At 52.1% G+C, this 58,830-nt stretch overlaps 2 protein-coding genes and 2 long non-coding RNA genes across 10 annotated transcripts; 2 read left to right on the top strand and 2 right to left on the bottom strand.

Moving 5' to 3' along the window:
- Positions 1–210: 210 nt before the first annotated feature.
- Positions 211–23,664, bottom strand: RAB37 (RAB37, member RAS oncogene family). 6 transcript variants are annotated; one of them, XM_075903717.1, is made up of 11 exons: positions 23,074–23,451; positions 19,536–19,595; positions 18,956–19,114; positions 15,646–15,756; positions 11,058–11,099; positions 10,325–10,391; positions 10,124–10,176; positions 8,422–8,487; positions 6,923–6,979; positions 5,725–5,801; positions 211–4,498 (listed from the first exon to the last, which is right to left on the bottom strand). In XM_075903717.1, the coding sequence occupies exons 4-11, from the start codon at positions 15,751–15,753 to the stop codon at positions 4,393–4,395; spliced, it is 576 nt and encodes a 191-aa protein (XP_075759832.1). In that variant the 5' UTR covers positions 15,754–15,756; positions 18,956–19,114; positions 19,536–19,595; positions 23,074–23,451; the 3' UTR covers positions 211–4,392. The 6 variants fall into 6 exon arrangements, with proteins under 6 accessions (XP_075759832.1, XP_075759833.1, XP_075759831.1 ...); XM_075903718.1 differs by lacking the exon at positions 18,956–19,114; XM_075903716.1 differs by lacking the exon at positions 18,956–19,114 and having other exon boundaries at positions 19,536–19,635.
- On the top strand, positions 11,053–18,200 carry LOC106732901 (uncharacterized). The gene is made up of 3 exons (XR_001369161.3): positions 11,053–11,261; positions 15,621–15,801; positions 17,205–18,200. It is a non-coding gene; the product is annotated as an uncharacterized LOC106732901 (long non-coding RNA).
- Positions 23,665–32,546: 8,882 nt separating the features above from the next.
- On the bottom strand, positions 32,547–35,305 carry LOC142819105 (uncharacterized). Its single transcript, XR_012896819.1, has 3 exons — positions 35,120–35,305; positions 34,638–34,748; positions 32,547–33,309 (listed from the first exon to the last, which is right to left on the bottom strand). It is a non-coding gene; the product is annotated as an uncharacterized LOC142819105 (long non-coding RNA).
- A 7,266-nt stretch (positions 35,306–42,571) lies between these two features.
- LOC112543595 (uncharacterized) lies at positions 42,572–57,637 on the top strand. Of its 2 annotated transcripts, none has more exons than XM_075903722.1 (7): positions 42,572–42,737; positions 45,980–46,393; positions 48,821–48,890; positions 51,698–51,810; positions 54,186–54,223; positions 54,513–54,653; positions 56,932–57,637. In XM_075903722.1, the coding sequence occupies exons 1-7, from the start codon at positions 42,701–42,703 to the stop codon at positions 57,115–57,117; spliced, it is 999 nt and encodes a 332-aa protein (XP_075759837.1). In that variant the 5' UTR covers positions 42,572–42,700; the 3' UTR covers positions 57,118–57,637. The 2 variants fall into 2 exon arrangements, with proteins under 2 accessions (XP_075759837.1, XP_075759838.1); XM_075903723.1 differs by having other exon boundaries at positions 45,980–46,327.
- Positions 57,638–58,830: the final 1,193 nt, after the last annotated feature.

The raw sequence follows: 58,830 nt of genomic DNA on the forward strand, positions 1-58,830 counted from the left end.
TATTTACTCTTCCCCATCACCTTTGGACTTCTGAAATGTGCAGTGAAGTCACAGGGGCTAGGCAGACGCACACCAGAAATTCCAGGGCTTGTGCTGTACTTATTTAATGCCCAGCAAATATTGCATTGCAGATACCCAGCCAGCAACACCCTCTCTCTTCTCTAAAGAATTGGAAATTGCTTGGGCCAAGAACTAGGTGGACACATTTGCTCTCCAAAATACTGAGATTTAATTCTGTAACTTGCAAACAATAAACCGTGAACAATAGAAGAGGCAAAGGAGTCCCATGATAATAGAGAGAGAAGCTACGACTGCCAGAGAATGGACTTGCTGTGTATGATCCTGCGACTTCTAAGAAATTCCCATATGGAATGGTAGTGCAGTGTCATTCCATAGCACTTGTGGTGGAACTAGACTTGCCAGATCCTCGTGAATTGTGTAAAGAAGATTGTCAAGAAAAATATTTTGGGTTTTTTTCCTGTCATTGCTTCCTGCTAGTGTGATAACATGTGATACTAGGGTGACTTTGATTTTACTGACAAAGGATTTGATCCTACTCCCAGCAAATGTAATGGGAGTTTTGATATGGATGGCAGGAGAAGCAGGTCTAAAGGAAGGGTAAAATGAAGCAACGCGCAGCAGTGCTGATTTTAGAACATACAGGGTCTGATCCTGCTCCCATTAATCTCAGTGGCAAAACTCCCATTGATTTTGGTGGAGTCAGGGTGAAGCCCACAAAATTCAGAGGCAAGCACAATACAAAGTGTTTGCTGAGTGAGGTGGCTGAATGAGGCATCATTTCTTTGCCGAGTGGGTTTAATCTGATACCTGACAAGGGCAGGGAGAAAGATTTGCATTATATACGTAGACAAAAAGGAAATGCAAACAAAATTCAAAGCTGGGAGTTTATGAATCTCCTGTGTGATCACCTCTGCTCTGATTCAAAGCCTAAATCTGGACCAGGCCTTAGCCTTACAAATGAAGTGCTACCTTTTGAGACAGCCCTACAGCATCTTACATAGCCTAGTATAATGATGTGATGCCATTTCAACTCCCCACACAATCCTGCTTTCTTGTGGGGCACAGACGCAAAGCTGAGGTGAAATCGGTGATGCCAATCTCTGGCAGAGCACAAGGGGAGGTAACAGACTTGCACCCTGTGAAGAAAGCATTCCTGAGATTTCAAAATAAGAAGGGTCAAGGGGAAACAAAGAACAGGACCCTCTGTCTCCAGAGAACTGCTCAGGCTCATGTGAAGCTCTGAGAACTGTGCATAGGACATAGCAAATTCAAACATCGTAATAAAAAATACAACCTGCAAGTAATGGACAGATCAGAAAGTGACACAGTTGTGAAAGACACAGTCATGCTGTTCTACAGTCTAACTCCAGCATTGGTTTGGCAAACAACATTTGTGCTTCCTCCCTGGAGCATTAATTATTAGTTAAAGCATTTCAGTGTTAAGTCAACCCTCCCATCTATGGTCTAATTAAGCATCGTCAGGGCATTGCCCTAGATGATACTAATAAATTACAGAGACCTCCTGTGACAAGGCTCGTGCTCCTGGAATATTTATTCCTACAAAAGTCTCTTCTCATCTGGCAGAGCATAATAGCCAGTGTGACCGGCTTGAGCCAGGTCCTGCTAGACCCTGTAACTCCAGCCGTCCTCCTGGCCTCAGTGTGAGTTACATCTTGTCCACAGTGGGAGCACTTTACTGGTGTAGGAAAACTGATGTGCTAGACCAGCAATGCATTCCTAGTGTGGACACAGACACAGCTCAATCAGCAAAGCTGTGCTTTGCATCAGTACCATACCGCCCATGTGAAACAAGCTACACTGGTATCGGCACAGTTTTGCCAGTGTCATTGTGTCTACATTACAGACCTTGAGCAGCATAGCTATGCCAATCAGAGATCAACCTCTTGCCAATATTGCTGTGCTCGGTGTCTGCAGTGTAGACATAGCTTTTGTACCCAGGGGGGTCAACAAAATTGACTTTCCTTCCGTGCCTCAGTTCCCACAGGACCTGGGCCTTTTTGGTTTTTTTAAGCATATACCTACCAAAAAAAACCCCAAAACCACAACAGCCCAGTAACTCTAATAGGTAATTAGTTCAGACCCTTAGACACAACACGCATGAGACCGGTACCTAAAAAGAGATTAATGCACATTCACTCTCAAGCCCCAGTTCAGCAAAGTCAATGGGACTCCATTAAAGCACATGCTTCAGGGGCAGGGGACACACTAGAGAAAGGAAAATGCAAACCAGACACAAGGTAAAATCACAGTGAAGGCGACACGGGGCCACAGCTGGGAAAGCTAAACTCTACAAAAGAGGAGCTGTGACATGCTGCCTCCAGAGGATGGCAGACTGGGGGTGGTCTCTGGCTGTCGGCAAATGAGCTCCAGGCTGGGCAGAGGTGACGAGCTCCTCCTGCTATCTCCCATCCAGTTGCCTGGGAGTAAAGAGCGAGCTTGCTCTCCGTGCCCATTTGGAGCTTGCCTGCTCTGCTGCCATTGGCAACAAAGGAGCCACTCGGTGCCAAGGGCAAAGGTCATTTGTGGACAGTGGACATCTGTCTCTTAGGGACCGACCAGAGGCCCATTTCACCCCAGAGCCAGCGGATGGTGACTTTGGACTGGATCTGACTCTCACTCAAGCCAGCAGGAATCTTTCCCTGGGCTTCAGCAGGAGGTCAGATTGTATCTGAGCTAGTGGCCTAGAGGTCAAAGGCTCTTGGCCTTGTTATCAATTCCCTGAGCCCTCCGGGCTCCTGAGGAAATCCAACCCTAAGGCAGAACCCATATCATTCAGTTGCCCTGTGTGGCCCTGGTGAACTCCAGGGCCTGCAGAATTCTGCAAGGCACCACATGTGTTACAATAGTCAGGCCCATGGGGATGCAACAGGGAGGGTCAAGCCTCCTGTGGTGTAGCTCACACCTGCAATGCTGTTTGAACACTCCGGGAGGGAGCAGCAGGGGGGTTGCATTTGAAAGCAGGACACTGGTAGTTCAGCAATTAGGGCCTGATCCAGAACCCAGGGAAATCAATGGAGAGACTCTCAAAGGCACCAGTGGGCTTTGGATCAGGCCCCCAATTTTCAGCAGTTTGATTTCAACAGCAAGAGCAGCAAGACGAGGCACGGAGCCTGGCTCCATCGGACAGCGAGCGACCACTGAGGTGCAATGGTCTGAGCGGTAAGATCTCCCAGGCCAATCCCACAGCAAGTAGCCAGCGCCTTTTTCCAAACAAGCTGGTGATGCTGGTTTCATGCTCGCCCCAGGGGCTTGCCCATACTTTAGAACAGGAGTGGGGCCCAGAGCGTATCTGAGGCATGCTGGACTGGGTCTCGGAAAGGGTTAAATTGCAGCTTAGCCTGAGATAATTCTAAATAAACAGCAGATTGGAAACAGTCCTTTTAAAGTCAGAAAAATGGAGAGTGCTCTCCTCTCTCTCAGCTAGTGCAGTGATCAGCAGCTTTCTTCCAAGGTAACAGGCACTGTAAGACCACTTGGCTCTCCAAGCCCTTTGCTTGGCACCTGCTCTGCACATGCTCTGGGGCAGGTGAGGAGAGCGGGGAGGGAAAAGGTGAAATCAGATGTCACAGGGAAAAGGTGAAATCTTCCCCTTCCATTAGCAAACACTTGTGCTGATTTCATCCGCAGCAGGAAAATGTCACCTGCTAATGCATGAGAAACACGTCTTCCTGCCCTCTCCACTCCTCAACCTTGCCAGATGCCAGAACAGAGCTGTCCCACGGAGACCGGACAGAAAGCTGGCGACTCTGGACTGGAAAGCTGCAGGCCCCCAGCTGTGCAGTCGTGCTAATCTGGCCTAATCCAGATAGATACAGGGTCGTGGCTATGTTGCTGAAGATGACTTTGTCCATGGGGCACTGGCCATGCAGCCAATGTAGATTCGGCCCAGTTTGGATCCACACTCAGCCCTGGCTTCTTCGGAGCTGAGTCCTGAACACTGGGCTGGGCTATACAGCAAGGTTAATGCAAGATACTCCCGCGATGCAAGGCCTTGGCTGGGCTGCCAGGAGTGACCCCCAAGGCTGAATACTCACTGTAAGATTTACTAGTCAGGTGAAATCCGGATCTGGCCTTTATTTGGCTTCTGTTGTAACTTCCCCACAGCCACCCATGCTCACACACATATACCCCATGCTCACACACATACACTCCCTCCCCCCCCCACCAGCTCTCACTGTAGCTTTGTTTGCTTCCTATCGGTAATTGATGGCCAGAAATATATATATATTTTTAGACCGCCTTCTGAGGACAGGAATCTGGCCAGTTTCCTCTCCAGCCCCGCCTTCCTCTTGTTCTATACCAGACTCCCTGTGCCCTTAGTCCTCCTTCCTGGCCTGGCATCCTCCTCTCTCACATGAAGGAGCAGCAGCTGGACTTTTTCTTCTGTGACTCTATGTAGTCCTGAATCTGGAACCTGGGCTCGTCCGGCTGCTGCACCGCTCGCTGCTTGAGTTCTCTGAAAGAAGCACAGCGGTGAAACATCGCAGCAGCCACCCAGCGCACAACAGAGGCAGCTGTGCCTCTCTCAAGAAAGGCAAAGGCGATGCGCTCCACCTCCCTTTCTTCCCGAGGAGGGGGTGGAATACATAGCTTGGCTCTTGGAGCTGATCGGGGCCTGTGCTACTTCCTTTAGCAGCAAATAGAGGCTACAATCTCAGCCCACTTTGCCAGCTGATACATCTGGCCATGTCTTAGCTAGGGTGCGGGAAGCCAAAAGCCACTTGGATGGGGAGACACTGAGTTCCACCCAGGGAAGCAGCATCAGTTCAGGGGAAGGGGAAATACAATTCTTCCTAGTGTATTGTCTTGGTGGGCTAGGGGCTGTGGATGGGACAGATGTGTTAGCAAAGGGTTAAGCCCATTTGCTGGCAATGCACCTCGATCATGCAGCACTGGGATAACATTAAAGGAACCTTTGATCTTTCTATTTGGTGGTGGAGCTTGACTGTACCTCTGTGAGCCAGGCACTAGCAGCAGCTTAGCCCCCTTCCTGCCCCTTTGTGTTGGCCCTGTCTGCCGCTGCCACGTCATGGTGCAAAGCAGGGGGGATTTTTTAAGTGCTGCTGGGAATATAATCCACGTTCCAGAGGCAGTAGGTGGCAATTCGTGGACTTGTGACCTGACTGTCAAAAATTAACTCTGGGCTAGAACTTGGCTTCCCAGAACAAAGGAGACAAGAGGCCAGAAGTCAAAGGAAGTCTGTTCCTTTGCACCACCCCAGGCTCTGCTCCAAGAACTCTCAGCCACGAGCTGGAGGAAAGTGTTTGAGTGTTACAGAGTTGGCCCATGGGAAGTGCTGGACTGGAACGGACCAGCAGCCCATGCAGACCTGCAACTTGTCCCTGCCTTGGATGAATGCCAACGGCTTCAAAGGAAAGCATCAGACCGCCTTCTTGACCAGCCCAAATACGCATGCGTCACAAACTGCGATAAGTTTCATAATAAGAAAGAGCAATTTGATGGCCAGAGGAGGTTAAGCATTTTGCCCACACAGTCAGTATGCAGAAGCCAACAGCCCTGACCTAACCACTAGAGGACACTTCCCGTTCAAAGGCAGAGATATCCCCCTCCCCCAGGGCACCCGTTCCCAACTCTGTGCACACACGTTAAATCAATGCCCCCTCCATATGGGAAGGCAGCCCTGGCATGAGAAGCTGCCCTTTCAGCTCCTCGGTCACTCACTTGGCAATGGCCAGAAATGCCAGCTCCACGTTCATGCCTGTCTTGGCGCTGGTCTCCATGAAAGGCACTCCGTATTCCTGCGGAGCGAGCAAGCACCGTCAGCCACCGCGCTGCCCATTCCTACCTCGTCCTCTAGCCCCGGTCCTGCTCTGAAACACGCCCTGCCCACCGGCCAGCAAAGCAGGGGATTGAAGCCGGTTCTTCGAGTCTGGGCCCAGGGCCAGAGGAGTCCCCAGAGAGAGCCGGGACCCGAGGCAGAGCAACTGGGGGCAGCGCTAGGCACTCGCCCGGCTGGTTACGCCTGGTTGGTCAGGTTTGGAAGGAAGAACAAGGATCATTCCAGAAGGTGGAGAGCGGATCAGTGGGGGAGGGGAACAGAGGTCTGTCTGGGGATCTGGAGCAGAGCCTCATGTAACCTTAGTCCACCCCACTGAGCAAACAGATTACTGGGCTGCCCATACTTTGGCAGGCTGAGGAGAGAGGGCCCCATCCTGCTCCTCCTACCCCACACTGCGCCCAACCGTATCGCCACTCTCACAATGCAGCCCTCCCCGAGTCCTCCCTCACGCTCCAGTTCTATTGCTCCCCCAACACACTTGCTGTCTTCAGCCCTCAACCTCCCCCATCCCAAAGCCTAACCCCTCCCTGACTTCCCACTCCATCGAGCTCCTCCTCTACATCTGACCGCCTCACTTCCAGCCCTCCAGTCCAGACACAGTCCCCTAGTCAGGGCTTAATTTGTAATGTAAGTGGGGCCAGTGCTCCAACAATTTTTTTACATTCACAACTAATGCAGAAAGTCCAGAGGTGCCGGGGCTTTGAAATGTCAACCCCAAAGGTGCCGGGGGCTCTGAACTGCCAGGCCCCAGAGGTGCCGGGGGCTCTGAACTGCCAGGCCCCAGAGGTGCCGGGGGCTCTGAACTGCCAGGCCCCAGAGGTGCCGGGGGCTCTGAACTGCCAGGCCCCAGAGGTGCAGAGTATGTCTAATTTCTGTAAGTGGTTTAAGAGCTGGATGAACTGAAGTGATAGGTGGAGAATTGAGTTTGACACAGAGAAACAGCTCTGTGACCCCAGGGAGTAGCCTAGTGAAGGCCTGTCTAGCACAGCAAAGGAAATCACAGCCCAAGGAGGACAGGCCAATGAAGGGAGTGGCCAGATACTCTCAGCATTGATGGACACCCCGCAATGTGTGGCTCACCCTGGCAAGTGACTCTCCGTCCTCTGTTCTGATGACTCTCTCGTTGTTCACATCAGCCTGTAACCAGAGGGAAAGAGTTACTGGAAACACTCACAAATCGGCCTGCACTAGCAAGCCATCATGGAGCCAGGGATCCCTAGACTTCACCTGCTAAAAACTCAGACTTAGGTTTCCCTCTGCTGGCCACAGCATGCATGGATGCACCCAAGAGTCATTTGCAGCCTTTAAATGTCTCAGGGTATGGCTAAACTAGTTCGGTTAGTTGCAGGAGGAGTAACGGTAGTTCGTATTAAGAGTGTTAATTCGAACTACCTGCCTGTGCTGCATGTAGCCGCGGGCAGGCAGTTCGAGCTACCGGGCATTTAAAAATGGCAGCGCCCGGGAACGTGTAAATGAAGCCCGGGATAGTTAAATCCCGGGCTTCATTTGCAAGTTCGAATGACTACATTAGCCACCCTAGTTCAAACAGTTCTCAAGTTCCAAACCTAGGTAAATGTGCATAAACCCGTCACACGGCACAGCAATGGGAGCTTAGCACTTGTGAACTCTGTTCTCCCACTGACACCAGCTCTGGAGGGTATTTAAGCTGACACAGGCTAACCGAACCAAGTCAAGGAATTACAGAATTTAAAATGGAGCCCGGTTCTGGGTTTGGGAGAGTGAAACAGTGAAACCCTGCTGACATTGTCTATGGAAGATCATATCTACGGGTACATCTAGACTGTCGCCAGAGGCATGTAGATTAGGCTACCAGACATAGGAAAATGAAGCGGTGATTTAAATAATTGCCGCTTCATTTAAATTTACATGGCTGCCGCGCTGAGCCGACAAACAGCTGATCAGCTGTTTGTCGGCTCAGCGCGATAGTCTGGATGCGCGGGTGGCGACATCAAAGGTATTTGTCGACCACCCAGGTATGCCTCCTGGGATGAGGTTTACCTGGGTGGTCGACAAATACCTTTGATGTCGCCACCCTTGCGTCCAGACTATCGCGCTGAGCCGACAAACAGCTGATCAGCTGTTTGTCGGCTCAGTGCGGCAGCCATGTAAATTTAAATGAAGCGTCGATTATTTAAATCGCCGCTTCATTTTCCTATGTCTGGTAGCCTAATCTACATGCCTCTGGCAACAAAGGCATGTAGTCTAGACGTACCCTACTTGAGCTTACACCTGTGCCTAATGGACCACTCAAGATGTGACAGAGTTTCCTGGTACCTTAGTAGATAGGATGTGAAGAAAACCAGACAAGGCCACACAGTTTGGTGAAGCTGGGAAGTGGAACAGCTTGCAAACTGCCCTGTATGGTCAGAGCTGATATGGATCAACAACAGTTGGAGACCATGTTCTTCCAAAACAGGGCAGGCAAAGCCCCCATAAGATGGCGCCACTGAATGAAGAGAGGAAACCTCAGAGCCGTATTCATATTACTTTGGGTTTCCCTTGGTCTAAGGTGCGGAGAGACAGCATACAACAAAGGAGAGTAACTGTACATAACGCACCTTATTGCCTAACAACATAATGACCACATCCTTTTGAGCATATTCGTGTATCTCTGTGAGCCAGGCCTGCAAGAGAGGAAGAGGATCATGTGGGCTTAAAGATGAAGAGCAGAGACAAGCAAATTTATATGCAACTGTAAGTTTGTGGGGATGGTGGGTAGGGAGGGAGCATCAGGAGGGGATGATCTGAGGAAAGGGCCCTGCATAAAAATAGCCAGAATAAAGGGATGGAACATGGTCTGCTATGTCCATGCAGTTTTTGTAACATTTATGCCCAAAGGTCTCTGGGACACATCAATCAGTGGTGGAGAAAAAATTCAAGGATTCAAAGTCTGCCTTTGTTCTGATATAGAATGAAACCAAGACCTTTGAACGTTTTTCATGGGAAACATAGAGAAAGAAAGAGATCCCTGTTCCACCTGATTTGGAGCAGAGACTAAAATCTGGAGTGTCTGCATCTCAGGGGAGTCTCCAAATCAGGGAGCTATTTGCTACTCTGGGGTGGTGCTTTGTCTTTCTCTCCCTCTCCACCAGCAGTTCCACCCAGGCCCTGAGAAGCCATCTCAACAAACGTGTTGTCAAACAGATCCCTCCAGGAAAAGTTTTGGTTTTGACCAAGCCCTGTTTTCTGATGGAAAAAAAATGTTTCACCATAACTTTCCCCAGCCAGCTCTCCTCTCTGGGTACCTTACTCAATGGTTTGTCCCTGCACCTCCGTGTCCTGTAAAGTCTGCCAATCTGTACCATCCTGCGCCCAGTTCTGGGCCTCAGGACATCATCTGCCAAGTGGCAGGACGCAGAGGCAGCCTCCCTTTGTGTCCCTGGTTCAGCATGGTACCAGCTACCTCCACTACCCATTGACTGTGCATGGCTTTCAGTGCATCCTAGCACCAGTCAATTCTTCCAAACTCAAACTCATGTTACCACCATCCAACATAACTGCATCAGCAATGGAAGAGGTCGGAGAGGATAACAATCTACTATAGGGGGCAGCTAGCAGAATTTCTTTTTTAGCTCATGTAGCAGAGGGTCTGCTTGCAGTGCTGAAGGCCCCAAGTTCATTTCTTGCTAGTGGCCCATGATAAGAGGGCCCTGCTGATTCCAAGGGGAGTCAAGCGTGCTCAGCTTTCTGCAGCATTGGGTTCAGTATCCCAGGATGTGGGCTCCAGTGCACAGCTATTCCCCCATGTCCTCAGTGACTAAGGCAAAGGTCACCCATTGCATGGTAACACAGTGCAAGCTGGACAGGCAGAGGAGTAGCCATTCTGCCTTGCCAGATGCCTTGGGACAAATGCTCCCATTGTACCAGTCTGCCAGAGTCAGGGGGTAGAAACCTGCTGCAGTTCTTTCTCCTGGGACTTGTTATCCCATAGGAAAGCTAGCTGGAAGGAGGAATGGGTAGACACGCACTGGGATGTTCCCATGGTGCTAGAGGAACACTGCACTGCACATGGAGTGGCTGTGTTAGATGGCTCTGGAAGGAGAGTCCCCTGCTTGCAAGTTGAGGTGTAATGTGTTTAAAGCCAAACACAGCTTCCCACTCCGGGTGTGGGGGTTTGTGTAGCAAGCACTTAAAAAGCTGCCTAGTGTGCAATAGGTCCAGTCCTCCTGGAATAAGGGGGCAAGGCAACTCTGCTACCCCTCTCTGGGGGCTTAGGAGTTAACGATGGTTTCGGTGAGGTCCAAGGGGATAGATACTGACCCGAATATTGTCAAAGGATATTTTGCTGGTGATGTCATAAAAGAGGAGCAAAGCTGGAAGAAAAGAAGAGACACAAAGTGGGCGTTTAATGAGGATTCTGTTCCTAGGTATTAGTGGCAAGAGCAGCTTCACTACATCTGCAGACTCCAGCTCTCCTCTGAACCTGAATCGGGCAAGACTCCAACTTGCGCAAGAACCTACCCTGGGCATCTCTGTAGTAGGCATGAGTCACGCTGCGAAATCGCTCCTGCCCCGCCGTGTCCCAGATCTGCAAAGAAACAGCCCCATGAAAACCAAGGAAAACCCCTCCCTGCCATCCATTTCATTCCCAGCTCTCCAATCCCCGGGGAGCATTGGCTTCAGGGTGTAGTAGAAGGCAACAAACTAAGACCTCAGAGACAGCGCAAGGGTTGGAAGCACCGAGGAACCCACTGCTTGTGTATGCTGCTCCCTGGGAAAGGGGTTTTGTAAAAACCCGTCTGAAGATTCAGAGCCCCGGATAGAAATGATATCTGAGGTCCCAAGACAGACTTCAGGCTGGAGGTTGCCAAGGTTACGGGGGGCAAATGCACGAAAGGCTGGCAAAAACTAAGCTTTTGTCCCAGGCCTTTAGGAAGGGGTTTTTTTAAAGGTGGTGTGTGTCGTGCACATATAGCATATCACGTACCACCTCACGCCTAGCACAACCTTTGCCCCCCCAAGCTCACCATCTCCCTGAGAAATGTCTGTGCTAGCAGCTGTCTGTGCACTGTCACTGTAAGAGTTAAAGTGGGAGAGAACAGAGCAACTTCCCTTCCGCTCCCCCCAGACCTTATGACGTGTATACACATGGCAAAGAATAGATAAAAGCCACAGAGCCGCTGCCTATTTGTACAGACACCCTCAGACAAAGTATTAAGGACACATGCTGCATCAGCATCCACCCCAGACTCACCTGCAATTTTATTTTCACACCGTCCACCACCACGACTTTATTCTGTAAGAGAAAGCAAACCCACGCTGGTTTAATATGGTGAGAAAGCCAGTGGGCTGCCCCTTCCTCATACTGCATTTCACAGGACCTCTTGAATCCTACTGCCTGATTGTGGGTAGACCTGCTCCACGGAGACAAAGCAAAGCTGGAGACAGAGAGAAGGAGGTAAGGGGTAACCCTCTTGTAGGTCTGTCTCCTTTAATTGCTTCTTCCTCTCAGCTAAATAACAAGGCAGAATATTAAGAGAGATCAATGTTAAGGCTTTCAACTCAAGGGCTCATAGTCATGGGATGAGCCCACTGAAACCAGTAATACTGGCAGCTGTGGAGAAGGCTTCCAGCTTGGGTCTCCATCAAGGATGCATTTTCCTACAATTTGAACATCCAGCTGGAGAGACTAGGAGCTAGGGCTCACGTATCGTGGCCATGGGCACCCTAGCAATACCATAGGTTAGACCTGGGTTGTGAGAGACTAGTCAACTAGTCGACTATCCAATAAGCAGAAGCTTATTGGATAGCAGACTAGTGATGTGACTAGTCGCTTCCCCTCCGCAGCCTCTATCAGAGAGAGGCAGCAAGTGACAGGGAGCTGGAGCCAGTGCAGGAAGTAGCTAGCTTAAAAGTTGGTTCCCCCCAGCACTGTCTCCGTGGGGGGCAGGGGAGGTAGAGGCACAATGGGAAACGGTGGGAGTGGGGACTGAATCAGTCTCTGCTTGCACCCCTTCTGCTGTGATTCTGCTTCTGAAATGTACAAGAGCCCCAGCAGGGCTCTTGTACATTTCAAAGGCTGAGGCTCTGCAGGGAGCGTTGGGCCAGTGGGGAATCCCAGGCTCCCTGCTGGGACTTCCTTTTGAAATGTACAAGAGCTTCTGCTTTTGAACTGTAGCAAGAGCTGGGGAAGGCTCTTGCTACAGTTCAAAGGCGGAGGCGCCTTATACACTAATTGAATAGTTGATTAGTTAATCTAAATTGAACATCCTTAGGTTAGACAGTCTTCATTAGAAGTGGGAAAACGGAGACATCTGGAAATAACGTAGGGTACGTCTACACTGCCACCCTAATTGGAATGAGGGTGGCTAATGTAGGCATTCGAACTTGCAAATGAAGCCCAGGATTTAAATATCCCAGGCTTCATTTGCATGTTCCCAGGCGCCGCCATTTTTAAATCCCCTTAGTTCAAACTACCTGCCCGCGGCTACATGCGGCACAGACTATGTAGTTCGAATTAACACTCTTAATTTGAACTACCATTACTCCTCTTGCAAGGAGGTTTAAAGGTAGTTCGAATTAGGAGCTTTAATTCGAACTTCCTAGTCCATGCTGTGTGTAGCCGCGGGCAGGTAGTTCGAACTACCGGGCATTTAAAAATGGCGGTGTCCGGGAACATGCAAATGAAGTCCGGGATATTTAAATCCTGGGCTTCATTTGCAAGTTCGAATGCCTACATTAGCCACCCTAGTTCCAATTAGGGTGGCAGTGTAGACGTACCCGTAGGGAATGAAGGCTTCTTACACAACATGTCTCCTGAGAACCCCCTCAGAGCTCAGACCAAGCACCCCACAGCAGGTGTTTGCTCCCAGTAGTTCCAGAGCTCCAGCCCTGCAGGGCACTGTGCACCAAGCTGCACCGTTCTCTCTCCTGCCCTGCACTGAAATCCAGCCTGTCAGAGAACTGAAACGCCCGATGCCACAAATTGCCTGGCTTGCTTTTATCTCAGGGCCTCGGGGCTCAGTAGACAGCCAGAGATGCTAACAGATGGGCTCAAACCTGTGCGGTGCTGACTGCCCCACCGTTCCTGCTGACACGGGTGGGAGCTGAAGGTGCTCTGCACTTTACAGGATTGGACCTCAAATGTGAGTGACGCTGTGCTGGTCGGGGTTATTTCCACGGCTGCCCCAGGTTAATGAACAAAGAGAAACCCAAGCAGAGAAAATTCAGTGCAGCTTCTTGCTGGGGGAGAATTTAGCATGGCCCTGTCCAGCCAAGGGGCTCATCTGAGGGCAACAGGGGAGAGGAATAAAGATCTGTAATCTCAGCTAGTTACATATTAGCGATGCAGCAAATGCCATTAAATCCGGAGCCTTGCTCCACCTGCTCAGACTCCCCCCATGCGTGCAGAAAGGCTTGCCGGGGATGTTTTCGTACTCTGGATTCTTGGAGGCTCCCTCCAGGCCCTTGATACTCCCCTTGTTTTGATTGGCGGGGTGGGTGTTTCTTATCAACAGCTACTCTTTTTACTAGGGTTGTTATGATTGGCAAGGTGGGTGTCACTTGCCAGGGCACTCTCTGATTGGCTGCCTGCCTTCCTAATGAATGCCCCTGGACATTCTGGTTGCTTTGCTTGGGTACCTCTCGACAGCAGATATTTCCATAACGGGGCCTGACTCTGAACAGGTGAGAGGAGGGTGTGCCAACGCGGGATGATGCAGCCAACACGGGATGATGCTGCCAACCCCTCCCCTGGCTGCAGATGAGAGAGCTGGCAGAATTCAGTAGGGGGGCCTTAAAAGGCATCCAATTAGCAAGCTAAATGCCGCAGGTCTTCTGTAATTAATATGAGCACGCTAACCTTGAGCACTCATCACAGGAGTAATGCAAGGACACTAACTAGAGAGGCCCAAGTAAAATTCTCCATTCAGTGATGTCTGAGGGTGCAACACTGCTACAACAGTGCAAGAATACGCAACGTCGCACGCATGCGCTCGCCCGTCCCAGCCCGAGACAGGAATAGGGTCTCCTCCCGTTTCTCCTGTCTGAGCGCTGATTTCAGCTTCGGAGCAGAGAGGGCAGCTGAGACTGTGCTCCACGCCCAGGAGAAGCACCACCGAAATCATCAGTTAGGCTGTTGGTGAGCAGAGACACTGCCCATCATGCTACCCAATCCAGTTTCATTGGTACAGTCCCCTCTGTCTGTATCCAGCTGCCGTCTCCTGTCTTGCACTTAACCGGTTAACTAATTCAACAAGATTGTACATCCCTAAAATGGAGTAAAATGTGGCTTTCGTTTCTGGACAGCTCTGGGGGTCAAAACTAAGAGGCACATAAGGGCTAAGACAGGGTCCTGATCATGACCCCACTATCTAGACAGCGTCTGCCTCTCATTTTTTTGCGCGTAGTAAAGCACCATGTATCCTATAGCGCTTAATCAGCCATTCAACACAGAGCTACCACCTGCACTCCCTCCACCACAAACCACCTTCCGCAGCACCACAAGGGCACGTGTCCCCATCCCGGGACTCACAGCCCAGCACCCACAGGCCCACAAGGCAGCAGGCACAACCCTGCATTAAGAATCAGTTGCCCACACGTAGGTTACCGCGAGGGCTTGATGAACTAGTCTGGGTTAAATAAAAGCCAAAGGGAACCTTTTATCACCCCGCCGGAGCAGGTCCTTTGAGGGCTGGAAGGGTAGAAGTGTCTGAGACCCTGGCTTCATTTCTGAGCCCTCCGCCTTGCCCAGCCACAGCAAGGGCTGCTGGCTCCATGAGAACAGGTGGATTCTGGCCCAGTTGCCAATGAGGATGATCAAGAAGGCCTCTGGGGCATGGAGCATCTTTTTGTTCTGTTTGTACAGTGCCTAGCACAGCGAGGTCCTGGGCCATGCCTGGAGCTGGGACGTATTATGGTCGTATAAAGAAGCAATAAACCTCCTCCCCAGGAATTCTCTCATTGTCAGAGTGCAGCTTAAAAGGTTCAGATAATGGAATCAGAGCCCAAATGTTTGGGCACTTATCTGCCTCTACCCCCTCAAGTTCACCCCTCCTCCTCATGGACCTCAGGTACAACACAGCCTTTGGCTAGGTCTAAACTGCTCCGGTGTCCCGGAAAAATCCCGCCGTGTCCAGGGGACATGTTTGCTCTTCTGCTTCTTTTCGTGGAAGAGCAGACACGCTCTTTCGGGGAGCCCTGTATACCTTGTTCTACGAGGAGTAAGGGCTCCTTCGAAAGAGGTGGCTTTTCCGCCATTTGGCCCCGTCTACACAGGGCCAAATGGCAGAAAAGCCTCTTCTGGAAAAGCAATCGGAAAAAGCTACGGAGCGCAACTTGTGTAGCTTTTCCCGATAAAAACCTATAGTGTAGACCGAGCCTTTGGGAGCCTCTGGTTTCCAGATGAAGGGCCAGACTTGGATCTCTTTGGAGTGCTGAGTGCACTAACCCCAGTTCACCACAGTGTGCGTGAGAGCAGAATCAGGCCCCAGTGAGACCAGAAGGCTGGAAATAGCAGGCAATGAGAATAGAGCCCGTGTCAAAATGACGGAGCTCAGGGCAGCAAAAACGGAGCCTGCTTTAGTTCTGAATCTTACGCCTCCCTTACGCTAATGCACTGCCAGGGATTGGTGCCCTCTGTGTGAAGGGAGAAGGTCCCTCAAGGCTACTTGCCCCTTCTTCAGGTAACAGCTCCTGCAATTGAAGACAAGGGGGCGGCTTAACTGAACCTTCTTCCATGCAGCAATTATCAGCAGGGGGGCCGAGGGGAAGGGGTGTTTCACGCTTGTCCCAAGTTGTAACAAGAGGCTCTGCCTAGGTGCAGAAAGCTGCAGCGGTCTCACCCGGAAGTCTATGCCGACAGTGGCTATGAAGGTCCCAGGGAGGAAGGCCCCGTCTTTGAACTGGACCAGGAAGCAGGTTTTTCCCACGCCTGAATCTCCGAGCAGCATCACCTACAACACGGGTGCAAAACCCCATTAATGGAGCCGGGTCGGAGGGTAAGTGCAGCAGGTTCACAGTGGTTATGTACCCGAGGGTGGTGCAGCCCTGTGGAGGAGGAGCACGGTCGGAGGTGGTGGGTGACACAGTCAGGGAAAGGCTGGGGTGTTTCTTTTTATTCCCAGAGCTTCAGCGCCATCAGCTTCCTTTCCTCTCCCAGCTCCCTTCCTCTTTCAAATACAGGTCCCACGCAAAAGGACACTGCTCTGTAGTGTGTGTCTTAGCTACAGCTTCTCTTACAGCATGGGTGGGGAACCTACAGCCTATGGGGCCAGATCCGACCCCTGGCTTCTCTGGATCTGGTCCCTGAGGCTCAGGGCTCCCCCCCGCCCCGCCACTAGCACTGGGGAGCTGGTGCTCCAGCCCTGCAGCCCCCCCTCCCGCCCAGACCCCACACTCCCACTCCACTCCTGCACCCTACCGCCCTCCCAGACCTACCAACCCCCAACGCAATCCTGCACCTTCCCTCCCGCCCAGATCCCACACCCCAAGCCCACTTCCTGGCAGCCCCTTCCCACACACTGAACACATTCTTGGCCCCACCCCAGAATGTAGTGGGGGCCCACCAAATCTACTAGCCTGGGCCCCTCAGGGCTCTGGTGTGTGAGGGGAATGTAGGGTGTGGGGTTGGTTTTTTTTACTTCTACTTTTATGTGGCCCCTGACTGATTTTTCTGACCCAAAAAATGAGGCGAAACGCTAGTTCGAACCAAGGGCTTTGGTTCGAACTAACACGTCCCGGCGCGCACTTCCTGGTTCGAATCAGCTGTGATTTGGACTAGCGCACCGGGCGAGATCTTGCTAATGAAGCGCGGGATATTTAAATCCCCGCTTCATTAGCTATTTCGGTACACTACATTCGCATCCCTACTCCGAACTAGGGAGCAAATGTAGACATACCCTTTCAAGGGATAACTTGCTCCCTCTTCCCTCTGCAGGGCAGCATGTGGCTTTGCTGGGAGTAAGGAAAAGTGAAGCCACCTTCGCTGGGAGGGAGGGGGGGGAAGGAGGGGGGAGAGAGAGAGAGAAATGAGAGAAGCTGGGGTGGAAGTCATTAAAGGAGCGGGCCTGTTATCATGTCACTACTTGAGAGTCTGCTCATGACCCCATTATCTAGCAGGGAATGGCTAAATGCGTTTCCCCTCTAAATGGACATATCATGTAACATACTGTTGTTTTTGCCAATACTGGTGTAAGGCCAGGGACACCGCTGCAGGGGCTCTTTATAACTAGACCCGTTCCAACTATCCATACTCCAAGATCTCTTCGTGGAGCCTGAGACACAGCATGGCTCAGTTCTCCAGATACCAGCACCAGGCTTCTCCTTGCAATCACAGGCTGACGGACGTAGATCTCAGGCCTATCTCAGCAAATGGCCGATTCTTTCTGTTCCCTTTGTCTAGGTCCAAGGAGAAAGTCCAGGACAGACACCTTAACACTCTCCAAGTGCCTTCCCCAAACACAGACACTCCACCAGCAAGGTGGATCATATCATGGAATGGACCCCCAAATACCCTGAAAGAACGTGCTTCAGTAAAGAAAAAAACCAAAGCCACTCCAACCACACATCCCTAGTTATTACCACACTGGAGCTCATCCAAAAAATACAATCTAATCCTGAAAGCTCTTCTCCGAACCCTCACTTCTGGCCTTCAAACAACCCCCCCAGCCTCATCATCAGAAGCTGACTCCCTACAGACCGCAACACACCAACGCGAAGCAACACCAGACCCTGCCAGGATAACAGATGCAAAAAAATGCTAGAATGGGGGTGAAAACTTCCAACCAAGTGATCACTGGATAGCTGACCTATCAGTCCTCACCCTCAAAGGAAACAAACTTGCACATCTTCAAAAGACAGGCCTTGGCGCTTAAGTGTATAGCTTTGCTAGGCACTAAAAATCATGGGTTGAACAGGCTGTATGGACGTCTGGCCTATTACACCAATCTGTAACCCACTCACAGCCCCTCTCCAACTGCCGTCTCCGTCTTCCTTCCCCCCATAATGGGAGGGGTGTTAGTAGACCCCTTCACTTTGAATGGTGCCTGGAAGTATGTTTCCGCCCTGTATTTAGCTGTGCTGCTCCGGGTACCTTTCCCAGACCTGAAGAAGAGCTCTGTGTAAACTAGCGATCTAAAACTCATGGCCTGTGGATCATCTACAGCCAGAGCATGTTCACAGTCTAGCCAGAGAGTCCATGTCCCTAGACCCTACCCTGGCCCCTCATTGCACCTCTTCTCCCAAACCCCTTTTCTCAAGGGGATTACTGAAGGGCCTGGCATGGAGTAGCAGCAGGGTTGGGCTGCTGCAGTGACTGTTAGGGTTGCCAGATGGCTGAAAGAAAAATACCGAACACCTTTCCCCCCCGCCACAAAAAAAAAAAAACGCACTGGGAAAAAATTTTGTTGAAAGAAAAAAAAAAGGGGGGGGGGGACCAAAGTTGTTGCGCAAAAAACAAAACAAAAAAACAAAAAAACAAAAAAGCACACCACCCGAACACACTGGCCAGGAAGGGAGCAGTGCTGGCCGAGAAGGGGGGGGGGCCTGGAAACAGCTAACGGGGGGGGGGGGTGGCGGCAACGGGGCTGGCCAGGGGAGATGGGGGGGCAATGGGAAGCAGGGCTAGTCGTGGGGGGGGGGGGCGGGTGGAACGGGACTGGCTGAGAGATATCGGGGGAGGGGGGACTGGCCAGAAGGGAGCGGGGCTGGCAGGAAGCACAGCTGGGAGGTTCGGGGGCCGCGAGGGTGGCCGGGAGGAAGGGGGAGCTGGAAGCAGAGCTGGCGGGGGTGGGGGGGGTGTAGCGGGGGGGCTGGGAGGAAGAGGGAGCAGGAAGCAGAGCTGGCAGGGGGCGGGAGGGAGCAACGGGGGGTCTGGGAGGAAGGGGGAGTGGGAAGCACAGCTGGCGAGGATGGGGAGAGGTGCAGCGGTGCTGGCCGGGAGGAAGGGGGAGCAGGAGGAGAACTGGCGGGGGTGAGGAGAGGTGCAGCAGCACTGGCCAGGAGAGACAAGGAAGAGGAACGGGCTGGCGGGAAGCAGAGCTAGGGGTCAGTGCAGAGGGGCTGGCCGGGGGAGATCCGAAGGGGAATTGGGGGAGAACTGGCTGGCCGGGAAGGGGGGGGTGAGCAAATCAGCCGGTGGGGAGCGGGACTGACCTGGGCACTTGCTGCCTGTCCCGCGCAGGCTCCCGGTGATGTAAGAGCGAGGAGGAAGCTTCCCCTCCTCCTCACACTCAACCAGTTGAAGGTTCCCGGCAGCAATCGCGGCCCCGCCTCCCAGCTGGGACTCCCAGCTGCTCCCCCGCCCACACCAGGCTTCCGTCGGGTGCGCAGCCGGAAAAATCAGAAAATACCTGACATGACCCATGTTTACCGGACAGAGAGTGCAAATACCGGACAGTCTGGTACAATACCGGACACCTGGCAACCCTAGTGACTGTGTAGGGCCCAACCCCTGCTGCCACCCCATCCCAGGCCCCCCCCCCGTAATTCCAAGGCCGCATGCCTTGCGAGAAGGGGTGCAATGGGGGTAAGAGGTTAGGGCAGGAAGGGGAGGCTTGGGGAATGGATACAGACATGCCCTTGCCCCCCTGGCCCTGCAAGGATGCCTAGGCCAGATTGTAACAATGCTCTGGCCCTAGATGGCCTGAGGGCTGTGAGTTTGAGACCGCGGAGATAAACTCAAAACTGCCTCTCTTGCCAAGAGAAGCTGGTCCAATAAAAGATCTTGCCTCACCTGCCTTGTTTCCTTGAGCAAACTCGGTCAGCCCCAGGACTCTCCTATTGCTCCAACCGCCTCAGACACCAAAACAAACACAGCTTAGCATCCACTCCTCCTAGGCAAACAGAACTCAGTGTGCAGTCCCCAGTTTCATTGGCACCTCCATGCCCATTTTTACACCAGGGTGGTGGTGCCAGCCACCCGGAGAAACACGAGGCCCAGAAAGCATGATTCCCCTCCTGCCTGTTCTCGGATGATCCTCACTAGGTGATGATTCATCAGGTAGTCCCACCCCCTGTTAACAGCAGAACTCTGAGCGGGATACAGCAAGAGACATACTGCGGACTGAGCAGTGAAAGGAGCAGCGACCTGTCCCCTGAGCTGGGAGCTGCAGATGCTTTGCTCTTCTGGAAGTCAGGCCCTAACATGCGAACTGTCCCTGCTCAGACATGCAGAAGAGGCCTCTGTCCGTACCCATCCAGGAGGGAAATGCTCTCAATCTTGTTGGGCCAGCAGATCAATTGTGCTAAAAAGATTCTGAGCCTCAAAATGACCCTTCGGCCTGCAAATTCTCCATAAATGGTGTGGCCTGGCCACACCCTGTGCAGGCCCAGCTGATCAGAAGGGAACGTTGGGAACCCCATGCTGTTCTGGCTCTAGCTTCACGACCTATGAGGAGAGACTGAGAGATTTGGGTTTGTTTAGTCTGCAGAAGAGAAGAGTGGGGGGGAGGGGGGGATTTGATAGCAGCCTTCAACTTCCTGAAGGGAGGTTCCAGAGAGGCTGAAGAGAGGCTGTTCTCAGTAGTGACGGATGGCAGAACAAGGAGCAATGGTCTCAAGTTACAGTGTGCGAGGTGTATGTTGGATATTAGGAAAAACTATTTCACTAGGAGGGTGGTGAAGCACTCGAATAGGTTACCTAGGGAGGTGGTGGAATCTCCATCCCTAGAGGTTTTTAAGTCCCGGCTTGACAATGCTCTGGCTGGGTTGATTTAGTCGGGATTGGTTCTGCCTTTGGCAGGGAGCTGGATTTGATGACCTCCTGAGGTCTCTTCCAGCTCTATGATTCAGTTTCCAGGTAGCTTTCGGGAAAAACTCTCAAGCCCACCCAAACAATCAGAGCGGAAGGAGGAGGATGGAGGCGTGAGCATTAATAAAGAATGAAGTGACCAAGAAAAGAAGGAACTAAATGCAATTTCTCGGAGTAACCAGAGCAAAGCAGAACGAGCTCTCCCAGCAATAGCAGGCAGGGGCAAAGCAAATCAGGAGGCAGGATGGAAAAAAGGTCCAGGGCTCTAGGTGTGACTCAGCTGTGTCCCTGTTCCTTCCCCAGTTCGATTCCCTGCTCTGGCACAGACTTCCTATGTGACCCACGGCCAGGGGTGGGCAATGATTTTTGATGGGGGGGGCATGCCATGAATTTGGTAAGTGGCCAAGGGCTGCACTTTTCTCTGGAGGGGATGCAAGGTTTGGGACAGAGGTTGGGTGCAGAAAGGAGATCAGGGTAGGGGACAAAGGTGTAGGGGAGAGTGTGGGGTCTGAGAAGGAGCTTGGGAGAAGAAGGAGGTTGTGACCTGGGTCAGGGGATTGGGGTGCAGGCTCCAGGAGAGGATATGGATGCAGGAGAGGAATCTGGCCTGGAGGAGGAGTGTAGGAGAGGGTGCAGAGTCCGGGAGGGAGTTGTGACCTGGGGGAGGGGGGGAGTCAGAGGGTTTGGGTGGTGACCCTGGGCAGGGAGACAGAGGGTTGGGGTGTGAGAAGGGGTGGGATGCCAGAGGCAGACTCTGGTTGGGGGGCACTTACCTAGGTGGCTCCTGGCCAGCAGCCTAGTGGGACCATCAGGGAGGCTTCCTAACTACTCCCTCCCTGTGCCCATGTATGCCACGCCCCGAGGGGAGGGGAGGCTTTGAGTGCTGCCTCTGCCCCCAGCCCAATCTCGCAGCTCCCGCTGGCCAGAAACCAGCTGCCATGACTGTTTTGGAGGTGGGGGCAGCATGCAAAGCCTCCCCTCGCCATGCACGGCACAGAAAGGCCGAGGGAAGGAGCAGCCAAGGACTGCAGCAGGCAGGGAGCCTACCTAAGGGTCCTGTGAGCACACACCTCAGGTCAGACCCAAAGGTGTGGTGGGTCGGATCTTGCTGTCCCTGCCTTGGGCAATTCACATTGCCCCTCTGTGCCTCTGCTTCCCCAGCTATACAATAGGGGTGCAATAGCCCTGCCCTGCAGAATGGAGCGTTGTGAGCTAAATACATGCAAGATCGGGGGGCTCAGGGAGCAGGAGACAGGTGCTGCAGCTGGGAGTGAGCAAAGCAAGCTCTGTGAGGAAATTCCTCTCCCTGTGTTCACAGCTCCGGGTGCAACTGCAGAGCCCTGAGAGCACAACGAGGCCTAGAAAGGGCAGGGAAGGCCTGCAGACCCTCACTGTTCTCATCCTTCTCAGATGCAGGCTGCAAGCATCTCTTCTGCTGTTCCTAGGCTGGGTCTGGCTCACCAGGGCCTGGCCTCTCCTCTGTGCAGGGCGCAGAGACCCTGTTAGAGATTTCAGCAGAACGCCCTACTGAGGATCACATCCAGTTTTGGGGGAGTCCCACTTTTCTGGCTGATAGCAGATACCCCTGCTGGGAACCATTTCTATGGGGCTGACTTGGTCCAGTGCCCATCAAATAAAGGCGCCTGATGGCAGCTGACTGGGGGCAGAGGGAATAGGGATGTTGGCAAAGGGGCAGGACTGATTGGTGCCCAAACTCTGCACTCTGGGGTGGGCGTACTTCATGGCACCCCTGCTTCCGTGTCACATGACATGACTTGGGCTCCCTGCTCTTGTCAGGCACCCAGCCTGCTCCCAGGTCACAACAAGGGCTCCTTCCGTGACCCCACCAGCAGGGGCTTTGACTTGACTTCCCCCTCCATACCACCCTGAACATGCCGATCTTGCCTGGTCTAGGAAGCTAAGCAGGGTCAGGCCTGGTTAGTACTTGGATGGGAGATGTGCTGGGAATACCGGGTGCTATACGCTTAACTCCCTCCTTCATGCGCATGGGAACATCCCGCGCTGTATCAGGGGCAAGGACACCCCGGGAGGGGATCTCGGTGCCTAGCCGCAGACTGGGGGAGGGATGGAAGAAGAGGGGCCCCAGCCCTCGGGGCTCTGCCCAAGAGTTACCCCCCCCCCCCCCGCAGGGGATCCCTGGGGAGCCAGGGCGCCTTTGGCAAGCGCTTCAACGCGGACCCCACTTCACCATCCCCCCCCGCCCGCCCGCCCTGCGCTAACTGCCCCTCCAGAGCAGCTGTCAACAGGCTGCCCGCAAAACCGCTCGCTTCCTCCCTGCGCAGCTCGGCTGCCTGCGCCGGCCGAGGGCTGCAGCTCCTGCAGCGAAGGGGCAGGCAAGTGGCCCCGCGGGGCGGGAAGAGGCGACGCCAGGGGACCCCGGGGGAGAGCAACCCGGCGCGCTGCGGGGGCTCGGCCCCTGCCCCGGGCGGCTCCCATCCCTCCCCGCTAGCTGCGCCCTCCACCTGCGCGCGGGCGGCGCTGCCTCGCCCCCTGCTCCCACCTTGGCGGCGAGCTCGAAGTCCTGGCAGAGCGGCGGGGCCCACCCCCGCCTCGCCGCGGGGCAGCCGTTCTGGGCGGGAGCCGCGGGCCGTGCCCGGCCGCTCATGGTCCAGGAGCCCGGCAGGGAGCCGCGAGCAGGAACTAGGGGAGGTTGGGCAGCGCCAGCCCCGCTGCTCCTCCTCCGCGCGGCCCGCCCCCTTCCCCGCTGCTTCCCGCGCCACGGCCGGACCGAACCCGGAACCGGCGTCCGCAGCCACACGCGTCCCCCCGCGTCCCCCCGCAGCCACACGCGTCCCCCCGCAGCCGGGCGCGGCCCGTTGCTCTGCCCCGTTGCTCTGCCGGTTGCGCGGAACCGAACCCGGCGGCGCGTTCCACGGGCCGAACCGACGCCAGAGCCTCCCCTGCCCCGCCCTGCCCCGCGTTCCTCTCCCAGCCTGCGCCGGACCCGACCCAGCCAGCGGGGAGCCTACCCCCTGCGCCGGCTGGACTGGGCTCCGCTCCCCGCTCCCCACCCGTCCCGCAGGACCCAGCCCTCCCTCCCCTTGGGCCCTGTGATGGGCAGGAACCAAGCTCCGGTCTGGCTGGTCCAGGTCGGTCCCGTCACTCCCCCGTTCCTTGGCCCTTCCCCCATCTCCTGCAGCTCAGCCCCTCCTCCCCCATCTTCCCCTCCCCTCCCCAGAGCCAGCTGAAGGGGGTTGGTTTGACCCCCATAGGGAGACGGAGCAAAGCCAGGTGAAGGGGGCATCCAGCACACTGGCTCCAGCTGGGTCAAATCCTTAGCCTGCATGCAGCCAGCAAGCCAGGGCCCAGGGATACAGGTGCTTCTAGGATGGGCCTGCAGGGGGCCTAAGGCACTGAGAGGTGGGTGGCCCTGGAGAGTGACAGCCATTGTGTGAGTGGCTGCAGGCTGAAAAGGGGGCTAGCTGCTGGCTCACCTGGAGTGGAGGGACATAGAGCAGGGCCTGGCAATGCACTGGCCTGGGCATGTCTGTATGGACATACATTGGCCTGGGTATATCCAGCTACCTGGGTGGAAGAGGACATAGGGGAAGCCTTCAGATCACACAGGCTGCTGCCTTCAGGAGGACTAATATACTTTTTGGTTTGTCCTCAGAGCTATGTCATCAACCCATATACACTAGAGACTGGGCTTAATTTGTGATGACAACAGGGCCCAGCTCAAGCATTTATAACGGATGCAGCAAGCCCAGAGTTTCAGGGGCTCAGCTCTGGGCAGCCCAGGCTCAAATTAAGCAGACGCCAGAGGGGCATGAACTAAAACCAAAGACCTGGATTCTAATTCAGATCCAATCCCATCTGCCCAGAATGGGCTGAAACCACCCTTGGGCTCTGAAACACCCAGAGCTGTGGGCTGGCAGGGGGGCACGCCTGTGTCCATTGCTGAATTTTCCCAAGTTTGGAGAGCTCCCCCTCTGCTCATTCTGCAGAGCTGCCAAGAGGGACATGAGCCTGCAGATTCTCTTGAGTTACGAACCTGTCCAGCCCTGTGTGCTCTGCCTTGCCCCTAAACACTGTTTCATTACCCCCCCCCCCACTCTTAACTTCCTGTTTTATTTCCCAGTGCCCCCTTGGATTAGATAGTGTCTTTCTGCCCATCCACCACACCACTTCCTTCAAGTCTTTCATTAAAACCCACTGCTGCTGTCAGGTGGTATTCTGCAGAGGTGCTCAGATACTATGGTGATGGGCACCTAGAAGAGAGAGTATTTCATTGATCAGTTACGACTGTCTACTCCCATCCTGAGGGCCCAGCCATTGTTTGCCTCTCTCCACTTTAAATAGTAATCTGTTTGGGGCTGAAACCTGCCTGAACGCTAACTTTCTAAAGTGCCATGCATGGCGGTAGCACTAAACATATTAACCCACACACCTTTCAGTGATCATTAGAGACTTGTGGAGGAGCAAAATGAGGCCAACCTCACCCTAACATCATACAATGAAATTGGGGGTCAGGGGGAAATTCTATGATTGTTGCATTTGGAATCATAGTAAAATTGCAGCATTCCCCCAGGACTCAATAACTGAACCCAAAGAGTTAGTGACTGCTTGATGACAACTTTATGACCATTCATAGGTGATCTGCTGCCTTCCCTCCAAGGTACCCCCACCACAGACAGCAAAGAAGCATGTCACACCACCATGATAGCAGACCTTCTCCAGGCTGGTGGAGCACAGTGAAATCCAAACAGCCTTTGATTTAGGCCAGCTCCTCTCCACTCCATGCTCCCCACCTGCCTGAGCACTGTCTGGAATAACGGGGGCAATGGAACAACTCGGTTTTCACCCTTACCCCAGTCTTTTAACCCTATGCTTTCAGGCAACCTCACTCATTTAAAAGGATATTTAAGAAAGATGGTGAAGTTCTACTTCATCTTATAGGAAAGAGTGAATGGGAGGGAAACTTCCCAGCAGGGCACTGAAGGCAAGGGGAGGAGTGGAGAGGGTCATATAAACATCAGTTGATGCATTAATCTTGCATCTTGCTGGTCGCTCTGGTTGTATAATCATAGCAGTGAAAAGTGCTTTCGTTCCCTTCATAAATCAGCAATAGAGCACTTAGCTGGAGAATGGGGTGGTAACATCCCATGGGGCTCATCATTAGGGGAAGAAAAACAAACCACTAACAAAGGACCAATTTCTCATATCATGTAACCCGAGGGTTCCAGCTAGCTCCTGCAGGGCTGGCCCACAACATTTTGGCACGTGAGGCGGGGAGCTCAAATGATGCCCCCATGTCCCCTCGCTTGGACCAGTCTGTCACCTGAGGTGGCCACCTCAGTTCACCTCATGGTAAGGCCAGCCCTGAGCTCCTGTCTCTTGGACCTGAGGTGAGTGTGCCCATCAGAGAATTTGACACAGGGCTGGTCATTCCTCACCTGCACTACATAGAATCCAGGCAAGACTTTTCTTACTGAGTGGAAATCTGGTTTGGGAGCAGTCTGAAATCTGGACATTTTCAAGCCTCACGGAAAAAAAAAAAATCGCTAGGACTGAGGGGTAAAGTTGCCAAATGTGACTTCGACTGTGAGCAAATGTCATGTAACATTCATTCCAATCACACAGTATCTGGCTCACATCCCTTCCTCTTATCCTTGGTCTAAACTTGTCTGATTATACTGCAGGCTCTTTGGGGCAGGGACTGTGTGGGTAAGTCTACACTGCAACACTATTTCAAAATAAGCCGCACTATTCCAAAATAACTTAGTCCATGTCTACACAGCCAGCAGTTATTTTGAAATAGTGTCAAAATACTGTCAAGCTGGAGGACTTCTTACTCTGACTCCTGTAACACTCATTGTACGAGGAATAAGGGAAGTCAGAGGAAGAGTGCTCTATTTCAAAATAAGTCCTGTGTAGACACACCCTATTTCAAAATAAGATTGACGTAGCTCTATTTGCGTAGCTTATTTTGAGTTAAGCGCTGTAATGTAGACGCATCCTGTATGTCTACCGTTTGTACAGCATCTAGCTGTAATTAACAGCGATTCATAATTTTACATCTGGGGAAACAGTCACAAAGAAATTAGTGACTTGTCTGAGGCTACACACAAGTCTACACTGGCACTTTATAGCACTGTAACTTTCTGGTGCAGAGGTGTGAAAAGATACCCTTCCCCCAGAGCGCAGCAAGGTAGCTGTAAAACACCAGTGTGAACCAGGCTACCATACTGCGTGCTGCGCTCCCTGAACTGTTAGCTACTCCCCTTGCAGAAGTGGTTTACAAAGAGCGCTGGGAAAGAGCTCTCTCCCACCACTAGTGCTGTGGCCACACTTGCAGTTTAAAGTGCCGCTGCGGCTGTTAAAGACAAAGCCACAGCCTTTGACAGAGCCTCGAACACACTCCAGGTCTCCCATTTGTGTTCTGACCATTCTACCTCTGTTAAACTAAATGCCCAGTGTTACCAAGTTCAGTGATTCTACCCTCAATCCCCAACTGTCAGGACTTATCTCCAGCCTGCACCCTGGCCACCACAGACTAAGAGCAGGTTGCAATGTCTGGCAAGACATTCAGGCTCAAAGGGAAAAGGGTAAATATGATCCTATAACACTTCTCGGGTCTAATTCAGATCTCATCTAATGAGGGGTGTGGGGTTTGTGTGTGGAGGAGCCAGGAATGTTTTCCTCTTTGTATGACAGAGCGTGTTATGTTACTCAAACAAACCACCATGCCAATGTATTTCAGGCAGTGCCCTTTGTACAGAATCACCTACACAGTAATTATTAAGCACTGCCCCTCACTATAACAATGCCACAGCCATGCAGGGGCAGATCCTCAGTTGACATAAATTGGTGTAGTTCCATTTAAGTCAATCTACATAATGTGAGGACAAAACTGGGGACACATTCTTCCCTCACCAGTGCTGGGGTAAGTCACTGAAAACAGTGGGCCTGATTCTGCCCCAGTGCACATATGGAGTAATTTCTATGAAGTCAATGGATTTCAACATGTAAAACTAGTAGGACTGAGACCAAAATCAGGACTTGTCTCCAACATACGGCGATTATGCTTTTACAGGTCTATAAATTAAACGATGCATGCAAACGCAGAGGGGAGATGGCAGAGATATGCTCCATGCAGGTGTTTCAGCGACTGTGTTCTCCATGGTCTCCGAGGCCTAGTTTTCACTGACAAGGTTTTTTGTTTGGGTTTTTGGTGACAAAGCCGGAGAGCATTCACATTGCGACATGACAAAAGTTGCGACAAATGTTCCATTTTGGCAACAAAACTCCCACAAGAGGCTTTTTTCTCCTCCCTTCCTCTACTATTGACAGTCATGCAGTGTGTACTACAGTCTGCCAAATTTATTGATCTCTAGCATATTTCCCACAATGCCCAGTTAGTCACTCTGGCCTGTGCGTTGAACTCCACTTCTCTGCAGCCATGTAAACAGGCAAACAGATATGCACTTCCTACCTGCAAACCCTGAGAACTTAAAATCCATTTCCTGGTGTCCTCATGGCATTCTCAGGGACACGGGGGTGGCTATTGCGCAAAACACTCTCCTGCTCCGGCAGACTTAACAGAAGGTGAAGGCGGCAAACAGCGGGTGTGAGCTGCACCCACAACGTGCCGTTTTTATAAAGAACTGGATGCAATCCCGGGTGGAGACCCCATGTCCACACCCAGCGGGGATACTTCCCATAGCAGAGTCAGAAACAGCAGTTATCCTGGAGACAGAAGTTACTGAAGAGATGTAAGTGGACAAGGAGGAGGGACTCAATCTGGTGACAACCAGTGTACCAACCAGGCAGTGAGGAATTGGAAAAGGTTCAGAAAAGAGCAGCAAAAGTGATTAGGGGTTTGGAACGGGTCCCATGTGAAGAGAGATTAAAAAGACTTCTCATCTTAGAAAAGAGGAAGGGGGGGAATATGGTAGAGGTTTATAAAATCATGAGTGGTGTGGAAAAAGTGAATAAGGAAAAGTTATTTACTTATTTCCACAATATAAAAACTTGGGGTCACCAAATGAAATAGGCAACAGGTTTAAAACAAACAAAAGTTTTTCTTCACTCAGCGCACAGTCAACCTGTGGAACTCCTTGCCAGAGGATGTGGTGAAGACTAGGACTTTAACAGGGTTCAAAAAAGAGCTAGAAAGATTCATGGAAGTTAGATCCATCAATGGCTTTTAGCCAGGATGGGTAGGAATGGTGTCCCTAGCCTCTGTTTGTCTAGAAACGGGTGATTGGGGAGGGATCATGTGATGCTTACCTGTTGTGTTCCCTCCCTCTGGGGCATCTGGTATTGGCCACTGTTGGCAGACAGGATACTGGGCAAATGGACCTTTGGTCTGACCCAGTATGGCCGTTCTTATGTTTATGTTTAATTGTTCTCAAATCCCAAGGTTTGTGAGGACTTTCAGCAACTGTCTCCGTTCTCTGCTGGTAAGTGCAGAAGTAGCTCTGCTGCAATGCGTGCTGTCCTCAGCACATTGAACATGATGTGGGCGCAAAAGTAAGCTGGGCACCCAGGGAGGGCAGGGAAGAGGTGGCTGATGGGAAATTTTTCACATTTCCAAAATGCCTAGCACTACGTTATGCGTTCCCTCCGCACTTAGTGTCTGAAGGGGAGGCCAGGCACAGTGAGAAGCTAACCCACATTGCTTTGCTCTGTCGACAGGGGAGCTAACAATGTGACCATGAAATGACCACAGTGGGTTGGCAGAAAAATGGGTTTCACAAGTTTTCAGTTTTGGTAACTTTTGCATGTCGACAGGACTTTCGTCGCCAAACCTTTCCAGTGTAGACATAGCCTGAGTTCTCTCCTGAGGGGCAGAGGAAAGTCTTGGCTAAAACAAAAGAGTTTCAGAACCTGTATTTCCAGTTTCGGTAACTGTACAGAAGAATATGCCCATGGAGTATGAACTCACAGGCCAGGAAACTGAACACAACTGAGATCCTTTGGGTGGATGTATTTAAAATGCGCTGAGACTAAAAGCTCCTAGTAGGTGCTGTAATAAGTAAGGCTTTAATCATACCAAGAACAATTATTCTGTTCACAACTCTGGATGATAATTATGTTCTACAGGCCTGAAATCCTCCTGCAGTGTCAAGTGAATCATCTGTTCCTAACTTTATGTCCTGAACGGAGAGCTGCTGTTAAAGAGTTGCCACATGCCATCCCAGGAGGGCTGTATTTCAGTGGTGGGTGGGCTCCATGCTGCAGCTGGGAGGTGGAGGGAGAGGAGAGAAGAACAGTGCATTCTGCACATCAGTTCCAGGAGTTATTCTGTGGGCCCCTCCTCACAGAAAGGATGTGAGTGCACTGGAGAAAGTCTGGTGGAGGGCAACAAAAATTAAGGCGCTGTAACACATGACTTATGAAGCGAGGCTGAGGGATTTGGGCTTCTTTAGTCTACAGAAGAGAAGAGTGAGGGGGGATTTGATAGCAGCCTTCACCTCTCTGCAGGGGGGTTCCAGAGAGGATGGAGAGAGGCTCTTCTAAGTAGTGATGGATGGCAGAACAAGGAGCAATGGTCTCAAGTTACATTAGGGGAGGTCTAGGTTGGATATTAGGATAAACTATTTCCCTAGGAGGGTGGGGAAGCACTGGAATGGGTTACCTAGGGAGGTGGTGGAATCTCTATCCCTCGAGGTTTTTAAGTTCCAGCTTGACAAAGCCCTGGTTGGGATGATTTAGTTGAGATTGGTGTGGCTTTTAGCAAGCAGTTGGCCTCCTGAGGTCTCTTCCAGCCCTAGGATTCTAAGAGAGGGTGAGGATGGCCAATCACACTGAAAAGGAGAGATGTCCCTCAAAACTCCGGAGCCGTTTGGATCTACAGCCACATCTGAATGACTTGCCCAGATCTATAATGAATGTATTCGAACCCTCTGACTGGCTTAGATTTGGAGCAGCGGTTTCCAACTGCTGGTCCGCAGACTGGTGCTGGACTGCAAATCATTGGCTACCGGGCTGCAGCGGCTGCCGTAGCTGAAGCCAGCTGTTTGTGGCAGCTCTGAGCTGCTGCACAGCAGCCAGCTTCAGCTGCGTCAGCCATGGCAGCTGATTTTGCCCAGCGGAGGCTCTGGGGCTGAGGTGGCAGCAGGAGGACCCAGAGCAGGAGGCGCCGCCCTCTCTCCCCCCCTCCCATCCAGGTAAAATGGCAGCCCAGATGGGATTCCACACTTTCCTCTCCCCCACCTCTATCTATGGGAGCACAACACGCACTTGGGGAGGGAGGGACTGCGAAGGAGGAGGGAGCGTGTACACTGCCATTGTCTGCTCCCCCTGCCTGCATGACACTAGTAGCCATGCTCCCTAGAGAGGGCAGCCTCACTCTGGGGAGTGTGGGGGTGAGTTGGGGTCAAAGGCAAAGGGGTGTTGGGTGAAGGCATGGTGGGATCACGGGGCAAGAGGGGGTTGGCATGGGCTGTAGGGGCCAGAGGTTAAAGGGTCAAAGTGAAGGGCATAATGTTGGGGGTCAAAGGGCAGTGCTTTTTTGTGATGGTACTGCCTAGTATGCAGTACTGGAACCTCCAGTCAGAGCTTACCTGGAAAGAAGAGCATACCGGCACCACTAATGAAAATGGTCAGCAGTCAACTGGGCTGTGTCTCTTAAAAGGGCAATGCTGGCCCCACTGTCCTCTTTTTTTTTTTTTGCTCAACAACTTTTCCCCTGGAGTACTGGCACCTTTTATTTTTTTTTCTAAATAAACAAAAAAAGCACCGTCAAAGGGTATCAGGCACTGGGGAGCAGGGGGCTGGGTCGGGGCTGGGGGTTAAAGGGAGAAGGACTGGGGTTGAGGGAGGGCAGGAGTTAGAGGTCAAAGGGCAAGAGGGGGCAGGTCGCAGTGGGTCAGTGGTTATGGATCCAGGTGTGGCGCAGCTGGTGCTTCTGTCTCAGGGGGCAGCAGATATGAGGTAGCAAATATGCAAATGAAAGGTTACCAGCCTGCAAAAGTTTGTGAATGGGTTTGCCAGTCTGCGGTATAAAAAAAGTTGGGAACCACGGATTTAGAGGGCATGCTGATGCAGATAGGATTTGGATCTCTAGTTTTATGCCATGTAAATGCTACCTCTGCTGCTTTGTGGTGACACAATAGCAGGTGAAGAAAGGAACACAGAGTGTCTTTGGCAGGAAGGAGAGATGTTTGTCTTTGTTCCATTGCAACAAAGGAGCACAGGGTGGAGAATTTACATAGCTATTGTGCTCCTCGGCTGGGCCAAACAGGAACATGTTATCAGCCAAACCCATCTGCTCTTCTGATTTGCATTTTGGAAGTGTGTGACAGGCCACTGAACTCTCTCCATATTCTTTCCAGGAAACAAAAAGGTCAGCAAGTTACCTGCTCTGCAAAGCCTCATGCAAATTGACTTCTCCTTAGTTCTCACCAACACTAGGCTACATCTAGACTACAAGCCTCTTTTGAAAGAGGCTTAATTTTTTGAAAAACCCTCTTTCGAAAGAGACCATGTAGACTACAAGCAGATTTTTCTAAAAAGCGAGCCGCTTTTTCGAAAGAGTCTAGACGCTCTTTCGAAAAAAAGCACAGTTTGCATTACATAGTGCCGTGTTTCAAAAGAGTACTTTCGAAAAAAGGCGTTATTCCTTGTAAAATGAGGTTTACCATGATCGAAAAAAAATGCGCCACATTTTTTCCATTTACTTTCGAAAGAACACGACTGCAGTCTAGACACAGGTGAAGTTTTTTCGAAGAAAACCTGTAGTCTAGACACAGGAGACAAGTTTTGGGGGGTAACTGTGTTAGTCTGTTTCAGCAAAGAACGAGGAGTCCTATGGCCAGCGTTCCCTGTAAGCTGTGTGGTTGTGCAGCCACACAGGAGAGATTCCAATGCTGCCTAGCTGATTAGCAGAGCACCCACCACTAGGTTTTTGTTTCTACTAGTGGTGCACATGTGCCTCAGTGCACGTAAAATTTATTCTGCACATGGATGGAAAAGATTAGAGAGAACATTGCCTGTGGCACTATAAAGACTAACATTTATTTGGGAAGAAGCTTTCATGGGCTAGAACAGGGGTGAGCAATAATTTTAGGGGGGGCACTTTACTAATTTTTGAAGTGGCCCTTAGCCACTCTGAAAGGTGAAGGGCCTCTGGCCAAAGGGGTGGGCCCAGGACCCTGATTAGCCTGGGGGGGTGGAGGAGCATGTGAAGTCTTTGCCCCCCCCCCCCCCACTTAGAGACAACTACCAGCTGTTCTGAACAGCTGGCAGTTCCCTCTAGGCACCTGAAAGACCCATGAGCTTCCTGCCCCACCCTGCAAGGAGCATGTGACACTTTCACTCAAAGCGCTGTGTGCCCCTTGCAGGGCAGAAGGAGACTTCACGCACTTCTCACCCCCAAGCCAATCAGGAGCACGCAGAAGGAGCATGCAAAGTCTCTCGCTCCCTGCCCCTGCCTTTCAAGGGGTGCAGGGCACTTGCAGAGTGAGAGAGACTGTACACCCCTCCCTCCCCCAGGCCCTGATTGGCCTGAGGGTGGGGGAGTGTCAGGGCATCTGTGGACTGAATCCATCTGCTTTAGCAGGCTGCACCCAGCCCGTGAAGGCCCCTTTACCCATCCCTGGGCTAGAGCCCACTTCTATGCAGCTCATAGCGACAAGGCTGTGTCCACGGAATATTTGCCGACAACAGACTTCTAGGCCTCACAAGCAGCTTCCACACTGTTGGCCGGAGAGCGCTCCTGTCGACAACGCCGCGCTCGCACTTGCCAAGGCAAAAGTTTTGCCATTGGGGGAGGGGAGGGTTACGCTCCCTGTGAATAACAAAGTTGTGTGGATCAATTGCAAGTGTAGGTAAAGTCTAATATTCTGGGAGGGACATAGCTACACCACCACATACTACCACCAGAGGGCAGCCTTACTCCACTCAGCTGCTAGGCATTTCCTGCACCTCCACATCATTCCTCATCTCAGAGACCCAGCTGACAGGAGGTTGTTAGTAGCCAATTACCATTATTCCCTCGGTTCTTCACCCCATTTGGGAAGGAAATCCCTGTTATTAATTGCTGCCTGACTCCGAGACAGCTCTATCCTCTCCTCATGGAAGGGAATAAGGGGATGGACCAAGCATGGTTCTCCAGATGAACACAGAGCCATCGGGGAGACGCCCGTCCTTCTCAGACTTGCAAGGTAATGGGAGCAATTCAGCCTTCCAGGGCCTTGAGCAGAAGTGTCCACGGCTCACTGATTCAAAGGATTAAGCAGGCTGCATAAAGCCCTAGACTCCCACTTGTAGGTGCAGCAGAGAGGCAGGTAACAGATCCCAAGAGAGTCGCTCTGGGAACAGAAGTAGGTCACAATAGGAGGGAGCTTTCTATCAGCATGTGTTTCTAATGCAGAGGGGCTGCCTCTCGGCCCCGGCCCCACAGAGAGAACAGGCACAAGGGTGTTTTCTGTCTGTGCAGAGGGGCTGTATCTGCCTGCTGGCTGCACTCAGGTCACACAGAGCCGCTGCTGGGGGCTCCAGAGGCACCAGCCCAGAAAAGCATCCTTCAGAGTCACGCTCAGCTCTTGGGTATTTCCAGGGATCACTTGGTGGTCCAGCAAGGTCCCAGAACACCAGACCCTGCATCCTTGCGGGTGCAAGGAAGGCTGAGCCGGGCCTGCCAGTCAGAGGGCAATGGCACATTGATGCTGTAAATATGAACAGAGAAAAGGCTGCCCCTGAGCTAGGCAAGAACGCATGTGCTGCATTTGCAGGTCTGGGCCTGGGAAATGCCAAAGCTGGGTTTATGGTGCTATTTTGCCAGAGCAATGCGGAGCTACCGGACCATACTACTGAATCTGGATCAGTTTGCTCACATGGGAGCACCATGCTGCTATTCGATGAGGCAAATGGAAACAAACCCCAGGCTTTACTTCACTTAATGCCACTGACGTTGACATGTGATTTCAATATCCTGTAACATCAGAGTTACCTTCATGTGCCGCATTTGCCGGTGCTGCTACTGATCAGCGACTATCCTCAGACTTATGTGCTGCCACGTTAAGTCCGATATTCCGTTTTTTAGAATAGTCCATACCCCTTCTCTGGATGAACCCTGTGCTGCAGAAAAGCAGTAGCCAAAGATTCAGCCCTTACCGTGAATCCGATGCCCACGGTGGCAGAGAAAGAGCCTGGAATGAACTTGCCCTGGTCAAACTGAACCAGCAGTGACGTCTTCCCCACTCCACTGTCTCCAACCAGGATAGTCTGTAGGAATCAGAGAGAATTGTTTGTTAGCATCTCCCAGCCAGGGACTCAGGAAGCCCCTTTTCCCCACGTACCTACAGCTGGGTGCTTTTGTTGCATGCCTGGACCCCACTGAACAGTGTTGAAGTCAATGGAACAATGCCATGGGGGTGGGTAAAGGCAGTAGCTTAGGGACTAGGGCAGTTGCCTGTGGCATGCAGAACTGTGGTTTCCAGTCCAGGCCCCAATTCAAGTCTAGACAGTTCAAGTCCCAACATCCCCTGACCACACCCTCACCCCTGCTGCCCAAGCCCTGCCCCCCCAGGAACAAAGGTACACCCCTAGCATTATGGGGAGGGTGAGCAGCCCCAGCCTCCCTGGTCCCAGTTCACCTTGTGGCAAGGTCCTTGCTCAGGATTCTCTCCCTAGGAAACCTTCTTTGTCCACAAATCAGCTGGAGACCCTTTCTGGTGCAGTCACCTGTCCCTTTTATGTCAGTGCCAATTTCCCACCAGCTTCTATTTACAGAGCTCTAGGTTTCTAGTAGCCAGCCTCACCATCTAACTTGGGTGCACACTCAGACTAACCCCAACTCCTGCCCTTTCACTTCCCCTCTGGCTGCCTTATATAGCCCTGTGGCTCATGAGGCCCAAACCTGCTTCCATTAGCCCGTCAGGCCTGAGCTTGCTCAGCTGGCTGTAATTGGCCTTTTCAGCCAGGCTATAATGGCAGAGCTCTGGCTTAGCCAGCTGTTTGTCATGTGCCAGCAATGTCCCTCTGCAATGTATATTGGACAGACTGCTCAGTCACGTCGCCAAAGAATCAGACATCCGACAATTTCACAAAGAAAAACCTGTTAGTCTACATTTTAATCTACCTGGGCATTCCCTGGAAGACCTGGCAACCTGCGTCTTTTACTTCAAGGAGACTTTAACACCAGATTAGAGAGAGACACTTCAGAACTTTCATTCATGCTTAAATTCGACACGTTACGAATGGGCCTTAATAAAGATGCTAATTACCTTACACATTACAAAGACAGCCTCCCCACCTATTGATAGTCCTATTAACTCCAGATTAGCCACCCTTTGATTTACAATACACTATTTCCTCCTTCCGTCTCCCTCGCCCCACCTTCTGTTCTAAAATCTGATTTGTTAGTTTATAATGTATTCACTTTCTTTATTGTATTCCTTTGTTATATATGGTCATGCCAATTCTCTTTCAGAATATGATCTGAAGAAGTGAATCTGGCCCACAAAAGCTCATCACCTAATAAACTATCTTGTTAGTCTTTAAAGTGCAACATATTTTTTCCTTTTATTTTACCAAGATCAGACTAACACGGCTACCTCTCTCTTACTATACTGCCTTCTGTAGGCATTCTGGGGATGGAGTCTGGGTGGGGTCATCCTGGTGGTTTGGGAAGGCACTACCTTCCCCCGCCTAAAATACCCACCGCCCTTGAACAATGCCAATTTCCACAAGCTAAGGAGAGAGCTCCTAGGCTCTGATTCTGCCTTCAGGCCAGTTTGACACTGGCTTAACTCCAATGACTGTTAGAATTACTCCTGAATTACATCAGTTCAAGTGAAGTGACAATTGGCTTCATGGCTTCTCTGTGGGGTCCAAGAAGCAGCAAACCCCGAAGTGATGAGGGTGGGGGGGATCTGACCCAGCGGATTGTTGTTACCCCTGAGCACCAGGGAAATACAAGCTCTGATTGAAGTCCTAGCCAGCACTTTGGGGCCAGAGACCAGCTGGGATCTCTGGGCAAGGGAGATTCATGGATGTGGGGTCCCGACTCTGTAAGTCACTCTTGAGACTCAGCCCTGCAAACTGCCTAGGGCTTGTAGGGCTGAGCAGTGTAATGCCTCAGCACCCATAGAGACCAGGGCTAAGCATCCTCAGCTCCCCCGGAGTTTTGACAGTGACTTGCAGAAGGTGCCTGGCACCTCTCAGGACCAATCCTGGGAGTGTGTTAGGCATGTGCAGGGCCTGAGCTAGTGACAATGAAGAGCAGGGAAGGAGTCCCAGCCAGCGTACCCTGTATGCTGAGTACTTGGACGGCCACCCGGAAGAGATTCATATGCCACCCAGTTGCATGTGGTTCTACTGATCGTGCACATCCAACCATGCCTCTGTGCACGTAACACAATTTATTCTGCATGTGGATGGAAGAAAAGAGAGACCATATTGGTCTCATTGGGTCCAGGACCAGATCCCCTGGGTGGCAGAGTCAATAGGAGTTTGAGGGGGGAGCTCGATCGTATCAATGCAAGAAAATACGTAGGTGTGCCTAGAGCTGGTGAGCGTATGTGGGCGCACAAGTCTCTCAGGATCACGTTACCTCTTCACGTCCTAATGTTCTCCAGGCACCCCTCCTCCCTCCCTTACAAAGTGCCCTTAGCTCCTCTGGTCTGCTGCCACCCCACAGCTGTATCGAGCTTCTCTGCGCTCTCGAAGGGAGGAAGGAGCTGAACAGGCCTCACGAAGCAGCAGCCCCTGATGTCAAGAGAGAGCTGCCCTCTGATGCCCAAACTTCCTGTTCCTCTTTCCCTGGGCTCTATGTCAAAACCCCCCAACCGCATCTCGCTGTGTGGTCACAGCATCTGGGCAACAGCCTTCATGTGCAAATAACAGCTCAGGCGAGTGCAGAAGCCTTTCAGAAGGGCTGCTCAGCCCGGCTTCCTCTGTCTCAGCCTCTGCGGGGGAACCAATTCCACATGGCTCGCCTGGGGCATCCCCAAAGATCTGAGGAAGAACCAGCTTAGGCCACAAAAGCCTTCCAGTCCCGTATATTAACCCCACAGAGCAAAGCCACCCAGAAACCAGCCCTAGAGATGGAGAACCATTATGGCTTCCTTGGCTTCCTTTCAGGTCAGCGGTATGCCACCATCCCACAGTAAACCCTCTACCTCACCGCCTGGGGAGTGTTAAGAGCAGAGGGCCTTGTTTTAAACGGATCCATTCTCCCTGCCTTCTCTCTGGCTCTGGCCAATGAAAGCAGGCTCCTGCTCTGGGAAGTGACCCTATACAAATGTAGGGTGCCATGTTGGCATCCAGGTGTATTCCAGTATTTTTTCCCCCAGCTGCAGTTCCTGCAAACTCAAGTCAGGATAGATTCTCTCCTAGCATGTCCCCACCAGTAATACAAATGCTCCCTTTGTGTACAGGGCTGGATTATGAAAAGGGTTTTGGGGACTGTAGGCCAAGGCCCGGGGCTCTGGGATGTAGCCACCAAAGCCCCTGCATGCTGCATTCCTGGCGGGCTCTGCCTGGCTGGGGGTGGAGGTGGGGGAGAGGACGGGCTCTGTGTGCTGCTATTTCCCCTTTCCCCCCAAGTTGGAGCCACAGCGCTGCAAGCACAGGGAAGGTCTCTCTCTCCCTGCAGCCTTTCTCGCTGCCACTCCCATTGACCAGGGATTGCAGCCAATGAAAGTGGTGGGGGGCGGTGCCTGCAAGTGCAGAGTGGCACAGAACCAGCTGTTCCCCCTGCCAAATAGGAGCTGCACCAGGTAAGCACCCCAATCCTCTGCTCCCTCCCTCCCAGACCCCACATCTCCACGAGGCATGTGAAGGACCAGTCGACTGTCCAATATGCAAATACTTATCGGAGAGTTGACTAGTCGCTTCCCCCACCCCCACTTCAACGTGGCAGTGCTGCTTGAAGCCTGGGGCCAGACCCCAGGCTCCATGCAGCACCACCGCTTTGAGAAGCTGCGTGCAACCTAGGGCCAGCTTGGGTGTCCCTAGGTGGAGTTTCCAGGTGGCAGTGCCATGTGGAGCCTGGGATCAACTGGGGACTCCCCCACTGACTCCAGTCTCCGTGTGGCACTTTTGGGTTTGAAGTGTAGCAACAGCTGTTGCTACACTTCAAAGGCGGAGGCGCCTAATTGAATAGTTAATGTGAAATGCATCGGCTATTCAATTAGTCAATTACCTGATACTTAACATCCTTAATCTCCACCCCTAGCCTGCTACTGCACCCCCACCTCCAACCCACTCCCCAGCAGCCCTCTCCTGCACATTGATCCCCTCATTTTGGCTCCTTCCTCGAGCCTAGGGTGGGCCCCATAAAATCTACTAGCCCCAGGCTCCAGAAGGGTTAATCTGGCCCTGTCTATATACTCCCATGCAATGCCATTGTATTCAGATTATACCCTCAGTGACTCTTGATGTAGTGTATATACTAGTGCCAGTCCCTTTAAGTAGTTTGTGAAACTTTTAATGGGGCTCACTGTGTTCTGGTTGAGAAGCCACCAGAGCCCAACTGGAGCAACAGGGTGGGTTTCTAGAGCTAGGCCTCCAACCTTGCATACATTCAGCAAACACAATTATTTGATCCTCGCTGTGCCTGTGTGGTTCCTTTATTCTGGGCTTGTTTCAGAAAGGCAAAAAACCTCAACACCCACAGAACCTCATATGCAAATGAGTTTGCATAGGTGTAACTGATTGGCTCTATAATGGGAATTTAGCATTTGTTTCAGGTGATGACAGAGAAGGACGAATAGAATCTAGACTAGGGATGTTAGATAGTGGGTAATAAAATAGTTGACTAACGGCATAAATTCTTAGTCGAATTCTATAGTCACTAAGGTGCTATTCTATAGTCCCCAGAGGAGTGGCTGGCAGCCAGTGTGCTCTGGCCCTACTCCTGGGGAGCCTCCTGCCACCCCACACTGCTGCCTCTCTATCAGAGGCAGTAGTATGGGGTGCCAGGTGGGAGCTGGTCCACAAGAGGACCTGATTAAAACCAGCTTCCTGCACAAACTAGGTCCCACCTGCCATTCTGTGCTGCTGCCCCTGATAGAGGCAGCAGAACAGGGTGGCAGCAGCCCCGTCTGTGGGGGGCCCCTGGCCTGGTCCCTGGCTGGTCCCTGGCCTAGGCCTATTGGTTAATCATCTAGTCAACTACTCATTCACATCCTTAATCCAGACCCCCCAGCACTCCTGCCCTTGAGCTGTGCTGATTCTGCAGGGCCAACAGGAGTAAAAAAAGTAGTCCAACGTTGTTTCTGTCACTACGGGGAGCACCTACAACTCTGACACTGGAAGCAAGGAGGCGTCAGCTTTACATCTTCTCTTTTTAATGACTTCACCTGTCTCTGGATGTGTCTAGACTACACTGCTTTGTCGACAGAGAGATGCAGATTAGGCACGTCGAAATTGCTAATGAAGCTGGGATTTAACTATCCTGTGCCTCATTAGCATAAACATGGCTGCCGCTTTTTTTCGAAACGGAGTTTTTTCGAAAAAGAAACGGCAGTCTAGACGTGGATCTGTGGAAAATGAAGCCTTTTTTGACAGATCCTGTAAACCTCATTTTTTAAGGAATACAGGATCTGTGGGAAAAGGCTTTATTTTCGACAGATCTGTGTCTCGACTGCCGTTTCTTTTTCAAAAAACTCCGTTTTGAAAAAAAGCAGCAGCCATGTTTATGCTAATGAGGCATGGGATATTTAAATCACGGCTTCACTAGCAATTTCGACGTGCTTGATTTGCACCCCTCTATCGACAGAGGGATGAAGTCTAGACCTAGCCTCTGATCTGGGCTTTTTGCCCATAAATCTAAGCACCTTGCAAAGGAGGTCAGTGTCATTTTACCTGTTTTACTGATGGGGAAACTGAGACATGAGAACATGAAGTGACTTGCTAAAGGTCATCCAGCAGCCAAGAATAAAATCCAGCTCCCCTGAGTCCCAGATCAGTGCTCAATCCACTGGGCAACACTGAAACAGGATGTGCAAGGACCTGAAGCTAGTGTCTTCCCCATCCCAGGTGAGTACCCTTCTCCCCTCCGGCCAGTTGTATTGTAAATACATTTGATAAGGTCTCACGTGGGAGCGTTAGCAGGGACTGACTTTTACATAGGTTACTCCTGAGAGACTTCTGCACCAAACAAATACAAATTTGCAGTAAAATATAAACACTCTGCACACAATAGTTTAAAATCCTGCAACTGTATTTGTTAAATAAATGTGGAGGCTCCGGCAGGGCGCTGAGGAACACAAGCTGCTGGCTACACAGAGATCACAGCACAGTTCCCCCCACTCACCTCAGGACACGGACTCAGCAGTGAGTCTGCATCCACCCCTCACACAGTGCGAGGAATGGGCCTGCCCCGGAGACAGCCCAAGTCCTTGCCCCCTCTGTGCTCGGTGCATTAGGGGTGGGCAGGCAGGCTCAGCAAAGCAGGATCCAACTGGGGAGAGGCTTAATGTGGGAGATCCACTTGTGGGTTGAGAGGATTCTGCGAGAGGCATTCTGGGTGTGGGTATCTCAGTGGGGGATCTGGAGAGGGGCCTGGATTCACAGGGGCTTGTTGGGAGGTTCTGGGTGCAATGATAATAGACTCTGCAGGACGGTCCAGTTGGGGTTCAATTGGGTCCGGGTGTTGGAGAGAGTCGCATGACTGGTCTTATGGCTTCCCTTTGCTTGCCCACCAGAAAGTATTTTGTCTGCAGGGAAGCAAAGAAATCTGCAGTGGACATCAACTCTGTGCATACACAGGGGTGCAGAATTCTCCCAGGAGTAATATGTACACAAGCTGGAAGTGCTTGCACATTCATCCAGCCAGAGACCGGAAACAATAGGACAGGACTTATCTGATCAACCACAATACTCTCAAGTAACAAATACCCAATATTCACAGAGCACTGCTGGGGTCAAAAATTAGCCTCAAACTGGGTAACGGATAAATGAGAAGAGAGTGTAGCCTCTTTGTAGAATATTTAGGGGCAAAAAAGCAGGTTACATTCATTATCTGTTATTTTCTCAGCTCTAATTTTAAGTGTAAGGGTGGGAAAAGACTGAAGAAAACCTCAGGATTGAAATGCTAGCTTTACCTTTATTTTTCTCTTTTTGGCCTCTATTTAAAGTGAAGTTGCACCCCAAGCCATAAAATCCAGCTCTGAGTCCAAATCTAGATTTTGCATTCTCACAAACATCCCAGCGAGAGGGGTGAGCTGTCCAATTTTGGAGTTAGATACCCTTCCAAAAATTTCAGAATGGGAGCGGGGACTGAGGTTTTGCTTCCAATCTGTCACTAATGAGAAGGGAAGTTGGGCTGGGAATTTAGCTTATTGTGTAGAGACTAAGACAGTATTTAAAAAATAATCCTTCCATGTAATAAAAATAGTGAACAGCAAAGTTGCCGTCTCAGCATGGCTAGAGAAACAGGAACAACTCAGTGTGTGCTAATATGTGGTAATTATCCACGGCATTCCATAGTCCTAGCCCTGCACAATCACCTGCTGACTTAGCCCCATAATTCCCCCTGGGGGGTAGAACAGTAGCTATTGTCAGCCCCCATTTTGCTCATTGAGACATTGAAACATTAAGAGGAAGTGATTTGACTAAGGTCCCCAAAGGAGTCAGCAGGCTCAGTTTCTCCCACTCCACTTGCCACAGAAAAGCCAACGTGACTTCACGCAGCAAGTCAATGGCAGTCAGAACTCAGGTCCCAGCCCTGCACTGTAGCCACTAGACCACACTGCCTCGCTGCTGAATGTTGCCAGATAAAACACAGTCCAAGGGCAGGTGATGTTGCTAAAGCCAATGATGCATTAATACCCCATGAGAGAGAGGAGAACAACCAGCACTGAATGGGCAACCAGTGTTTGTCACGGCTGGGGTTTTAGATGCACCCCGAGAGAAAGAACAGGCCTTCAAAGGCTCGCCCTGCAAAAGCTTCCATCAGAAGCTGGAGTGCAGCTGATTGCTGCCCCTCTTCCTCTCCCGCCACCGCCTGCTACTTTCTTCTGTGTTTCGTCTATTGTTTCTGCCCCAGTGATTGTAACCGGGCCAGGTTGTGATATGAAGCAGGGCACCAGGAAACGGCAGCCCACAAAGCAGAAGTAACCTCAGAGAGGGAAGTGTCTCAGGTGGAAGGAGCCAGCGCTCACTTTCTGGAGCATTTAAAAGACAAGTCGGTACAGCGCTTGAGTGAGAAGGGGGCAATTGGAGGGACAATGCAGCTGCCTTTCGCTGGCCTGATTCTCCTGGCAGGTGAGACATTTCTATTGTTCCAGTCACACCTGGACATCCTGAAAGGCTAATCCCTCCCCCTCCAGCAAGCACCCTGAGAGCCAGTCTCCCTTGGGAAGGAGAGGAGTTGGGGGGGGGGGGGGGTTTATAATCTCTCTCCTGGGGATCTGGGCTGGGTACCTTCATACGAACACTAACGGGAATCACACAAGTACAATAGTGGCGCCTGCACGCCGCATGGTCTGATAGAGACCAGTGGGGAGACGGGGCTCAAGTTGCTCCTCTGCCCCCCCCCCCACTCAGTGAAGAGGAAATTATGGGTTTTGCTTTGTCCTTCAGGCTGTGCCTCTGCCCTGGCTGCCCCTGGGCTGACTGGCCCTGGGGAGGGGAGCCGGCCCCTGGGCACGTTGGTGTCTGTGTAGTGTCAGGACCATGAAAGTGATGGAGGAAATCAGAAATGCGGGTGCAGAGCAGCAGTCTGGCGCTCCTGCCACATTGCTGCTGTGAGCGCGGGGCCGGGGGCCGAGGCAAAGGGGACTGAGTCTCCATCAGAGGCACCCACAGGCGGTGCACATTCACAGCGACCATGGAGAGCCTGAGGCTGGGACCTACTGGTGTGGGATAAGCACATTTGGATATGACTGGGGCGGGGGAGGGCGTTTCCCATGAACTTGACTGTTCTCCCAGGTGGGTACCTGCTGGGATCTCTGCATGGCTACAGCAGTGCGGGTGAGGCTAAAGGGGGGATGGGGAATTAAGAGAAACACTTGAGGGCAGGATGTTCATATCCCTACCTGGCCCCAGAGGTGATTCCCTGCTCTGACTCACCTCTGGTGGGCCACGGACGTGGCCTGTGGGGGCTGAAAGGGACTGGTCCTATGGACGTGCTTGAGTTTATTGTCTGTGTGAGGATTACACCTCCCAGGCAGCCACAGAAGCTCCCTCCCATGGATCAACTCGAATGAATCGTGGGCACAACTGCAGGCCCAGGGTGGCTAATGGAGCCAGCAGGCAATGCTCCTTCTAACTTTTTCCACCCATGTGCAGAATGTTTTTTTTCTGTGCACCAAGGCAGGTGCAAATGTGCACCACCTGTAGAGCCACATGTTGCTGGAGCTGCTGATCAGCTGGGAGGCATCTGAATCTCTCCTGAGTGGCCACCCAAGCACACAGTTTACAAGGAACCCTGCAAGCAGGGAGGGTCTAGGGAAGAATCAAAGAGGTTCTAAGTGGCATAGGAGGAGAGCAGTACCAGAGTGCAGGAAATGTTGCCTGCAGCTCCTGAGCCCCATGGATGTTTCTTTAGGATGCGGCTCTGCTCTGAAAAAAAATGGCACCTTGATGGTCTCCCAGAGATTCCAGGTCAAACACGCTCCCTTTCCAAGTACTAAGGTGTCTGCTTTCTAGCTCAAGGCCCTTTGCAAACCTGGGAACGGTGTGCCAAACCGGGCTGTTTCCTATCAGCTCATCAACACCAGGAATAACAATTCTAACAATGTGCCATGAATATTCATTCACCCTTTTTAATGAACTCACACCAGCCCTGGTCATGCTCCATATCTGCTTACTTTCCATGGGCATTCATATGACTGAGCTTCTCTGGGGAAGCATTTTCCTAAAGCAAATTTTACATTTGCCTGTGTAAGTATTTGTCAATCAGACAAACTTTTGTTGGAACTCAGTGGGCCAATCACAACTTTGCTACAATGGCAAATATCAACTTTTCACATAGGTAAAATTTACTAGAGGGCAAAGAGACAGTTTCACGTGGGCCATCTAAGTCTCTTTTTACAGCATCTATTTAGAGAGGAGATGGCCCCAAACCATGAAATGTGGATTTAGATTTTGCATCCCACAAGGTTCGTGATGTGTGTCAATGTTGTGTTTTGGTTCAGGCCTTTACAGGCACAGGGGCCAACTACAAAATTCAGATCCACATTCAAAATTCTCTCCTACATGAACTCCCATGTTTGGGACAGGGAGGGGATCTTGTGTTTTGTTTGAGCCCACACCTGATTTCAAGGAAAACTGTATAGAAGCTACTTCAAATCAATGCAGTTACCTTTCAAGAGAGAAAGCCCCTTACATGTAATAAATATGAACTGTTAACTGCAAAGCTACAATCTCAAGTGTATAATGTCGAAATAATATCGAGCTGGAGGACTTCTTACTCCAACTCCTGTAACCCTCATTGTATGAGGAGTAAGGGAAGTTAGAGGAAGAGAGCTGTGTAGACAGCACCAAAAGAAGCTATTTTAGCTTAAGCTAGGCAATTGAGGTAGCTTGAGTTGTGTAGTTTATTTCAGCTTTAGCCCTGCTGTGTAGACATGCCCGGGGAGACAGGTAAGTCCACAGTACCCCCATTCTACAGCAGGAGTGACTTATCCCAGCTTGCAGAGTCAAGATCAGCATCGGGAGTAGAAGTCAGGAGTTCCTGATTCCCATTCCTGTGCTCAGATCTCTAGGGCCACAGCTGTAAGGGAAGTTCTATTATCTGGGCAGAAAGCATGCATGTGGTATGTGTTAAACTGCTGTAACACTGCAGGGATCAAAGCCAGTGTCCTACACAAATACAGTTGCTAAGCCACCTTTTCGCTCTGCCTTCTTGCCTGCAAACCGGAGGCGGGGGGCAGGGAAGGAGGGAGGAAGCTGGCGAGAACCGAGCGAAAGGAAAGGAGGTGGCCAATAAGAAAAAGAAAGCAGAAGTGTTTGGGTGCCACCACGCTGCGGGTTTGCAGACTTCAGCAGGAAGCCTCGCAGTCCCAGGGGGAAGCAGAGTTTGCTCTTTGGGAAACAGATTAAGGGCGAAAGGGGCAGTTATGGGGCTGATGCAGGCACCCTGCACCTGAGTAAGTCTCCTCCTCCTCCTCCTCCTCCCAGGGGAGAGGGTTTGGTTCTTCCCATTCCCACCAGAAGCACTTTGCCTGAAAGCGGGAGTTCCTCTCCCACGCCTGCTCTCAGCCTCAGAAAGGAGCGAGCCAAAGGGGTATAGCCCAGTCTCCAGCTGTTCCCTGCTAGCCATCTTGGGGGTTATTCCGCACAAGCCAAATGAGACCTAAGAGCTTATTAGCGGAGTTAGGGTTAGGGTTAGGGTTGGGTGGTGTCAGGTCGTCCGGTGCATTGTCGTGGTGAACACAGGCTGAGCTGTGTGCAGGGAACAAGTCTCTTGGGCCTCTTCTGCTGATTAGAGGTTGAGGACCCATGTGCCTCCTCCTTGGGTGTGGAGTGGGGCGGTCAGAATTTTGCTTTGTTTTGTTTTTCAGGCTGTTTCTCGGCACCACCTGTCCCTGCGCTGACCACCCAAGGGGAGGTGAGGGGAACCCTGGGCGGGTCGGTGTCTGTGCCATGTCAGTACCAGAAAGTATATCAGGGCAATCCGAAATACTGGTGCAGAGGAGCAGAGTGGAGCACCTGCTCCAAGGTCATTGAGACTGCAGGGCTGGAGGCCGAGGTGAAGCGGGGCAGCGTCTCCATCCGAGACAATCACACCCTGAACACGTTCACTGTGACCATGGAGAACCTGACCCTGGGAGACGCTGGGACCTACTGGTGCGGAATAAATAAAAGTGGACGTGATCCTAATTCCCGTGTTAATATGATGGTTCTCCCCGGTGAGTCTCTGCTGGGACCGACTGATGCCAACCTGGAGCCCGTGTGTACTCAATTGGGATGGGCTGGTGAGAGACTCAGACTGATATTTATAGCCCCCAGCTTATCTCCAGGGTAGCATCCTGCCAACACTCACTGCCCCAGTTTGGGTGTGTGGAGCTGAGGAGGTGCTCGGGGTGTGAGCAGCTGACACCATCTACTCCCAGACAGCCCCAAGCTCCCTCCTGCAGCAGCTCCTAGTGCTTGAAGGGCTGGCAGAGAGCTGCTGGGGGTCTCCCAGTACCGTAGCTGGAAAGCAGCTGCAGTGAACTTAAGAAGATAAGAACGGCCATACTGGGTCAGATCAAAGGTCCATCTAGCCCAATATCCTGTCTGCTGACAGTGGCCAATGTCAGATGCCCCAGAGGGAGGGAACACAACAGGTAATCGTCACGTGACCCCCTCTCCTGTCATCCATTTCCAGACAAACAGAGGCCAGGGACACCATTCCTACCCATCCTGGCTAATAGCCATTGATGGATCTAACCTCCATGAATCTATCTAGCTCTTTTTTGAACCCTGTTAAAGGCCTAGCCTTCACCACATCCTCTGGCAAGGAGTTCCACAGGTTGACTGTGCACTGAGGGAAGAAAAACTTCCTTTTGTTTGTTTTAAACCTGCTGCCTATTAATTTCATTTGGTGACCCCTAGTTCTTATATTGTGGGAATGAGTAAATAACTTTTCCTTATTCACTTTTTCCACAGCAGGCATGATTTTATAGACCCCTATTGTATTCCCCCTTAGTCTCCTCTTTTCTAAGCTGAAAAGTCCACGTCTTTTTAATCTCTCTTCATATGGGACCCGTCCCCTAATCACTTTTTCTGCCCTTTTCTGAACCTTTCCCAAAAGCCAATGTATCTTTTTTTTTAGATGAGGTGACCACTGCAAGCCACTCCCTGTCACATGTAGAGGTAATCCTGTTGCTGCTGCCCTGAGGCTGGGGCAGAGGGAGGCAGGAGCAGGGTCTCCTGGTGACGCAGCCATCTATAGGGGAGACTCCTATACTGAATGCAGGACTTGGATGGGGACAAGCAGCAGGCTGGGGGTGGGGGATGGAGCAGGAAGTAGCAAGGAGGGCTGTGTGTTCTACCTGGGGACCTTGCCCCGCATGCCACACTCCATGCAGCAGGCCCCGTGGAGCAAGCTGGCCTCTGGCAGTAGGGGCTAGTCCCCGAGGGCTCCCCACGCTGGACTGGGTCACAGCCAGGCTGGCAGCACTGGGAACTGAAGCAGCCAGCAGAGTCTGCCCCTTCCATCGCCGTTTCCTTGCGAAGATCAAATCAAGGGAACAATTCTGCTTGTCGACATGTAACCTTGCTAACGCCGAGCGAGCATCTGACCAGTAACTATTCCAACACGCTGAATGGCCCCCGCAGGGCAAATGGGTTAAATCTGGAGCCCGCAGTCAGTGCCTGGACTATGGAGTGAAGGGTTATTCCCGCTGCTCTGAGCCAAAGCCCCTGGGAGTCTAGGGCTCCGTGCCCCTAACTTCAGTGCGCATTGGATCAGACCCACCATGGGGGAGAAGGGGGGGAGGAAGGAGGCAAGTGCCCCATGGCCCAGCAATACGAAAGCGCCTGGGGCTCCCAGCTGCTGCTGTTGCTACCATGGCAGCAGTAGTAGCTGGAGCCCCAGGCACTGAGGACAGAAGGGGGGGGGGGGTTGCGACAGTCGGGGTGGCACTGTTGGTTGGCTGCCCAAGCCCCACCCCTTCCTTCCAAGGCCCCACCCCTTCTGGGGTGCAGAGCAGGGCCCCCTCCCACCTGGCCCAGGGCCTGGCAAGGCTGTTGGCTCTGCTGCTGGGGTCCATTACAGAGCCCTGCTGTACAGTGGACAGCAGCTACTGTGAGCCGGTTGTATGGTCGCTGGTGTGCGGTGCATTTGCTAGTGACAGTCTATCCTAGCAGCCACTGCGCTGCATGCCTGCTCACATGCCACCCTGACTAAATGTCAGAGCCCTGCCAGTCCGCAGCTCGCTTTTGCGGTTACGGATGCAGATGCAGGATCGGCTAAAGTGTGCGCGGGGCCCCAGCTGGCACGCTGCACTCGGCTGCATCGCACGGCCAGGAGCTTCCCAGCCAGGGCAGCGAGCAAGCAGCTGGGCCGGCAAGCACCGAGCAGCACAGGACTAAGGCAACCGCCCTGCTCACCCTGCCAACAGCTCGTGTTTGCCCATGCCACTGTGGAGACCAATCTTCTGTCTGTGCAGGGCTCTGTCCCCCTCCATGGCAGGCTCAGCTAAGAGGCCAAGGAAACGGACCCCCCGCCCCATTCACTCCTAGCAGGGCAGGGGGGATCTTGCTGTGCCCAGGCTGGGAGTGTCTGTGCAGAGAGGGCTCCAGTCTCCAGCACGGGCAGGCTGGCAGCTTTCACCTAAAAAGCAGTGAATAAGAACACAGCAGCCCAGGGACAGTTTGACTATCTCAGAACTCTGTTTTCTGGCTTATACTTTCAGCTCTCTCCACGGCAGTGATGGTAACGACTGGATCTCTCTCCACAGCAAACATGACGGAGCACCCCAAAAGGTAAGGCCAGTTAAGGAGGTGTGAAGGCCTGGGTCAGCGGGGGTGTCCAGGGCTGAATTTCCAGTCCCAGCTTTGCATGAGTGTTATTGTCTGCCGCTGCAGAGATGAGGGATGTGGGTGATTAGTTGGATGATGCTTCCTGGTTACAGTTCACTGGTGGCTCGGCTGGGTTGGAGCTCCCCACCCATCTGTGGTGTGATGCAGTGGGCCCAGTCTGGTTGGAGCAGCCCCCCACTCACAGTAGACCCAGCCTGGCCGGAGCAGCCCATCGTGCCATGGGTAGGGAGCACTCTAGCCCAGCTGGGCCCACTGTGCCACACCGCAGCCCCCCACCCCTGCTTTAGTGGGTAACCAGTTAACTAGTTTAACTGGTTCACTGATTGAATGGGATTCTGCATCCTTAGCAGAGACAAGTAAATTCTGGTTTATGCAGGCAGCCTAAGGGGGCTGGGATTTGTGCCTGCAGATTTGTGCCTGCAGAGGTGGCTTCTGCACATACAAAACCAGGGAAGTTTGCTTGCAGGTGCTCATAACCTAGACTCTCTCTGTGATTAGGCCAAGCGTCCTCAAGACCTTTGCTCTACTCGCTGCAGTACCTCCATTGGTTTCCCTCACAATGCTTTTCAGGCCCGTGTGCGAGAAACCAACCTCCAGTAAGAGAAACCGTTCAGACTCCCATCCCCCAAAGATCACCCTTGTCCTTCACCACAGTGTTTCTCAAGCAGTGGTACGAATACCTTTAGGGGTACTTGAGAGAAGTCTGGGGGGGGGGGGTTCATCAACACAACTGAAACTTAAAGCAAACTGAATTTTTAAGTTTTACAGCGCTTTATTTTTGTACTTTTTACACCCCAAAATGTAATCACCCGCCCGGCTATGATTACGTTGTTTAAACAAATGTGTTGCAATAGTCGAAAAAAATGTGTGTCTGAAAACTGTAGGTACTGGTGGTACTTAACCTTTTTTTTTTGAAAGAGGGAACTATATTCAAAAAGGTTGAGAAACACTGCTTTACACACCAAACAGACACGGCTGCAGCAACCAAATCCTCTCTCTTTCCTCTGATCCGTGCAGCCAGCCCTCTCTGCTCTGCCTTCCCAGCCTGTCACCAGCTGCTACATCACATCTTCCCCTTGACATGGCGATTTCGCCAACTCGCTATTTCTTTCCTATCTCCCTTGGCACACGTGCTAAGAAGTGGACTTGGCTTGGCTTCCCAGCTGCCAGTGTCCATACAGAACCCTCAGCGTTCCTCTTCTCTGTCCTGCCGCTCTGTTGCCCTGTAACAGTGGCTGGTAAAGAGCTCCTGTTAGCTGTGCGGTGTCTCACGCTTCCTCCCTGCTGTAGAAATGGAAGGTTGAGCCACAGACCTAGAAGTTAGGGCAGCTTCCCAACATTACACCGGGGGGTAAAAAAAAGTCACGCTGCTGAGCGCTGTTAAACCACCCAAAGCCCCAATCACTAGGGCAATGGACCAATTCTTCTGTCTAGGTAGCTACAGCTTCTCGGGGTGGATTGACTACAAGCGTGGAAACACCCCTTCCGTCCCTGTCCCAGGTGTCTACCCAACAGGGACACAGCGGTGTAGCTGGTGCCAGGGCTGTCCTGAGGGGTGGGCAGGGTCTGGCACAGGGCAATTCTCACTGCTGCAATCCCCCCTTGTCCCTGCTCCATCCCTTCCTGAAGTCCTGCCCTCACCTTCCTCCCCTGAGTAATGCAGCTGGCATCTCCCCCGGCTCACCACCTAGGCACCAGGAGCCTGCTCCATTCTGCCCTGCTGCACCGTGCCGCCCTCCCGCCCACTGCACCCCACTTCTCTGTGGTGGTGGGAAGTGGAGGGCCCTGGGGCCAGAGCGCTCTGCTTCCTGCCGCTGCTGAGCCGGGAGGGTGACCTGGCCCAGTGGAGCGGCGCAGGCTGCCAGCCGCTCCAGCTCCCACCATCCTCGTGGTGAGTATGGGGAGGTGACTCCTCCTGCGGCCCTGAACCAAGCCCTGTCACCCCCCGGGTCCCTCTCATCCACAGGATGACTGGGGTAAGAGCCAAGGGGTCCCCAAAAGTGCGGGACCTGGGGCAACCTCCCCAGTTAGTCTGCTGGCTGCAGGACTGGTGCTGTGCTGCCGCAGTGCAGGCAAGGCCTAACCCTCACTTTTATACCAGTTCAATGAATCCGTTGCAACTGCGGGTGTGGACGCTCACGTGGTGCTACCGCTGGATTAGAGCCGCGCAGTCCGTCAGCGCCGTGTGAAACCCAACAGAACCAGGCTGCCAATAACTGAGAGGAGCCTCCAGCTGGGGCAGGCAGAGGTTGAACAGCGTCCATTTGTGCACTGCTTTAAACTGGTGCAACTTCTGCCTGTTGGCTTCCCCTGGATGGCTAAGGGGGACTCGGGTTGTCCCGGCGCTGCTGGAGCGAGGCTTTGAGAGCAGCCTCGCCTGAGAAGGCAGGGGAAGGGCTTGTGCCTTTAGGAGACGAGAGTGGAGATAGGGCACCGACACTTTTTCCAAGTCTGACAAGGTGCCGGGGGGGCTCTGGGTGGTTCTCTGGAGCTGGGCGGTAGGGGAAGGGGCGTTGGCTAGGTCAGGGAGCAAATGCAAGTTCTTGGGGATGGGATGAGCCATTCCTGCAGCAGAGAGGGCACTGGGTGAGGGGAGCTGTGGGGAGGGACATGGCTGCTGTCCTGGCACACGGAGGGGTGCTCGGGTGAACAGTGTGAGCTTTGTGCCCCGACTGAATTTCCACCCTCGCCCCCCATTCATGGGCAGGAGGGGAGCGTCTCACAGATCCTCTTGTTCCTTTTTCTTCCAGTTCCTCTCCCCCCAGGTCTGTGCTTCTCTTGCCACTGCTCCTGCTGACTCTAGTTGTTTTACCGATCGTAGCCATACTGCTGGCAGGAAGCGTGATGCTGAAGAGGAAAGAGGGTGAGAGGATGAAGCGGGGGAGGGGTCTGCCCGGGTCTTGTCAGTCTCTTTTTGCCCTCCCTTTTGTTTCTCCCTTCCCCAGCCCATCAGCCCGGGGCAAGGAAGCTTTGCCAAGGCCAGGATCCTAAGCACCTAGTCGGCCCAAAATGCCATGGAAAATCTGGACTTTTGCCTCAGGAACCCGCTGTGTTTCCCAAACAGCAGGCAGGGCCCTGTGATCCCGTTTCCACGTTCAGCGCCAGGGAAGTGGCTTACCACTGGCTGTGGTGTGGATAATCGCAGCAAACGGCGCTAAGCCCAGAGAGACCCATAGCAAGACACGGCTCCTATAGCGCAGGGCTTTCAGTGTGAGACGACAGCCTCCCCCCTCCCCCCCGCTCCTGGCACAGGGCAGGGGCTGGGAGGCCGAGTGGTGTCTCTTACTGGAGTTCGGGCTGAAGTGAGCATGAAGGAAGAGGGCGCGGGTCAGGGGCTGGCGAGATCTGGGCTCAGCCCTTGTGTGCAGCAGGGGATAATTCTTCCCCAGGCTTAGTCCATGAGCATGGGGGGGACACTTGCTTATCACAGGGATAAGCATCGTAGACAATCCTAGACAGCAGCCCCCTTCCTCTTTTCCGACCGGTGCAGAATTCCCTGCACAACCCCTCCTCCCCCATCCCATTCTCTGCCACCCTCCACAGGGCCAGTCCTACAAGAGGCTGAATAGCCGGCCCCACCTTCCAGTGTGTGTCCAGTTCCAGCCCCACCCAAGAGCCCCCTCACCGCACTCTCTTATGGGTGGCAAGCAGAAGTGCCTTGCTTGACCGTGCAAGAGTGCTCGGGCCCTGCAGGAGCAAGCCCTCTGTTATTTTACACACGCGCACGTTGCTCCTGCCCAGAACTGCATTGCCCCTGCGCCAGGGATTAGCCAGAGCTGGGAGTGTTGCAGTGGCCAGAACAGCAGCAGCTGCGTTACCCAAGGCACCAGCTCAGCCACACGTAATGCAATTCGATAGAGAAGGAGGAAGCTGGGTTGCTGGTGGGCTTGTACGAACGCTATTGGACAGACTGGACAGACGACAGCATGCCCTTCGGAACGACACCAGGCTAATATTTCCCCTGTTAGGGCTGTGGGGACAAGCCCCCACTCCCAAGGGAGCACTTGTACAGCTGACTGATCTTGCCTTCCTGGTACAGAGATTTAAAGCCAGCAAACAGCAACAGGCCACCTCCTTCGCCCAGAGGAGTCCCACTGCTCCAGGGTGGCACTTGTACACCAGAGGAGCCTTGGCCCAGTGGCTTTGTCTACACTTCATCTGTGTTGGTGGGTCGTGGCTTGCCTCAGACTTGCTTCCTCTTTGCTGCCTCCAGCTGCTTTGCCCACTGGCCCTCCAGAGAATCAGGGCAGGAGCACAATTGCTCTCTGCTTGTGGGTGCGGGAGCCAGGTGTGGGACTGGTGCTTATTACACACGTGAAGGCTGCGGGAGTGAAACAGGGTCAGGAGCTCCCAGGGCTGCCAATCATCAGTAAATTTACTGACAGTCTGTAATAAATTAGCTGAAATTGGACATGTCCATAAAATCCGTAGAAAATCTGTAAATTTCATAAAAGTGCAATAAAATTTCAAAAAATAGAAATTATTCTATAGCAATTAAATTACTTCTGTGCTGCTTCAGCCATTTTACTGTGGAGCAGTGGAAATTGGACGTTTTAGTTGTTTACAATGTCAAAAATCTATGAGAAGAATGGATTGTGCGTCAGTGTTCAGATGTACGATCACAAAATGGAAAACTTCCAGGACCGTGACTAACTAACTGAAAGTGAGTTAAATTGCATATTGTTCTTGTGATGTATGAATGAATGACAACGGTTACTCTTCACTTTTCACCATTTATGTCGTTTTAATACAGTATAAAAATTATGTCCATAAAAAAATTTGTCTGTTCGCAAATCTTTCCCATTTTGTCCGTAAATGAAATTTCTGTGGGTTGGCAACCTTGGGAGCTCCAGGGATGCAGATGGCTCTGGTCTGTAGGATGCACCTCAGAGTTACAGGGGTGGTGGAACCGGAGAAGACCCATCTGTCTCCCCTTGAAAGACCGAGGGGGGAAGGGTGTCGCTGCACATGGGTGTTCCTTACCCATTCTAGGTACATGCCCTGTGCCTCATCCCAGCTATCCCAAGTCACCACGGCCTGTCTTCAGCTGCCTAGTCTAAGCACGAATAGCTCAGCAGTCAGAGCTCTGGAGAAAGAGACCAACCTAGCAATGCTGATGGCCCCTAGCTGAACTCTTCAGTATCTGGAGGGAGCCCTCTTCCTCATCACCCCTCCTCTGTAGATTGTGTCTCTTTTAGCAGCGTTCCGTCAGTGTAATGAGGGTCTGTTACCTTTCAGCTGCTGGGGCCGGCGGGAGGACTCCGGCAGTGAATGAGGTAAGAGAGGGGAAGAGGTGCTGTGCTTGGCAGAGGGGCTGGAAAAATTACCCCACCATGGTGGCTTTAACAGCCCAGCTCGAGCCTGGAGAAAGCAATGAGAGTGGCTGTAGGTGTGTGGGACATTAGAAGGGAGGAAAAACCCACAGGGCAGGTAACCGAGGTAGGCAGTGGCCTTGGATCCTCCCAGAAATGATAGTAGCCTGGAAGGTGCCCGATGCTGGTTACTGCAGGGACAGAGAGCACCAGCTCAGAGATCCTAGCTCACAGTATGTTTTATTTTTTCCAGGCTGTGGCCAGCACAAGCACAGAAGTTGATGTTTCCTATGCAATTGTGAAACCAAAGCCTAGAAAATCCACCAGCGCAGCCCCATCACCCCACTCTGCTCAGGCCGAGCACAGTCCGGAAATGGTGGAGTATTCAGCTGTAGTAAGGAGACAGGCATTCAGCTCTAAAATGCGGAGACATTTGAATAGAGTCTTCTGATCCCTTTTATTCTTGCCTTTGGGTTGTACAGCGCACGCTGAGTCATACAAAAGAGCATTTACATAACTGGCTGGATAACCACTCTCAGAGAGTATTTATTAATGGTTCACAATCCTGCTGGGGCCTGTTATTGGACGGGTTCTGTTCAATATCTTCATCAACGATTTAGATATTGGCATAATGAGTACGTTTATTAAGTTTACAGATGATACGAAGCTGGGAGGGGTTGCAACTAGTTTGGAGGATAGGGTCATAATTCAAAATGATCTGGACAAACTGGACAAATGGTCTGAGGTAAATAGGATTAAGTTTAATAAGGACAAATGCAAAGTATTCCACTTAGGAAAGAACAATCAATCTCACACATGCAGAATTGGAAGTGATTGTCTAGGAAGGAGTACGGCAGAAAGGGATCTAGGGGTCAGAGTGGACCACAAGCTAAATATGAGTCAACAGTGTGACGCTGTTGTGAGCAAGACACGACAAGTCATTCTTCCGCTCTACTCTGCACTGATTAGGCCTCAGGTGGAGTAATGTGTCCAGTTCTGGGCACCACATTTCAAGAAAGATGTGGAGAAATTGGAGAAGGTCCAGAGAAGAGCAACAAGAATGTTTAAAGGTTTAGAGAACATGAGTTATGAAGGAAGATTGAAAGAACTGGGCTTGTTTAGTTTGGAAAGGAGAAGACTGAGAGGGGACAGGATAGCAGTTTTCAGGTATCTAAAAGGGTGTCACAAGGCGGAGGGAGAAAAATTGTTCTCCTTGGCCTCTGAGGATAGAACAAGAAGCAGTGGGCTTAAATTGCAGCAAGGGAGGTTTAGGTTGGACATTAGGAAAAGGTTCCTAACTGTGAGGGTAGTCAAATACTGGAAGAAGTTGCCTAGGGAGGTTGTGGAATCTCCATCTCTGCAGATATTTAAGAGCAGACTAGATAGATATCTATCAGGGATGGTCTAGATGGCACTGGGTCCTGCCATGAGGGCAGGGGACTGGACTCGATGACCCCTCAAGGTCCCTTCCAGTTCTAGTGTTCTGTGATTCTACATGCAATTTCATGCCTGTTCTAGGGCATTGCACAAGAGGTCCCTTTGCAATTGAATCCTTTTGCTTTCATTAGCAGTGAGGAGTCCTGTGGTGCCTTGATGACTAGCAGATTTATTTGGGCATAAGTTTTCATGGACAAAGACCTACTTCATCAGCGAAGCTTTTGCCCAAATAAATCAGTCTTCAAGCTGCCATATGACTCCTTGTTATTTTTGTGCTGGAGTGGGGAACCTAAGGCCTGGGGGGTAGATGTGGCCCCTGGCTTGCCTGGATCTGGCCCCCAAGGCTCAGGCTCCCCTCCCCACACACACTAGTGCTCCAGCCACCCCCCATCAGTGCTGGAGCACACAGAATCTACAGGCCTGGCCCCCTAGGCTGTGGTGTGCAAGGGACATGTGGGTAGTGTCTTTTTTGCTTCTCAGTTGTATGCAGCCCCCCCCCCCAAGGATTTTTCTGTGGGTCAGCAGCCCCCAACCCAAAAAAGGTTCCCCATCTCTATTTTCGCAGCTATAGACAAACACGGCTACTCCTCTGAGAATTAGCAGCGTGAAGTGTTGTGGAAAGGCTGTAGGACAGGCTGTAGGGCATTTCTAGAGGCTTCTGAAAAGCTCAGTCTCCACCAGGTCTGAAGAAGTTTGGATCTCACCCTCCAACTGAAATCTTAGTCCAGAGAAGGCCAATGTTGCTTTGTTCTGCTTTGAGCGCCCAACGTTTGCCTACCTGTGGGTAACTGCATGTGCTGGGGAACAGCAGGCCCCGTCGGAGTACAGATGGGGAGCAAACAGTGCACACACATAATATTTACAGCAGCTATTCGCTCCCATCTCACGCGACGGGTGCAGGAGTGATGTCACATGCTCCTCTACTGATCTGGAGCGCCACAGGCTGCCGGGCAGAGCTGGTTTTTAGACCGGAGCTCTTCAAAGTGCTGATGAATCAGCACACAGAAGGAGCTGCAGGCAGGGGCGGATGAGAGTTTTGCGGGGCCCAGGATGCGGGGCCTATTGAAGCGTGGGGCTCGGGGCAGCACAATTTTGTGCATGTGCCATGGCCACAGCCGACAGGTGCCCGGGCCCTATTGCCCACTGGCTGTGGGAGCATTAGGAAAAGCACAGAGCATCTGTTCTAGTTACGGTCTCCTTCCTTCTCCCTGATCAGGGCTGTTTTAAAATTGCAGGCACCAGGAGGGACAAATATTTCTCATGCCACAATGAAGTATCCCATCCTGGATGAGCAGGCGGACTACGTCAATATGGACAGGCCATCAGACCAAAGCCCCCTGAGCAGACTGGACCAAACAGACTACCGCAAGCTGAGAAAGAAGCAAGCTACCTCTGGAACAGGTCCCTTCTCAAAGGCATAGCAGGCACCTTACCCCCTGCAGTCGTGTGGAAGTGCTAAGACTCCATCCCTTGCAACCACCCGAGATGCTGGGGGAGTCTCAGCAGGTGCCAGATGGAACCACTGTCAACGCTTTGTTATCCATCCTCTGGTGGAGTGCTGGTTAATCAGCTGTTCTGGTGAACAGACATACTTCCCAATGGAATTCGAATGAGAACACAATAAAATGAGTGGAAAAAAATAGCAGACCAGGACCCACCAACCCAGTAGTGGTTCAACTTCTTGAAGCCCTTTGCTTTTCTTGAGAGCAGGTTGTCTTATGATGCTATGTCACTGTGGGCAGCGCAGGGCGTACACCCAGACCGCTAAAATACACAACGCTAAAACTATACTGAGCATGCTTTAATCTTTGAGGAGTCTGAAGGCACTTCAGGATCATCATTAGCAACACCAGTGATCATTGTAGTTGTGGAAGGTGTGGGCGAGAGGCTCAGCACAGATCCAGCCACTGACACACCAGGGATGCTGGTTTTTTAATAAATCCCAGAGATCATCTTGCTTACCGGTCTTCTGCCTCCTTTGCACAGGAGTAGAGTGTAGAATGTGCAACTGCAGAACCTCCGGGGCAGTGTACTTGTCCCGGGATACTAGATTGAAGATTTGTAAGGAGATAGCAGGAAGGCTGGGTAGTAGAGTGTTCGGGTGGCTAATGGGCCAGATCATATGACTAGGACTTTATATTGAACTAGAAGATTTGCCTGGTGTTGCTCAGGCCTTGAACTCAGTTTGTTTTTCTTCCTTTAAATCATTGCTCTGGGGTGGGGTGGGCATGAGGGGTTCAGTGTGCAGGCTGCCCCCAGGACAGAGGACTGCCCCAGCTCTCTCTCACTGCAGCAGCTTGGAGCCAGGTGAGAAGTGCCTCTCCATGGCCGCTGTAGCTCCAGAAGGCACAACCGAGGGAGGGGTTCCTGTCCCCCAGTTGTGTAGGTTTAGGTTTGTCTGCCCCTTGCGCTCCTCAGAGTGAGGAATGGAGCAAACTGTGCACTTTCCCCTTGCTCCCAGATGAAGGGGAACAGCCAACAATGTCCCTGTACAAATGGGAGGGGGAGCTGCAGCCCCTCCCCCAAAGGGCACCTGGGGGTGGAGAGGCTCAGGGCTGGGGCAGTCCCAGATGGAGGGCACCCCCAGCCAGCCCCTTTCACCTGCCCGGTGATTCTGTCTCTTTTCTGTATGGTTGTATGTGTCCCCATACTCATCAGGGTGGGAGGAGTGGACCTTCATTCCCCCACCCTACACAGCCAAACCCTTACCTTGTTGTAAGGTACGGTACTAGGAAGCGGTTATACTGAAATTGGTGGCCCAAATTCTTACTGCTTAGGAGGTGTTCTTGAACAGACGGACGGACAGACAGACCAAATTCTCTCAAATAAATAGTAGACTAAGAGATGGTCTAACGAGAACGGCCTGATGCAGCTGAACACGATGTGGTGGGGTGGGAAATGCTTTGGCGAGGCAGGAGAACCAGGTCTGCAGTCTTATTTACACCCACTTATCTAGACGCTCTCAGAGAAGTTAAAGCCAGAGAGGGAAAAAATGTGATTCTGCAGCGAAGGGTCCAAGACAGGTGGTTCTGGTCCAGTTCCTAGATGTGGGGCGAGAGGTTGGGTTTGGGAGGCAGACCCAGGGATCATGGTGCTGGAACAGTTCAGAGCCAAAGTCCCGTAGCTTAGGGATG

Source organism: Pelodiscus sinensis, chromosome 20 (assembly GCF_049634645.1).
Source record: "Pelodiscus sinensis isolate JC-2024 chromosome 20, ASM4963464v1, whole genome shotgun sequence".
NCBI classification, from domain to species: Eukaryota; Metazoa; Chordata; order Testudines; family Trionychidae; genus Pelodiscus; species Pelodiscus sinensis.

Coding starts and splice junctions, on each gene's coding strand:
- LOC112543595 (XM_075903722.1), top strand. CDS start 42,701: ATGCAGCTGCCTTTCGCTGGCCTGATTCTCCTGGCAG. Junction 51,811..54,185: donor GATGCTGAAGAGGAAAGAGG/GTGAGAGGATGA, acceptor GTTACCTTTCAG/CTGCTGGGGCCGGCGGGAGG. Junction 54,654..56,931: donor TGGTGGAGTATTCAGCTGTA/GTAAGGAGACAG, acceptor TTAAAATTGCAG/GCACCAGGAGGGACAAATAT.
- RAB37 (XM_075903715.1), bottom strand. CDS start 23,178: ATGAGCGGCCGGGCACGGCCCGCGGCTCCCGCCCAGAACGGCTGCCCC. Junction 15,757..23,073: donor ACTTCGAGCTCGCCGCCAAG/GTGGGAGCAGGG, acceptor CCCGTGTTGTAG/GTGATGCTGCTCGGAGATTC. Junction 4,499..5,724: donor GCATTTCTGGCCATTGCCAA/GTGAGTGACCGA, acceptor TGCTTCTTTCAG/AGAACTCAAGCAGCGAGCGG.